We start from the raw sequence: 72,089 nt of genomic DNA on the forward strand, positions 1-72,089 counted from the left end.
AGCCCTTTTTGGCCTAGAAGCACAAAATTGACAATTCAAGCCCTAAGAAGCAAAATTTGATCTCTCAAGCACAAAATGAGATCAAAAACTTATGAAATGACTAAACACAACCCATGAAAAAATTTAAAAACCAGCAAGACACTCAAACATGAAAAATACCAAAAATGGAGGGTATAAGCAAAACTAGGTGCTCCTGCACCAGGGAGAGAGAGATAGGGAGTGGGGGAGATATAGAGAGATCTAAGAGGTGGATAGAGGGATTAGGAGAGAAGGAGAGACCAAAGAGATGGAGGGAGGGAAGGTGAGAGAGAGAGAGGGTGAGAGATATAGAGAATCTGAGTGAGAGGGAGGAAGGGATAGAAGGAGAGTACAAGAGACTAGAGAGAGAGAGGGGTGCGAAGAGAGGGAGAGAGGGAGAGAGTGAGAAAGAGAGGTAATGAGAAAGGGAGAGAGGGAGGGGGAGGAGAGAGGAGATAATAAGAGAGAGATACACCTAAGAGAAGGGGAGAGTGAGATAGAGAGAGGATGAGAGGGAGATACTTCAAAGATAAAGAATGGGAGAGAGAGAGAGACTTAAGTGAAAAAGAGAAAGGGAGGGGGGGAAGTATGGAGAGAGTGGGAAATAGATACACTTGATAGAGGAGGAGAGTGAGATAGAGAGATAGAAGCAGAGAGGGAGAGAGACTTAAGAGAGAAAGAATGGGAGAGAGAGGGAGAGAGAGAGAGAGAGAGAGAGAGAGAGAGAGAGAGAGAGTGAGAGAGAGAGAGAGAGAGAGAGAGAGAGTGAGAGAGAGAGAGAGAAGATTGATGGAACATTGTTTAGGCACATAGCGTGTTGATGGGAGATTCGACTAACATAGTGTGTTAGTCGCTCTTGCTGATTCACGGACTGTGTGGCTGCCATTTCCTTTTGCCCCGTGAAACAGCAAATTCGACTAACATAGTGTGTTAGTAGCTTTCATTGATTCGTGGGTTGCGTGGCCGCCATTTCCTTTTGCCTTGCGAAACAATGAATTCGACTAACATAGCGTGTTATTCTGCATGGCCACCATTTCCTTTTGCCCTACGAAACAGTGAATTCGACTAACATAGCATGTTAGTCCGTGAATCAGCGAAAGTGACTAACACACTATGTTAGTCGAATTCGTTGTTTCACGGGTCAAAAGGAAATGGCGGCCACACAGTCAGCGAATCAGCGAAAGCGAGTAACACGCCATGTTAGTCGAATTCACTGTTTCACGGTCCAAAAGGAAATGGCAGCCACACAGTCCGCAAATCAACGAAATCGACTAACATGCTATGTTAGTCGAATTCTCTATTTCGCAGGGCAAAAGGAAATGGCAGCCATGCAGTCCATGAATCAGGAAATCGACTAACACGCTATGTTAGTCGAATTCGCTATTTCATGGGGCAAAAGGAAATGGCGGCCATGCAGTCCATGAATTAGTGAAAGCAACTAACATGCCATGTTAGTCGAATTCGTCATTTTGCGGGGCAAAAGGAAATGGTGGCCATGCAGCCCACGAATCAGCGAAAGCTACTAACATGCTATGTTAGTCAAATTCGCTATTTCGTGGGTCAAAAGGAAATGGATGCATCTATTCTGGCTCCAAAAAAATAATACGGATTGAATAACATGCGTGTTAGTCATGTGTTTTACACCATCGATTTGAAAAGGTGGCCACGCAGTCCACGAATCAGCGTAAGTGACTAACACGCAATGTTAGTCGAATTTGCCGTTTCGCGGGACAAAAGAAAATGGCGGCCACACAGTCCGTGAATCGGCGAAAGCGACTAACATGCCATGTTAGTCGAATTTGCCATTTTGCGGGGCAAAAGGAAATGGCAGCCACGTAGTCCGCGAATCAGGAAAAGCGACTAACACGCTACGTTAGTCGAATTCATCGTTTCGCGGTCCAAAAGGAAATAGCGGCCACACAGCTCGTGAATCAACAAAAGCGACTAACACGCTATTTTAGTCGAATTCGCTATTTCGCAGGGCAAAAGGAAATGTTGGCCACACAGTCCATGAATCAGCGAAAGTGACTAACACGCTATGTTAGTTGAATTCGCTGTTTCGTGGTCCAAAAGGAAATGGCGGCCACCTAGTCCACAAATCAGTGAAATCAACTAACACGCTATGTTAGTCGAATTCACTATTTCGCGGGGCAAAAGGAAATGGTGGCCATGCAGTCCGTGAATCAGCAAAAGCGACTAACACGCCATGTTAGTCGAATTTTCCGTTTCACGAGGCAAAAGGAAATGGCGGCCACACAGCTCGTGAATTAGCGAAAGCTACTAACACGCTATGTCAGTCGAATTCGCTATTTCGTAGGGCAAAAGGAAATGGCGGCCACGCAGTCCGCAAATTAGTGAAAGCAACTAACACGCTATGTTAGTCGAATCTTCCATCAACACGCTATGTGCCTAAACAATGTTCCATGAATCTTCTCTCTCTCTCTCTATTTCCCTCTCTCTCCCATTCTTTCCCTCTTAAGTCTCTCTCCCTCTCTGCCTCTATCTCTCTATCTCACTCTCCTCCTCTATCAAGTGTATCTCTTTCCCACTTTCTCCCTACCTCCCCCCCTCCCTTTCTCTTTTTCACTTAAGTCTCTCTCTCTCTCTCTCTCTCTCTCTCCCTTTTTTTTTATCTCTGAAGTCTCTCCCTCTCATCCTCTCTCTATCTCACTCTCCCCTTCTCTCAGGTGTACCTCTCTCTTATTCTCTCCCTCTCTCCCTTTCTCATTACCTCTCTTTCTCACTCTCTCCCTCTCTTTGCACCTCTCTCTCTAGTCTCTTGTACTCTCCTTCCATCCCTTCCTCCCTCTCACCAAGACTCTCTCTATCTCTCACCCTCTCTCTCTCTCTCTCTCTCTCTCTCTCTGTCTCTCTGTCTCTCTCACCTTCCCTCCCTCCATCTCTTCGGTCCCTCTTTCTCGATATCGATCACGATCAAAGCCGTAGCTAAATCTGCTGATCACGATCAATGATCTATAATTTTTGAAATTTTTTGTGTTATTGACTTTTCATTTTATTAACGTGCGGTTTTGGAGCTAGTTTAGCTGCAACCATCATGTAACATGAAGGTAACCATGAGATAACATTGCAGATTATTGACCAGATTTTGTATAACATGAAGGTTTCTATAGGATAACATGACAAATTATTGACCATATTTCGTATAACATGAAGGTTTTTTACCTGAAAAATGGTAGATTGTTCATAGGATTTCGTAATATAGTCAATAATTTGCCATGTTATCGTGTAATAACTTTCGTGTTACATGAAATCTAATCAATAATCTGCAATGTTATCTTGTGGCTACCTTCATGTTATACGACATCATGTCAATAACCTATCATGTTCGAAGACTGTAATATATCCCATATCTGAGTTATGATGAACTCAACATAAAAAAGAAGAATGCATGCATAACAGGAAGGTAAGTTGAAAATAACAGATCTCGACAAAGTTTATTTTCTGAGTTCATTATATGCTTATTTACTTTCTAAGTTCATATTTTGAGTAGATTTAATATGTCTCTCCTCTTCTGCATCTCTCCTCTCTCTAGGTATCTCCCTCCCTTTCTTTCCCTCTCCCTCTATATCTCCCCATCTATACATACCCCCATATCTATCTTGCTACCCTACACTCTTATATTCTCTCTTCCTCTAGTATTCTCTCTCTACTATCTAGGTCATCACCTTTCTCTCCTCTCTAGGTTTCTCACTCCCTCTCCACCTATCAACCTCTGCATCCATGTCTCATTACCCACCTCTCTCTATCCCCCTCTATCTATCTCAATCCTCTATCTCACCATCTAGATCTCTCATCTCTCTTTCCCCATCTAGTTCTCTACCTCTCTCTCCCCCTCTATCTCCCTCCCCCTTTACACCTATCTATTTCTAAAATCTCTCCTTCTCTTCTCTCTCTTCCCTCACCTCTTTATCTCCTCCTTACCTAGGTCTTTCACTCCATCCATGTCTACCCCCCCCCCCCCCCTCTCTCTCTCTCTCTCTCTCTCTCTCTCTCTCTCTCTCTCTCTCTCCCTCCCTCCCATTTCTAGGTATCTTCATTCCTTTCTTTCCTTCTCCCTTTCTATATTTTGAAGCTTATTATGATAAGAGCATCCCCTTACCACATATTATAAGGAAAGTATAGGGAATTTTATAAAACAATGTGTTTCAAAACATAACATATTTCAAAATACACTATATTAATCTACATTTCACAACATACCCAACATCTATTATCTACGCAATTCCAGCTCCAAGTGCACATTCCTATCGCTCATCTCAAATGATTGGTTTGGTATCACAACCTTCCTTTTCAAGTATCAGAGGTTTGCACACCCCAAAAAAATGTAATAATTTTTTATTTTTAAAACAATATTATATTTATTAAATATGAATAAAATATTCCTTCTTGAGGTCTTTGAATCACTCCCTGCCCACCTCTCCCTCCCTCATATTCTCTATCTCTCTCCTTATTCTTCCCTCTCTCCTCTCATCTCTCCCTCCCCTTTCTAGGTCATCACCTCTCCCTCCCTTATATAGGGTTTAGATAATAGGTTGCAAGATATAAGGTTTGTGGTATAGGGTATAAGGTTTAGAGTATATAGGGTTGAGGGTATTGGTCGTATTAAAATGTTGTGCATGACATATTAATTAATTAATTGGACGTGGCTTGATTAATCGAATTAATTTATCTGATAGAGGTATGTGCACCCCAACAAAAGTGTATTCTTTAGGGTAAGGGAAATGCAAAATATTTTATGATTGCAAGTAGGTCGTGGGACAACGATAGGGAAAATAAGATGTAAATATAGCATACTGCAACACATGTACAAGATTAGTTCATGATCTATCAAGCTTAGTATCTACACACATTTCTTTTTTCATGATGGCTCTTATATGTTTCTTTTTACCTACAATTTACAACATACCTAACCCATGTGAAGGAGTGGAATGTGTGTGTGTGTGTGTGTGTGTGTGTGTGTGTGTGTGTGTGTGAGAGAGAGAGAGAGAGAGAGAGAGAGAGAGAGAGAGAGAGCCAAGTGAAAGAGGGAAAGAGAGGGAGGCTCAAAAGGATTAATAGACCAAGGATTAAAAATAATGTGGAATACACTTTGTAGTCACATAAATCTGTCCATTTTAATTAAATGAATATTTCGTATTTATTTGATTAAAAATCCACTAGCCACCAATTAATTAAATTAATATTTAATTAATTCATCCCCAAACATTCTTCTATTAATTAAATAAATTATTCAATTTATTTTAATTAATTCATTAAATCAAATTTCAATCAATTAAATAAATAAAATCAATTTATTTAATTAAAATCCCTTTTCATAAATTAAATAAAACATTTATTTAAATCATTACCCCCACCCCACTTGCATTTTCCTACAAATGCAACTTGCACACATTTTGAAATAAATGAATTTTTATTTTAAATAAAATCCTATTTTCCCTCACCCACCAAATCCACTTGCAAAATCTAATCCCCTTCTAGATTCTTCTAACCCCTTCCTAATTAGCCTAATCCATCCCCTAATTATTGTCACATTCCTAAGCAAAATGGAGTCACTTCTCAAAATCCTCAAAGTCTTGGATAACCATTAAAGGCTTTCAACCTTCAACCACTAAATGGCTCAAAGTCTTTGATAACCATTGAAGGCTTCCAACTTTCAACCACTTAATCCCCAAAGTCTCCAATAACCATTAATGGTTAATTCAACCCTCCCACATGGTTAAAACATTTGTTTTGACTCAACCTCTACTCAACCCAAAGGTCTCATCAAGCCTTTAATGCTTTGACCATGATTATCTCTTAATCATTTGCACAAAGGTTTATCCTTGGATTAACTCTTAATTCAATGGGTAATCTTAATTTAGACTTGACCCTTAGCCTTTAGATAAACATGAGGTCTTCTCAGGCCTTTAATGCCTCCAACCTCTTCTTTCAACCCAACCCTATGTTGACACTTGTCACCATTTTATTGGTGCCAATTGTGCACATGGATCCCCAACTTTCAGGCTTGACCCTTGATTAAACCCTTCAATCTTGGCCATCCATTGCTCCATTTTTCCTATAAATAGAGCCCATTCCTTCATAATCCAGATCCTGAAAACTTGTAAGCATTTAGACTATAGCCATTTTAGAGAGCATTTAGCATAGCATAACTAAATCTTGTCTTTTTGGTTAAAATACATCATTTTAGCATTACTATTAGCTTTTCATTTCATGTTTAGGAGCTATACTACAATCTCAATCCTCCATAAGCATCCATAGTGCAAAAAGCTGCTGAGAGCTACACTATTTTGGAACTTGGAGAGGAGAGGAACAAGGGAGAAGAAGCTAAGGCCATGCTAAGAGGCAGTTGGAGATGTCTCATGATCATTTGTTCTATTTATTAGATATATTTAGCATGTCTCTTTTAGTATCTCTTTTGGAATGCCTTCATGTGTTTGGTTTTTGATTGATTAACTCTAACGTCTTGTGTGTTTTTGTGTTCTTTGATCTTAGACTAACCTTGTGCCATTTAGGAGGGCATCATTTGGTGAACCCGACGTGAATCGAACACGCAACCTTCTGATCATTTTTTTTTGAAATTAACATTTTGCTTGTTGAAATTGCCACATAGGTCGCGCTTCGGCGCTATTGAACGCGTTTTAGCGCTATTGCAAAATTTCTTTTAGCGCTATTGACCCTAAGATAGCGCTATTGAAAATGTTTCAGCGCTATTGACAACATTCCAGCGCTATTGTCACAGTTTCAGCGCTATTGACACATTTCTAGCGCTTTTGTCTTCTCGGATTTTTCTCTTCTTTCAGCGCTACCGTTTAAATTAGCGCTTCTGCTCACGCAGACTAGCGCTATTGTATGAATCAGCGCTTCTGCAAAAACACAGAATAGCGCTATTGCGACAGAGTGTCGCCCAAATTGACTTGTAACCAAAAAATCAGAATTTAGGCTTGTGGAAGCCCCCCCCTTGAGCATTGATTTTATTAACTTGTTTCTTTTCTTTGTGCAGGTTAACAAAAAAAAAAAAAAAATCACAAAGAAATTTTTCATTTAGTGCTTAAAAAGAACTTAAAACCACAAAAAAAAACAGTTTTTCATTGTTTTCTAGTTAGGCCTCATTTTCTTTGGTGCTTAAAATTAACAACACAAAATTTGATTTCATTGCATCAATTGGGACCTAAAATTTACAATCCACATTTCAAGAATTTGGTGCACATAAAATTGACAAACCACTTGTTTTTGATTTATTTTTGGCAAACAAATTTTCCTTCAAAGCAAAACGTGTTTTTCATTAAGTTGAACAGGATTTTCAAAATTCTAGATTACAAAACACATTGCCTTTGAAGTTAAAAAGAACACCATGACTGTTGGAGCAACATCTCCAAATAGTTAGATCATATTGCCATGATGGATTAAAAAGAACAAGTGAATTTCGTGTTTGGCACGCTTGTGCAAAAAAGTCAGTCGAGTGGACCTACTTCTAACACACACTATCCTCTCCCTTGGCTCTCGTGGTCCTAGGTGCAAGAGAAAAGTGTTAGTAACACTCAAAATTTTATTTTTTAAGAGAGGCCTGCCAAGGGATCGATACTCTTGGGAATGACCTCGAGCGGTAAATCCTTCGAGCCGCTATAGAAATCAGGTGAGAGCGAAAGCTGTAGCCTTGGGTATAGCTGTTCCTACAGTGTAACTGGCCGAAAGGACAAATGGGCCCCACCACCAGTTACAAGGCTCTTAAGTGAGTCACTGCAGAATGAACTTATGTCCAAAAACATCGAACATGACTAAACACCTTTAAGTAGTAGTCCACCTGTTCTATTGATTGAGGATATTTGAGGTATAATTTAGTGCAAGAGCATAGATGGTTTTGCTCCCAAGATACTCACCATACATATTTCCTTGAGTAGAATCATAGCTTTTTGAAAGGTCACTTGTGGCTTGATAAAAGTGGTGACTCCCCCATCATAGGGATCATCTATTTGTTATGCTCATGCAAGACTTAGTATATCACATCCTTACCTGCCACGGCGAGATTCATAAGGTATGTAGTACCAAAGTCGAAGAAATATCAAGATGTGGGCTAAATTTATCACAACTGGCCATTTGACCTTAGGGATAAAGAGTGTTTGAAGTGTGTTCGTTTTACAGACCTAGTACAAATTGAGCCGACTTCAGGCTTTGGAAATACACCTTAAAATAAATCTAAAGGAAGGGTCAAAAACAAGTTCAAGGATTGGGTTGATCTAGACCCATACTCATTTGTGCCTTTGAGGCTACAATTTTGTGTTTGTGTGTGTGAGGCCCTACCCCGACCCATCCTATCTCTTCAGCTATTTTTATTTTGGAACTATTTTGGATGCTAGTTTTGACACACTATGGATATAGAACTTTGCATGGTCCCACGATTTTGGTAACATTGATATATATGGATGCTTCATTTCTATGCCTTGTGGATTATAGAATATTATGTGATTCTAGATTAGGGTAATATTGTGATGAGGCAGGTTATTATCTGAATTTCAGGGTTGGATATAATGTTAGGAAAATGTTGCATATCTTGTAGATGGATCAAATTTTGAGGATTATGATAATTGCTTTGATTTGTGATAAATCATATTTTATAATGACGAGCCTTTGTGGAATGAATGTATTGCATTCTGATTTTGTGTTATATATCATATGAGGTTATTTGGAAAGTACTAATATTTAAATTGAGATGTGCAGGAAATTATCCATGTGACCATGGAAATATTATGGAGAATCAAGCCTAGGCCAATGTGCGTTAGTAAAACCAGGGATTGTCTATTTGGAGAGACAACACCCCGTATGTACTGTATTTTATTCGTAAATGTAAAATGTTGCATGAGTGTAATTTGTATTTATTGGATTGATTAAATTGTTTAAGGGACAATTGCCATGTGGTTATTGTGATGTGGAATTATTTTGTAGTGTCACTTGACACCTATGTAGTATGTTGTGTTGGCAATTGTCATGTCACCTTTTTGAAAGTTTTATTTTTGTTAATGGTTATATCCCCTAATTATCCTTGAAAGAACCAAGAAATCTAGGTTAGAGAGCCACAAGGAAGGTCAACTCAGAGTTGACCCATAGGTTAACTTCAGGTGGACTTTCTAAAGGTCAAATCAACTCCTAGAGTCAATTTTAGAGCTTTTCTATTAGGCCTCATGGGGTACCTATGGGTGAAGGCCAAAATTGGCCATGTGTCTTTCCCTTAGGACTTGTTTAACCACCCAAAAAAGTGGTTTTCCCAAGATGGACGAATTCCATCTATAGGAGTGCCCTCCTTGGTAGGATAAACTTCTTGGAGATAGTAATCCCACTTCCCCATTCCATTTCCCTTCTCTAGACACCTAGGTTAGGGAGTGTGTAAGACCTAAGGAAGACCAACCCAATGGGAGATCACTCACTCTATCCAAGAGGTTGGAAGGAGTGAGAGAGGCCTTCTTAGGCTAAGAATGGAAGCTTAGTGAGCTAATCACCCACTCTCCATCCTTGGAGATTTTTTTGGAAAAAAAAAAACTTGGAAGAAAAAAAAAAACCAGTTTTAGGAATAGAGGAATTTGGAGGCCAAAGAATTGCAGAAAGTTGTGTGGATTGGGCAGCTCATCTCCAACTAAGTTTAGCATACCTATTGGCAGAATAAGGTTGGTTGTTATCTCCTCTTGTTCATGTTGTTTATCTTAGTTATGTTGTTTTGTTGAAGGAAAGAAATGCTTGTAAAGAAAGTGTGTATGTATAATGTTGTTGAAGAAAATAATGTGTAGTTCTTTCCTATGTTTTTTTTCTGTTTTGTGCTCTTGCCTTGGGAGTGTCCAAGATCTTCTACTCTTGGGAGAGTAGGATGATCTTGGGGTGGAAGAAGCATGACAGCCTTGGGTGAGAGGCTCTCCTTAAGGAGAGTGATCTCAAGGGTGTCCTTTGTGACCCTTGCTGCATAGCCTTGTGTATGCATTTGGGGGTCATAAGGGGAGAGAAATGGCTTTGAGCCTTTGGGGGGCATAAGGTGTGTGAGATGAATTCTGTTGGGTATTTTGTGTTTCCATGAGGTGGCTTGTGTTATATTTTTGGCTGCAGTCTCCCCAATGGTACTTGGTCCACTTCCACCCGTAGATTGATCACCACAAGTGTGGTGAAAGTGTAACTTGGGATGGGAAAGAGTATGTGTTGTGTGTTTGCCCTATTGTTGTGTTGTATTGCTTGATTGTAACTCGTCTAGGTCTTGATTCTCCTAGCTCGGGGGTGGCTTCTGGTAAGCCTAGGCTGGGAGGTGAGCATCCCATGGTCACAGTCCTAAAACTTTACTTGCAGGTGGCTTGGGAAAAAAGACTAGGAGTTGCAGATTTTGTGTTGCAGACTTCTATTTCAGATTTCTGATTTTTATTTAAATGCAGAAAAGAAGAAAGAAATGTAACCTTATGATTTGTAGCAAAAAGAAAAAGGAAGAGAAAGTGCATATGTAAATATAGGGCTTAAAATGATTCTGTTTCTATTTAAATAAATGTAATTTTTATTTTCTGTGTAAAGATTAGAGAAAGATGATTGTTTAGATTTTCTACCCATTTTCATATTTGGGCTATTGTAACTTATCATTCTGGAAAGTAATGTAAATTTTTATTATATTTTGATGCCTATTGTGTTGTAGAAGACTACATTTAAATCTGGTCTGTAACATGTTTATTTACTGCAATATTAAGGAAAAGAAACAGAAAAATGCATTAGGATTCCTTATTTACTATTTACTAGTTTATTTACTGCAAATGTTATAGAAAGAAAAAGAAATGCAGTAGGATTATTATTTACCTGCATAGTTTAAATTCTGTAAATTTTATGATTGTTAAAAAAAAAAAGAGAGGAGAACCAGAATTGTTTTATTTCTGTAGATAGTTAAATAAAAGGGAGAGGAAAACAGACCTATTCTAAATGCTGAAAGAAGACTAAAAACAGAATGTAGATAGTTGCAAATCCCAAATCAATATAAGGGTTTTAACCCTATTACTTCAACATCTAGTCATATATATATCTCTGTATGTATATAAGTATATATATTGAAAATATATACCTATATAGATATAAAATATATATATATATATAAGCTTCCTGTAATGTGCATACCCCTGTAACAACAAAATAAAGGATGCATTTTGAACTTGTGCATCTCTGTTTCAAACATATAAAATATAATGCAGAATAAACCCTTTAATCATATATATATATATATATATATATACATATATATATACATATATATATATATATATATATATTCTGCAATCTAAAATCATACTCTGTGGATGCCTGTAGAAGAAAATATCTTCATATTCATAACTGATATTGTGCATATTATATATATATATATATATATATATATATATAAAATATACATTGATATTCCAAAAATAAACACATCACATAAACTATGCCCCACGAAATATTTAAATGAAAAACAAAAAAAAATACAGTAATAATAATGCTGGCCGAACCACTGTGTGTAAACACAGTGGACGGCTCACGGGCCGCGCCACTGTGTTTACCCACAGTGGACAGCACGGCAGCCGAGCCACTGTGTGTAAACACAGTGGGCGGTGCTCGGGCCGCGCCACTGTGCTTACCCACAGTGGACGGCACGGAGGGTGCCGCCACTGTGTGTAAGCACAGTGGACGGTCCGCGGCTGCCACTGTGCTTATACATAGTGGACGACAACCGCCGTCACTGTGTATAAACACAGTGGCGACCGGGAGAGCCCGCGCCGCCTCCTCCTCTCAGTCACCCCCTCTGCGAAACCCTCCGCCTCTCCCCACGCGAAACCCTCCGCCTCCGTACCTGCGATCTCTCTCTCCCTCAAACAGCACAAGCAATAAAATATAGGGGTTTAATAAACCCTAACCCATTTCGAGTTAGGGTGTGAAAAAAAAAAAGGGGGTAAAAATAAAATAAGACAAGTGTAATATGTAAGAATGCAACCCTAACCCAATTTCGGGTTAGGGTTAGCATTATGAGAATTATATATATATATATATATATATATATATAGGAGATTTAGATTGGAGCATTTAAATTGGTTTTTAATTTATAATGAGGGTTAGAATTTAAGAATTTATATTGTGATATATATATATATATATATATATATATATATATAAGGAATTTAAATTGGAATTTTTAAGTTAGATTTTAGTATATAATTTGGGGTTAAGTTTATAATTGAATTATTATGGAATTTTAGACTTTTGATTTTAATATATATATATATATTAGGGGTTAGATCAATAATTGAATTATTATATGTTCCCATTCTTTAGAAATTTAAATTTTAATTAATTCAAGGGGGTTAATAATAGAGGATTATTATAGTTGGATAAACTAGACGTTTAATCCAGCAATATATTTATTAATCAATGGACTTACCCCTCCCCCATATATTAGGACGATAGGAAAATTTGAAAGGTGGAATTTGTAAATTTAGGAACCTTAAGCCCTTGAGATCGATTTTTGGTCGGATTGAAAATTAATTGACAAAATCAAGGGGTTTAGGGAAAATCAGAATTGGCCTTAGCTTATTGTCAGTTTTAGTGGGCAAATGACATTGTAGTAATTCGAAACCCTCATCGGGTGGATGTGTATAATAAATTTTATATAAGTATCAAATAATCATTAGCAATATCATTATATGACCTGGAATGATTTAATACGTCAAGATAGCCAATTTTCCCTTGATTTAATTAGAGGCAATTTGTCTTAGGTAATTGAGCTAGCTAACTAATCGGCAATGCAAATTAATTGACACCAATCAAGTCACTCGCTCGAGTTGGTTATTTAACTTAACCCTAGTAAGTAAGTTTAATTACATCCTAGATAAGACAAAACTTTAAATACAGTCGTTATGTATTAGGATTTATAGCGAGTTCATGACGTCAAAAAAAAATTTGTTGTTCCGTTTTTGTGCCCTAAAGTGTTGGGCATGACAGTGTGCTTGCTTTGTTTTCTTGTCAAAGAAAAAAATCAGAAAATCAATCCCAAAAACAAAGTATTCATCCAACATCTGTCAACACAACCAAAAATACCAAAAATAAAGTGCAAACAACACAGAGTCACAACTTTTATGACCATTCTTCACATCTTGCGAAAGAAGAAGTGTCATCAGAATATCACCTTGAAAAGGAGACCACTAAGCTCAAAGGCTTTGATCAAAAGGAGGAAATTCTTCTATCTCAATAGACAAATCTTTGTCTCACATAGAGTCTTTCTACATCGCATGCGTCTCTATCTTCAAGGTAAAACAAACGAGTTTGATTCAGAATCATTGAACAGCAGAGCTTTTATGCAATATAGAGCTTTGAGTTATCACAAAAATCAAGGAGGAAAGATTAATCCCAACTTCTTCCCAAACATCTGTATCACCTACAACACAGCTCGAGAATTGCCACCAACGCCTGAAAGGGAAGAGGTAGAGTTTGTTCCATTTGTAACACAAAGTTTTTATTGAAGTTGAAAACAAAACATCCATCATCTTACTCATACATTATCATTCCATCATCAATCCATCCCAAAACTCTCAAAACATTAAGAGGTTCTTGTCCCAAGATTCCTTTTTAGATATTGCTTGAAATCAAACACATCACATCACTTTTTAGATTGTTTCTACATCTAGGATAAGCTCATCCTAAGAGACACATCTACGCAGGTTAAAAGTAGTTCATGAGTGAATCCTCTCATTGCTAGGTAGTCAAAATCTGTAACACATCTCAGATTTCTCTACACCTTATCACATCAAATCTTATCAAAACAAACAAGCAATTCAAAGAAGGAATTTCGGTTACATTTACCTTAAAGTGCTAGAGATCCCCATACAACACAAATCACCAATCATCAATCTTTCATTTCATCACCAACTCATCATCATCTTCAATCAACTTCAAAACAAACTTGTAAACAAAATGTCTCAAACCCGATCACGATCAAGGCAGCGAGAAATAGAAATTGAGGAAGAAGAGGACAACCTCAATGAATTTCAAGAAGCACTTGGAGGAAATGTGAATGATGAAAACCCAAGTACTCCCACTCCTTCAACAATCGAAAGGGTTCAGCATAATCCTCATTTTAACAGATTATTTGATGAAATACTAAGGAGCAACGCAGATGCTCACTTCTTAAAACTCGCTCAAGAAGGAGCCAAACTCCCCTCAGACTTTGATCTTGCCCAATTAAGACAAGCATCAGAAAGACAAAGTCGCCATGAGGAGGAAAGGCGTAGAGATCCCATCAGATATAACATCCCTCGAGGTAACCCACCACCTCCTCCTCCTAATGAAATAGAGATGTTGCGGCAACAAGTTGAGAATCTCGCCCAACAACTTCATAGTGGTGTTAAGACCAATCAATTCTCACTTAACGACATCTGTCCCTATCCGTTTGATAGGAATCTTTATATGCCACCCTTTCCACGCGGATTCGAAACACCAAAATTCAAAAAATATAGAGGAAAGGGAGATCCCCGCGATCATGTCCGAGAATTTCATTCCGCTTGTCTCGAAGTTGCATATGAAGACACATACTTAATGCACCTTTTTCCCCAAAGCTTGGGAGGAACAACCACATCATGGTTTTCCCGACTACCAGGTGGCATTAGAACATTTGAGGAACTCATCCAGAAGTTCCTATCTCATTACTCTTATAATATTGAACGCGACATCACCATGGCTGATCTATGCAACACCAAACAAAAACCAGGTGAATTATTCTCAGTATTCCTGCAACGATGGCGCCAAATGTCTAGCAGACGTTCTCTTCAGTTACCTGAACGAGAACTAGTGGAAATTTTCATTTCCAACTTAAATGAAGAAATGGAATTTCACCTGGATGTCAAAGATACAGATTCTTTTAACGATATGATCACCAAGGGTATAAAATGTGAATGGGCACTCATCAAAAAAGGACTCATCAAAATCTTTAATGAACCCAAAGATGGTCCTCGCCCGCGCTTCAATAGTGATAAACTGAACTTCTGGAACAAGAATAAGAATATCGTCAACGATGGAGTTGTGGATGCTCGGACTGTCCAAAATGCACAACCTGTGGTTCGATTTGCAGGACAAAATCCTCCACCTCAAAATAACACAAATGTTCCTCTTAATCAAGGTCGCATCACATCTCATGATGAACCAAGACCTCGTCCACAAAAACAAAAACGCACATACACTCCCTTAGGGGAACCCATTGAAACAGTGATGCGACAACTCATTTCTCAGAATTTGATCACTTTACCTAAGTTATCAAATTATGAGCCTCAAGTCAAACCGGCATGGTGGAGAGATACTGAACATTGTGAGTTCCATCAAGGAAGAGGACACAAGACAAGTAATTGTCACCGATTGAAAGATCTCATTCAGGATCTTATTGACCGAGGAGAAATTGAAATTGAAGGGCATGACCCAAAAACAACCAATAATGATCATCAGATGTTCAAGAATCCACTTCCATCGCAAGATCAAAGGGGTCCTTCCACTTCCAGACGAGGTCCTGATACCACTGATTATACGCAGGCTGCGTATAATTACACTGTTAATCACCTGTATGATGCCAATGAACAAATTGCAACTATCACCTTCAAACATCCCACCTCAAATTGCAATGTTGTTACACGTCGTGGCAAGGTCACCATCAAGGCAGCTCCACAAGGCACCACCTCCAATCCAAAGCAGTACAATCTTGTGGAACAATTAGACAAAACCCCTGCGCTTATATCCATTTTGGAGCTTTTGCGTCTGTCACCCTCTCATAAAACTATCTTGGATCAAGCACTCCAAGAAGCGTCAGTCCCTGCAAACCTAAACACGGACCAATTTCAATCCATGGTTGGAAATCTAAAGTCATCACCTTGTCTCACTTTTTCCGAAAGTGACAACTCTTCGTTCCAGCAACCTCATAACGCCTCACTCCACATTGAAGGCTTTGTCAACCAACACAGGATCAAGCGAGTCTTGATAGATAATGGAGCAGGCCTAAACATTTGCACACTACAGTTGGTCACAGCATTGGGATATGCAATAGAATCAGTGGATCCTCGCAAGAAGATCACCATCAAGGCCTATGATGATGCAGAGCATTCATCCAAAGGAGCCGTGGTACTACCAATCCGAGTGGGCCCTGTGGTAAAGCACATCATCTGTCAGGTTCTGGACCATCCTCTGCCATATAATCTATTATTAGGGAGACCTTGGATACATGCCATGCAAGTCGTTCCATCTACCTATCATCAATGTATCAAGTTCCCACATAATGGTGCAGAGATCACAATCCTGGGCGATGCAAATCCCTTTGCATTTTGCCATAATATCAGCCATCAACCAGAGATTACTGTTCCTAATAATAGGGAAGCCATTTCCTCCACATCATATGTAAATCCTGCCTCTCTTGCCAGTTCAAACACCCCTATACCCAAGCAAGAAAAGCTTAAGATGAAAATCGCAGAGGAAGGTCCTAGAGAATACAACTTGAGTCAGCTCTTTTGTGTGGGACAAATTCCCACTTCTCCTAGAACTCATGGTAAGCCACAACAGTTACTCCAGCAACCACTAATCATGCCTGCATGTGCCTTAACGCCTTTCATTCTTGGAAAGAGTCAAGAGGAAGAGACACAAGATGAGGACCTGGCGGAATGGATCTATAAGGATCCCATCACCACTGACATACCGCGAGTTACACTTCCTACGGAACAATATGGCAAAGGCCTCCTCATTATGCAAAGAATGGGATATGATGGTCAGAGTGCTTTGGGATACTGCAAACAAGGACGACATGAACCTCTGCTACCAGAATTCAAGCCCAAAGGTAATACAGGCCTAGGCTTTGAAAAAGAAGTCCTTCCTAAACTCAGATTCAAAGGAAAACCCAGCAAACCATTTTGCCCACCTACTGCAAAGAGGACACCTTTCATAATCAAAGCACCATCAAGCATTATCCCCACTGCCCCATCGAGGCTCACAACTCCACCGCAACCGTCATTAATATCATTCATCCCACCAAACGAACCAGTAATCCCATCAATAACACCAATAGCAGCAGCAACTGTATCAGAACCCGCAGCAACATCTATGGCGCCAGTAGTTCTAGCAGAAGCCACTGAGTCACCATTACCAATACTTCCAGTAACAAATCCTTTAAACCCCATCACGGTTCCTGCAGCACCGTTCACGACAAAAGTACATAAACCAATCACGCCTGCAGTATTCAACTCCAGCGACATCCCAGTATGGTATAGTAATCGGATGCTGGAAAGTGATTCAGAGACCGACTCACATGAATGGGAATTTGATTCTGTGCAACTTAACACTTCAGATGAGGAAGACACATCACCACCTCCGCCACACAAAGACATCCCTATTTACGGAGAAGCACAGATAAAGACCACTTGGGTACCTGAGCTGGAAACATCTTCCACAGACCCTATGTCTCATCCTACGCCTGATTCTGACAAGGAGAGTACCATTAACGACCTTCACCACATTGTCTTAACCCTCACTGATACATCTCCCGCACTTAACTTAATCGATGAAGTAATGCCCATTATCCACCCTGAACTCATCGAATGGAACCAACCAAATCCCCCATGTCTTGACCTCTTCCAAAACGATGAGGCTATCATTGACTTTTTGGAATTAAGGGATAATCTACCAAGTGGGGATCACAAAGCTGGATTCGCCATTCAACTTAATAGCGCAGCATACTTCAGGGCGGATGCCAAACCCTTCAGCTGCAAAAATATAACGATAAAACATGGATCTTCCAGTGAAAACCACACTATGGCACTGTTTGATCCCACAAAAGTAAAAAGAAAGAGCGTATCCAATGGTGAAAACCTCTCTGAGGCGCCTGCGGATGAAGGGTTTGACATTCTCCCTGCTAGTACACAACAGGAACGATCAACGATTCTTATCGAGGAAACCAAAGAATACAATGTGGGGACTCCTGAAAATCCTCATATCATACATCTGGCATCTCTTCTCACTCCAGAGGAACAACCTAATTTATAGAGTTCTTCCAGAAGCGTCAGATCAACTTCGCATGGTCATATGCGGACATGCCTGGGCTTGATCCTGATTTAGTCATGCATCACTTCACCGTAGCAGAAGGAGCCAAACCTGTCAAACAAAAGCTTCATAAAATGCATCCTCAGATTGCCGTGCTAGTCAAAACAGAACTCAAGAAACTCCTGGATGTTGGTTTCATTAGGCCAATTGATTATGCATAATGGATCTCCAATATTGTGCCTGTCGGCAAACCAAAAGGGGGCATCCGCATTTGTACTGACTTCAGAGATCTAAATAAGGCCTGTCCTAAGGATACTTCCCCTTACCAAATATCGACATCATAGTGGATCTGACAGCAGGACATGCCATGCTTTCACTCATGGATGGCTTTTCAGGATACAATCAAATAAAGATCGCACCAGAAGATCAACATAAGACAGCCTTCACATGTCCATGGGGCACATATTGCTGGAATGTAATGCCCTTCGGTCTAAAGAATGCAGGAGCGACCTATCAACGAGCAATGACCACCATCTTCCATGACATGATGCATACTATGATGGAAGATTATGTGGATGACTTACTAGCAAAATCACTCACTAGAGATGGACATCTCCACATCTTAGATAAAATCTTTGATAGACTGGAACAATACCATGTTCGACTCAACCCAAAGAAATGTGTCTTCGGAGTGACCTCCGGGAAGCTTCTAGGATACATTGTCTCAAACAAAGGCATTGAGGTCGATCCAGCAAAGGTTAAGGCAATCATGGACATGCCACCTCCAAAGAATATCAGTCAGCTAAGAACACTACAAGGACGGCTTCAATCCATCCGCAGATTCATTGCACAATTGGCTGATAAGTGTCACCCATTCACACACCTGCTACACAAGAACATACGCTTCCAATGGGATGACAGATGCCAGCAAGCATTTCAGGCACTTAAAGACTATCTCATGAATCCACCCTTGTTGATGCCACCAGATCCAAGTAGACCGTTGTTACTTTATATCTCAGCAACAAGTATAGCACTGGGTGTGCTACTGGCACAACATAATGCAGAAGGTAAAGAGTGTGCTGTATACTACATCTCTCGCACACTGGTTGGCTATGAACTCAGTTACACACCTATCGAGCGAGCTTGCCTAGCAGTAATCCTAGCAGCCACTAAATTGCGACACTATCTGTTGACACACAAGGTACAACTCATCGCAAAGATTGATCCACTCAAGTACTTACTTAACAAAGAAGCATTGACAGGTCGTTTGGCCAAATGGGTGATGATTCTAAGTGAATTTGACATTGAGTATGTGGACCGTAAAGCTATCAAAGGTCAGGTCATTGCAGATCAGTTGGCCGATGCACCACTCATAGGCGATCATCCCCTCATTTCCAATTTTCCAGATGAAGAGATATTCATGATCACAGACGCACAGCCATGGAAACTATATTTTGATGGTTCATACACTAGGCATGGCTCGGGGGCAGGCATTCTGTTTATCACACCTCAAGGTGATAGCATCCCGAAGTCTTACATGCTCACATTTCCATGCACAAACAACATAGCAGAGTATGAGGCTTTGATCACAGGACTCAGATTAGCCATACAATGGAAATTACAAGAACTACAAGTATATGGCGACTCACAACTGGTCATTCGACAAGCAACTGATGAATATCAGACCAAAGATGATAAACTCATGCCATACAAGAAAATGGTGGACACTCTAAAGACGTCATTTACTACTATCACTTTTGAGCAGATACCAAGAGATCAGAATCGAGCTACTGATGCTATGGCTACTATCGCATCTCTCCTAGATCTTCCACAGAATTCAACACGCTACGAGTTCTTGGTCGAACAGCTTTGGATCCCCGCTTATGATATCCCCAAATCCGAAATGATATGTCGCCTTGTTGGTTCCGAATCCCCATGGTACGGTGAGTTCTACACCTATCTTCGCGATCATACCCTTCCTCCCAACCAATCAAATAACCAACGTAAAACCTTCATTCGCCAAACTGCTCGATATACCATTATTGCCGAAACCCTATACCGACGTAGTCTTGATGGTACTCTCCTTCGATGTCTGGAACAAGGTGAGATAACAAAGGCTTTGGAAGAGGTACATGAAGGAATTTGCGGGACTCACTCAAGTGGTCCGTCACTAGCCAAGAAACTCATGCGAGTTGGATACTATTGGCCATCTATGGAAAAGGATTCCTACTACTTTGTCAGGAAATGCAAGAAATGTCAAGTTCACGGTGACCTGATACATGCACCAGCCCAGGAACTGCAACCAATCATGACACCATGGCCTTTCTGTCAATGGGGCCTTGACCTTGTGGGTAAGATTCATCCATCTTCATCCAACGGCCATAAATTCATTATTACCGCCACCGAATATTTCACCAAGTGGATCGAAGCTGTTCCACTTACCCAAGTCACCGGCAAGCAGATCGCCTCATTCATCCTCAATTACATCATCTGCCGGTATGGTGTGCCCATGTCCATTGTCACAGATAACGGTCTTCCTTTCAAAAATCAGGATGTCCGTGAACTTTGTGAGAAATTTCATATCCAACACCGCTTTTCCACTCCCTATTACCCACAAGGCAATGGTCAGGCCGAAGCATCCAATAAAAACATATTGAGGATCCTAAAGAAGACAGTCAATGATGCCGGTCGTGATTGGCATGTTCAATTGAATCCAGCGCTATGGGCATATCGCACTAGCATTCGAACCCCTACAGGTACAACCCCTTATTCATTGGTCTATGGTGCAGAAGCTATCTTGCCTATTGAGGTTGAGATACCATCATTATGAGTTTCCTTGCACAATCTCATCGATGATGAAGCATACAGAGTATCCCGTCTTCAGGACTTGGAGTTACTTGATGAGAAGCGACAAGCTGCATACAATCATCTCAAAGCCTATCAGCAGCGCATGAGTAGAAGCTACAATCACCGAGTTAGATCTCGTACATTTGAGGTAGGTGATCTTGTTCTTCGAGAGAATCCTCGCAACCAACCAAACAGAGAACATCAAGGCAAGTTTGAATCAAATTGGCTCGGCCCATATGTTGTCACTGCTGTATTCGGGTCCGGGGCATATCAGTTGGCTACATCAGATGGAGAACCACTCGCAGATCCAATCAATAGTATGCATCTCAAACGGTTTTATACCTAAGGTGTACAAGGCATCAGGCCCCCCTGCATATTAGAAAAATACCAAAAACATTCAGAAAATGTCCTGAAGAAAATACCAAAACATTCGAAAAAAGTAAAGAAAAATCATGCATCCAAACGGTGAACAACCACTCTGGTGGCACCTTGGGTAAGTGCGATGGTGAAAACCTGGCAAACAGGCGCCACTCGTAAAGGCAATGGCTCCAGTATCTTTCAGGCTCGTTGCGATCACATTCATGCACACATACATCCATCCATCCCAACCATGGCTTTTTATTTGATCTGCAATTAAGAAAGTACTCCATGCGTCTAGCATCCCATCTTTTCATAGTCAGGTCTACAAACTGGGGGCAATACCCTTACCCTAGTGATGGAAGTGGATTCTACATTGTCTTATATATCATTACGCTCTTCATTTAGGCAATCATCAGAAAATATCAAAAACATTCAAAAATGACTCTCAAAATACCAAAAACATTCAAAATTGTTTCACAAAATCCAAAAAACATCGAAAAACCCATCAAAAATCACACAAAAACATGGCAACACCTTGTACATATTTATCCGATCAGATACAAAATAAACATTGACAACTACTCACACACTGACCATTTACCAATCAAACCACACAATCGACATTAACAATCCAAACCTGTCTTTAAAACAAGGATGCATCCTTCCTTACCAAAACAAAGACAAGATGACATTTTCTTTGACAAGAAAATTATGTTAAGCTATCAAATACTTGGTTGATTTGTGAGTACAATCGTTTGTTTATCAGTATTGGGATCTTTCAGCATTGTTTTGTATCATTTGCGCATTATTTCCGATGAAGTTCTGGGGCATGTACTAATGGTGTCTACGTGGGAAGTTCACTAAGCTATGTGATCATAGGCAAAAATACAGTCATAGATCACTACGGCTTGCTGACTACAGCGTATATCTCGACCATATGAGCATGAACCATTACCAAGGATCCATATTCTTTATTCTTTATGTATATACTGTTTGTTTGCAGGTACAATGCTCTTCCTTTGGTTCCTCCTACCGCATCCAAACTGGATAAAGGTTTTTATCTCTTAGTATGGTATGCACTTGTCTCAGGATCTGATCAGCCTAAGGTCAAGGAGGACGATCCAAGTCATGCACGAAAGGAGATAATCCTTGTCTGTTCCGCAAGCAATACTCTGGTCGACTTGACCCTTATATCAAGTCGTTTGTATTAACTTGCTCTATTAAAATCCATGAAAGAAATACTCAGGTCATCTTGAATTATTGTGTCAAGATGCTTGTATTCTCTTCCAACATTTTAAAGCTCAATGATGAAAATAGAGCACTATGGATCGTCATTTCACCTCATCTATTTATATCTTGCATTCCGTTGCATATCACCCATCCACTCATTCATTCATATGTAGGCTTTTACATGCAAAAATGACTAATAAAAACTGGTCTTGGATACAATCACGACCGAGTACTCTGATACATCATCAATGCATCATACAAAGTCTTAAAAACCTTGCATTCCTCATGATCATATCATCCTTGCATTTAGGTGCATCTTGCATTACGTCCATTCATGTCATTTTTCAAAAACATTGCATATAGTTCATTATTGACATTACTTTTCATTTAAAAATCATTTTCATCAATCATAAATAATTAGATTCATTCATGGGATCAAATTGTCTTTGGTTGTATTGCATCATTTAATAAGCATTCATTTCATATCAATTATCCATTATCATTTTATTAAACTTTTCATCATTTATTATTTGCATTCATTTCTTTATAGTAAAAAGCTGCATTCATTCATTACTACAGTATCTTATAATGCTCATTTTAGGATTCATTTCACATTACATTTATTATCATCACATTAAGGTGCAGTTATTATCCCCATTAGTTATCATATCATCATATAAACATTTGTACTTTCCATTTGTTTATCCATCAAACATTCATTTTAAAAATCATCATATAAACACTTGTACTTTACATTTGTTTATCTATCTGCATTCATTTTAAATATCATTTTATAAACATTTGTACTTTCCATTTGTTTATCCATCAAACATTCATTTTAAAAATCATCATATAAACACTTGTACTTTACATTTGTTTATCTATCTGCATTCATTTTAATATCATTTTATAAACATTTGTACGTTACATTTTGTTTATCCATATGCATTCATTTAACATTTTGTTTATCATATAAACATTTGCACTTAAACATTTTGTTTATCCATATTACATTTATCTAAAAACACATCTAGATGCATTTTTATACATATATATCATTCATTCAAAACCATTGCATTGACATCATCACATAAATCATCTTATCATTGCATCGCAATAGGAATCACCATCAAAATCCTGTTCATAAAATCCAGCATAAGTATATATCATCATGGCATTCCATACATAAAGCATTACATCACAAATCAAATACATCATATATATATAAACCTGCATTAATATGTCAGTATACAACATCCTAAATCATCATAAAAACATGCATAAAAAGAAACATCTCATCAAATGCATACATGTACACATATACATCTAAGCAATAAATCATCATCATGCATAAACGTCCATACATAATCAAACGCATCTCATCACAATATGGGATCTCCTCATATATATCATCTCATATATCACAGTACAATGAAGTCTACAAAATCGGCTACCAAAGAGCCATCCAAGATACAGTCCAAAAAATAGACAATGATACAATACATGTATGCAAAAATGCTCTCTCAAATGCCACTCTGGCCAGATGCTGTACCACCACCACCCCTACCTACTCCACCACTGGTACCTACACCGCCTGATCCATCTCTCAGTGGAGGCCTCATCGAACCCCCACTCCCTCCTGCATCCCCTGATCTCTCCTGCCGTAGAGGACCCATCACACCCCCACTGCTCTGCATCCTCTGTGATCGCTCGGATCTGGCCTGCCGCATCTGTGAATAGCTGAGAGCTCGCTGGCTAATCGGTACCACCTGCTCATATAACCCACGCCAGTACTCTATCTCCGCCTGTGCTCGCCGCATCTCCCTCATAATCTCCCCTGAAGGCCCCTGTGCACCAGTCCACACTCTCTCTTGCAGCTCCGCCAATCTCTCCACCGCAGTATCTCTTTCCCGCAGCACCACTGTCAGCTCTGACTCACGTGCAAATAGCTGCACATCTCTAGCTGCTACCTCCGCCTCTAATCTCTCTACCCGGGTCTGCAAATAACCTATCATGTGCTCCCGCAGATCCCCAGTAGCTCCCTCCCCCATGTCCATGGCTGCCGCACCTGTATCACCCCCTCCACTAGGTCCCTCCCCTGCACCACCCTCCCCTGCACCTGTAGCCATCGGGATCTCTCTCTCCATCCCCCTCCCACTCAGCTGCACTCCTCCCTACATCAAAGGTCCCTGTGATATCTGAAGAGGTAGTCCACCTCTCCCTCTCCGCTGCCTCGGCATCCCCAAACCTCCTCCACCTCCTCCTCCATCTCCTCCTCCTCCTCCTCCCCCACCTCCTACACCACCTCCATCTCCTCCGCCACCTCCATCTCCACCTCCTCCTCCTCCTCCTCCTCCTCCTCGCCTCCTGCTCTCCGTCCTCGTCCCCGTCCCCTCTCATCCTCAAAAGCTGGGATCGGCTCAGCTGGGTCTGATATCCGTAGGATCGGGTGCACCGCTCGATACTGTGTATACTCTGCTGTCACACCTGCATCCACGACCCTCGGTCGTAAGTCCCATGGCCTCGCCTGCAGTGTCCGGAACTCTGCCAGTGCCTGATCATACAGTAGCACTGGACCCCATGCATACTGCTCTCGGATCACTCGTGCATACTCCCCTGATCCACTCGGCAGTCCCTGCTGCCGTCCAAACTGCCTCATCACCCGTCCCGGCACCTGTGTCTCTACATGATACGAGGTCCTCCCAATGAGGAATCGGGTCATGAAGCAATACGGTAGTGCCTCCGCATCATCCTCTCATGGCTCACACTCCAAGTATGGCTGCCAGATCACTACATCCAAATCATCCAATGCCCGCCGCCACCACTCTAGCTTCCCCAAGTGGGGCTGGCTCATCATACCACTATACATAAACATATAGGGCTGGTCCACGGCTCGGAATCTCAGACTCACTGGTCGAGTCACTGGTAAGTGCTCCCATGCCCACACATGCAGCAGCATCATGCCTACTGCAAGCGAACCTCTCCCCCGGTACACTACCTCGTGTAACTCCTGATACATGTGCGCTAACACGCACGACCCCCAGGCATATCGGGTCCCCTCAGTCACCATCATCTCTATAACCTGTCCCCACCCGACCGCCAATCCATGTGACCGCCTGTCTGGACACAGAAGTCCTCCCACGATCCTTGACAATACTGCTGGAAGGGGCTCATACAGTGCCGCTATATCCTCCCATGCGATCGAGCCATCATCAATATATACGTCCTCATCAAATATCCTCTGGCAAGACACCGTCCCCCAAGATCGATCATATGTCACCAGCTACCCCCGAATCAGAATTCGAAGGATACGCCACACGTCCTCTAAAGTCACCGTCATCTCGCCCTGGGCCAGATAGAACGTGCACGTCTCACTGTGCCATCGCTCTGCCAATGCTGTAATCAGGCCGTGATTCATCCGAATCACGAGCATGTGCATCACCTCGTACAGGCCCGTAGCTGCAATACAGTCTATCTCTATCTATGTCAACCGATCTCGTAATCCCTGTGTCGCGGGGTGGCGCTCGCGTAACTGCAACACGCGCAGATCCTCCTGCACATAGACATTCATCCAACCACCATCAGTTGTTTTGTTATCAAACTTTCTTAAGTTTAAACCTAGACTATCATCAGATACTTTGATCAAGTATCTTCGGGTCTCAACAGGTAAGCAATCATGGCCACCTAGACTTCAACAGGCATTTATCCTAACAAATGACCTAAGTCTCATCGGGCTGCTATGGTTCAAAACAACTCCCACTTCACCTCACCATCCATCAATCGTTAGGCATCAGGAGATTTATTTTGTCCAAAACTGGGGCATCTCGTTATCCTAAGGCAAAAGCCCTATTTTATCTACAATAGCGCTAGTTCTACACAATAGCGCTACAACAAAATCAATAGCGCTCAAACCACTCTACAATAGCGCTACAAACCAAAAGCGCTAAAAACGCTATACAATAGCGCTATTACCCATCAATAGCGCTCAATTAACCCTACGACAGCGCTAATTTGTCAAAAGCGCTAAAACTTGCCTACAAAAGCGCTAATTAATAGCAAAAGCGCTCAAATTAGCTTACAAAAGCGCTATTGCGGCACAATAGCGCTACTTCATGGAGCAAAAGCGCTAAAAACATAGTTCCAGCGCTCTTGCTCCGACTTGACTTGGACTCAGCTAAAAACATATTAAAAATGCATGAAAAGAAAGTTTTCGAATTTGCGTACCGCTGGTCCATAGTCGGCTGGGCACTGGAATCGTCGCACTCGCTCAAATCGGTGTTCGGTGATCGGAAACGGCATCGTAGCTCCTCCTTGCTCCTCCAAATGTCACTGTCAGAGCTCAAGTTTTCAACTGGTCGCGGTCACAAATGATCCTATTTTTTACCCCTTTCACCCCATTTATACCCCCCGCTGTCACCATAACTTCGCCCTGCTCATCGCCGTGGTCCCCGTGAACTTCCCGAGCCTCCCATTTCTCCCAGTTTCCCCCGATTTCTTCTATTTTTCACCAGTATGCCTAACTTCTTCTCTTCTACCACCCTGCCAATTTTCGTTCTTTTTTGAGAGATCGCCCGATTTTTCAAAAAATTTCGGCCCATCTCTCGAGGGGGCATACCACCCATTAAATTTACATTTTATGGGGCATTTCTTCGCACCAGTTTTTCTTTCTTTGAAACGATGCGATAAACTGCACCGTCTCAAAGAGGGGCAAATGTAGTCACATAAATCTGTCCATTTTAATTAAATGAATATTTCGTATTTATTTGATTAAAAATCCACTAGCCACCAATTAATTAAATTAATATTTAATTAATTCATCCCCAAACATTCTTCTATTAATTAAATAAATTATTCAATTTATTTTAATTAATTCATTAAATCAAATTTCAATCAATTAAATAAATAAAATCAATTTATTTAATTAAAATCCCTTTTCATAAATTAAATAAAACATTTATTTAAATCATTACCCCCACCCCACTTGCATTTTCCTACAAATGCAACTTGCACACATTTTGAAATAAATGAATTTTTATTTTAAATAAAATCCTATTTTCCCTCACCCACCAAATCCACTTGCAAAATCTAATCCCCTTCTAGATTCTTCTAACCCCTTCCTAATTAGCCTAATCCATCCCCTAATTATTGTCACATTCCTAAGCAAAATGGAGTCACTTCTCAAAATCCTCAAAGTCTTGGATAACCATTAAAGGCTTTCAACCTTCAACCACTAAATGGCTCAAAGTCTTTGATAACCATTGAAGGCTTCCAACTTTCAACCACTTAATCCCCAAAGTCTCCAATAACCATTAATGGTTAATTCAACCCTCCCACATGGTTAAAACATTTGTTTTGACTCAACCTCTACTCAACCCAAGGGTCTCATCAAGCCTTTAATGCTTTGACCATGATTATCTCTTAATCATTTGCACAAAGGTTTATCCTTGGATTAACTCTTAATTCAATGGGTAATCTTAATTTAGACTTGACCCTTAGCCTTTAGATAAACATGAGGTCTTCTCAGGCCTTTAATGCCTCCAACCTCTTCTTTCAACCCAACCCTATGTTGACACTTGTCACCATTTTATTGGTGCCAATTGTGCACATGGATCCCCAACTTTCAGGCTTGACCCTTGATTAAGCCCTTCAATCTTGGCCATCCATTGCTCCATTTTTCCTATAAATAGAGCCCATTCCTTCATAATCCAGATCCTGAAAACTTGTAAGCATTTAGACTATAGCCATTTTAGAGAGCATTTAGCATAGCATAACTAAATCTTGTCTTTTTGGTTAAAATACATCATTTTAGCATTACTATTAGCTTTTCATTTCATGTTTAGGAGCTATACTACAATCTCAATCCTCCATAAGCATCCATAGTGCAAAAAGTTGCTGAGAGCTACACTATTTTGGAACTTGGAGAGGAGAGGAACAAGGGAGAAGAAGCTAAGGCCATGCTAAGAGGCAGTTGGAGATGTCTCATGATCATTTGTTCTATTTATTAGATATATTTAGCATGTCTCTTTTAGTATCTCTTTTGGAATGCCTTCATGTGTTTGGTTTTTGATTGATTAACTCTAACGTCTTGTGTGTTTTTGTGTTCTTTGATCTTAGACTAACCTTGTGCCATTTAGGAGGGCATCACACTTTTATGTAAAACATAATGTGGAATAAAATTTTGTGTAAAACATAATATGGAATACACTTGTGTGTAAAACACGATGCGTAAAATATATCTCAAACGATTGGTTTGATATAACAACCTTCCTCTTCGAGTAATAGAGGTATGTGCACCCCAACAAAAGTGTATTCCTTATTTTATGTTGTATGATAACTAACACATTTCCTAGAAAAATGTGACTTGTTCATAACCCTAATATTCAAACTTAATATTGTGAGGCTTTGAGAGTAGCTAAATTTAATGAGCTAAGGCTTCAAACAAATTTTCATTAGAAAGAAGGGAAAGAAATTTGGTTGAATAGGTCAAGAAATTATGTTGGATGTAGTTCATGTTAGGTTATTTTTTAGTTGGTTAAATTCCTCTATTAACCAAAATGACTTAGGACACTTGGTAATCTTCAGAGGTAATCTTTTAATTTATGATTATATGATTTTTTGTTACTATCTATTTGATTATTTGAAGAGGTTACAAATTATGTTTCTCTACTATCCAAATAAAGGTTATGTTTCACAACATTCCTCTTTAGGAAACGAAGGTATGTGTACCCTATAAAATTATTTTTCTTATTTTATAATATATCTTCTTCCCTTTGTTGTTTACCCTAATTGACTTAGGTCATTATTGGAGAACAATGCAAGTGACTTACTAGCTACATTAAATCACCATTAGATTGACTTTTTAGGTTTTGAAGGATTCACGATTTACTACCTAATTGATTATTTTCATGTTTTATCTTTACATATTTATTTAATATAATATTCTTATTTTCAAATTTATTATCCTCTCCCACAAAATAATTGGAGTTGTATAATTTTTAATCATCTAATGATGTTGTAATATTAGACATTAAGAAATTAACTCTTCTTCACATTAACACTATGACAAGTTTTAGCCTTAACCATTCGATGAAATTTTAACATGCAATACAAACCCTCAAGGCTAGACAACAATATTAACCCATAATTTAATTTGGGGCAACTAAAATCATTCTAGATATGCTTTTTTAATAAAATAAGAAAAATAAAATTTTAAAAAACAGTTGGTAGTAGAATTTTGGTTAGGTAGATTTCAATTCATTATTCAATTTGCTTTATAGAAAATAATTTTGAAATTTTTAATTAAATTTTTACAAATATGATTTAAAAATAATTAATATTAAAGTTCTAACATTTAATATTTCTATTATATATTTTAAAAATTTATTATGGACTCAATATCTAAATTGCCATTTTTATGGAGGGTTTTTTGTCAAACTATGATTTTTTTTCAATACCCTAAGTACTAATTTTGACTCAAGACAAATTTACATTCAACAATGAACAAAGGTAAAAAATAAAGTTACATAAAATAGAGCAACAAAGACAAATATTAGATATATTGGACAAATAGTTCTCAATTATTTATTAAAAACTTAATTACCATTCAAATTCTTCATAATAAATTGACTAATATTAATTTGGTAATTTGAATCCTTACTATTGAAATTTTTTCTTATATCCAATTTCTTGAAAATAAGACGACTTTTAAAGATTTTTCAACCATTGAGATGCCCATATTAATATAATCTCATTTGAACTTTTAGCCACTAAAATCTAATTTCACCCAACATTTTTATCCTTAACCAAATTATATAGACAACAAAAAAATCTAAACTATTTCGATTACATGAATAATAAAAGATTATAGAAAATGTGAGAAAGAACAACTATATTTCTTTGTTCTTAAAGATACATAAAATACAACACAAGAGTAATTATTCACTTTCTACTATCAAATAAATAAAAATATTATCGGGTGAACTCACAAAACTGGTTCCCACTTTTGCCAACGAAAGAAATTGGCGAAAGTGGAGAATTTCGTTTAGGGAGGATTCGAGCGAAGTGGGGGTGTTCGAACGGACTACCCTTTGGGGTTCGAGCGAAGCCCCCACTTCGCTTGAACCCACTCTTTCGAGCGAAGCACCTTTAATTCTTGATTATGTCATTTTTCAATTATATAGGGGGGGTTCGATTGAACCCCCCTTCATTCGAACCCCCCTAAAAATGGGGGGTTCGCTCGAACCCCCTTTCGTTCGAACCCCTTTTTTAACATTTCTCTGCAACTTTCTACATTTTTTGGCAGATTTTTGGCCTTCAAACCTCTGGTTGAAGGCTCAAATGGAATGATCTTGACAACCCAAAATGTAGTATTGTAGTCCTCAAAGCAAGCTTTCCAATGAATATAATATTATTACATATTGAGTTTATTATGAACTTGTTTTTTTAATTTTACCAAACATAGGTTTTTCACAAAACATGAACTTCTTTGTTCAACGCATTGGGAAAAATAGGAAACTAATTCAAAAAAATTCTGTAAAATATCTAACCCAGGTATTGATGTCTTCTTTCTAACAAAAAAAAAAGTATTGAATTTCGATATATATAGAACAAGTTATGTGTTCAAACTTAAACCTATGTCAGAATTATGACTAGTCGGACTTCAAAACTTAATAAAATGAAAAATATTGAACATATCACTATCAAACCAATTGCAAGCCCTGGATATTGATGTTACAAACCAAATTCGAAAGAATTGAGTTTTTATCATTTATAAAAAAAAAGTTATGCGTTTCAGGAGGCACATCACTCTTACAAAATGTAGTTTGTTGTAAAAAACTACTTTTCGAGGGAGATGGAAAATGTTTTAAAAAATCCTTCAAAATTTTAAAAAAATATATATATATAGAATCTAGAGACAAAATGCTACAAATCACTAATTTACATCATCTTCAAATTCTTTATAGTTTAAAAGTTATAGTTGTCGGAAGTTGAAGATTATTTTAAAAGTGTTCATCTCAGTGTGAAAAGTGGTAAAAAAGTGGGAACCATTATTGTGAGTTCACCCTATCTTCAATATCAAATACTCATCTGTAAGCATCAAATACATAAGATTGTATAACCTGTCACCACTGCAAATGTGCTTTTTTCAAACCATTTATGCAATCAATATTTATTCTTCCATTAAAAAAAAGAGAAAACGGTTAAAATCACAACAAGAATTCACTGTTCAACCCCTGCAAGCACTTTTGACCATTCAAAAGCCTATCATATACAACATATCAAAAAAAAAAATTGTGTTGTTGGACCTGATAATAACCATGTCACACACAACCCACATAAATAAGAAATCTAACAGTTGTTTAAATGAAGATGCCACTAGATATAAAATGAAAAAAACAAATCTTCTTTGATTTTCTTAAAAAAAATTGCCACCATTTTCTGCACCCATTCTCTGTATTTACCTCTCCATAATATGCACTCCATCCAATGAACTTGCCACACCTTGACCCACAAATCAGTTGTGCATCATCTTTTCTCTCTATGCACTCCATCTTTGTATCTACTCAATCTCCTCTATTCCATCCTATAGACACCACTATCAATATTTTTTAAAATCTGTAAATTTAAAACATAAACTCTTCTATTCCCTCTGCTTAAATATTTGAATATGCTTCGCTCCCATTTTTATCCACTTGTGTCCCATATTTTCTTACTCCCATCTAGTTTTATTTTCATGGCTTCTTCTTTGGCATCCCAAATGGCACAGCATGATTATACAATGAATGGGTTAGAATCTATAAAAAAAATTGATACTTATAATTAATCTATAAAAAAATCTTACAAGAAATTTGAATTTCATGATTCCTAAAACAATGTCTAGGTTGTGGCATAGAAGAAATTTGACCTGCAACAATAGAAGCATAGAGGTATTTGCATCCATTAAAAAACCAAAAACAATACATTTATAAAAAAAAAAATTCCTTTCTAAATGCAAAGACAACAAAAAATAAATTAAAAAAATCATGTTTCAACGGCATACCTGCTTTCATGGCTTTGCTCCAACAATTTGTGACCTGCACCTCCCATGTCACAAATGGGAAAATGAATACATCATGCTCTTTTTTGATATGGTTGGGCGGGAAAGAAATTTTAAAAAAAATTGGAGCACTGAAAACAATTTTAAATCCTGACGCTACTGCTCGGGACCGTGAGAGTGGCCGACAAACGTTAGCTGCGTGCAAATGCTTTTCGCCAACTGCAAAATGGCAACATGCCTCCACGTCATCCCGATGGTGGGTCCCAGAACGTGTTTCATGGCATCATGGGAGGGCATGCAATTTTGGAGCCGTATCATGGCATGACATGCCGTTTTGGAGCCAGAATAGTTACAACCATTCATGACGGCCATGGCAGCTGCTACAACAACATTTCAACCAAAAATATTTTTACATCATGTTTTTATGGATGTACGTATTCTCCTTTCCTTTTAGACTTGTGTGATGAAGTCGTAGTCCTCTAATGAAACCCCAAAATTATGAACAAAGTTTGAAATTTCATATTTGTTATTTTGTCGATTTTTAAAGATTTTCAACTTGTGTTTCTAAATGGTGGCTCTAACTTTGAGAATTGTGATGTTTTTTTAAATATTATATTAATTGAGAAAAATGGAGAGTTTAGTTTAATAATTTAGATCATTATTATTTATAAGTTGAGCCTTTTTGGTAGTGCGTTATGGATTCTTATTTACTACTAATGAATCAAGAGTCAAACTGATGACCTACGCTACCTAAAGCAACAATCAAGACCATGTGAGCTGACTCCAAAGGTCTTTATAATCAAGAATAGAACTAGACCTCTTTCTTAATCTTTGGACTCTTCAAATGTATTTGTAAATAGAAGATCTAATCTTGTGGCAAGCATTTAACTTACAAAATGTGCATTGAATATTGTCTCCATGCAATATTCTAAATTTTTATTGTCGATTGTCACACATTATAAGAGTTCACCCAATTTAGATATCCTCAACACTAGTATTTATTACCAAACTTGTACACAATAAATATAAATGAAGCCCCCACCATTGACAAAGTATTGAACTTCTAAAATCTACTATTTGACTTTCCATTTTCTTATGATTCCATGAACCAAAATCACCTATTTTCCTTTCATACATTATTGGGCTTCAATTTACTAGAACAAATTATAGTACAAATATAAATCATATTGTCAAGAGCTTCAGGGATGTGCAATTTTTTAATTGTCAATTGTAACAAATTATAAGAGTTCACCCAATTTAGTTATCCTTGACAATAGCATGTGTTTTAAATTCATGATTTTTGGATTTGATTGTGTGTGTGTGATTTTTCTTTTTATCAATGTTTTGGATCATCCTCCATGATCCATCATCGAGATGATAACTAGAAAAGAGAAGAGTTGCAGCAAAAAAATCACACAAAGTCTCATCCAAAAATCATTGTTTTAAGTCTATCATGGATTGTGGAAGCTTCATACATTTAATAGCATGTCTTACCAAACTTGTAGGTAATAGATATAAGTGAGGCCCCCACCATTTACAAAGTGTTGAACTACTAAATTCTACCATTTGACTTTCCATTTTCTTAAAATATCATGAACTGAAATCACCTATTTTCCTTGCATACATTGCCAGGCTTCAATTTACTAGAACAAATTACAATACAACTATAAATGATACTGTAAAGAGCTTCAAGGATGTGTAGTTTTTTTAGAGCTTGTAATTGTGCATTGAACTTATAAGTCCCTACAAATTCATACAAGTGAATTAATCATGAATCCCTTCAAACATGAAGATGCACTAATTGAACATGTATGATCTTTAAGATCACCTCGTTAATGTGCTATCAAATTTATGAATCTTCTTGCATCTTTTTCAAACTATTCAGTGTGATAATGACTTTATGACTCAAATCTAGAAAACTTGTCATACTTCAAGAAAACCAAATTTTACTACAATGAATAGTGATGACTAAAAATTTTCATGGTTGTAGTTAATGGATATCCATTTGGTTTAATCAAATTTTCAATGGCCTTAAGGCAAGGTGACCCTATTTTACCATTTCATTTTATCATCATGGCAAAAACACTTGGAAAAAGCATTCAAAATGTTGTTTGTTTAGGACACCTAAAATGGATAAAACTTGCCTCATGTTTTCCCCCTTCTCCCATCAACAATTTGTTGATGATACCATTATTGTTGGTGACACTTTGTTTCTTGATTTTGATAAGATAAAACAAGTTATATTCTATTATTAGAGGGTCTTAGGTCACAAATTTAGCCTTTCTAAGTGCACAATTTTCTTCCTAAACACTTGTTGCTAGATAGGCCAAAATTGTTCCCATATGAAAATGTTAGATCAACGAGCTTCCTTTATCTTATCTTTGTCTCCCAATATTTGTGGAGATTGTTTCAAAGGTCTTTTGAAGTTATTTGTTAGACAAACTCCAATGATATATGTCATGTTAGAAAGGAACAACTTTATGTTAAGTTGGAAAGATTCATGAATAAAGCTACCCATCAAAACTTGCTAATTTATGGTATGAACCTCCTTCATGTTTTAAAGCTCAAAGTAGCTAGAAATATTAAGCCAATTCAAGCTATATTCCTTCAAATAGGAGTGAAAGAAAGGAAAATGACTCTACCAGTGGTATGAAAGATGGTTTGCAAACCTAAAAGCTTAGGGGTGGGGGGAGGGAGGTCGAGGTCTTATAAGAATAGGTCTTAGAAGATTCTAGGAGTTCAATGTTGCCCTTAATGGAACCTCCTTTAACATTCACCTATCCACCCCATATATCTAAGATGAGATGTTGATACAAGATGTTGTGTAGCCCAGAAAGATTAAGAAACCTCAAAAATAAAATGGGGTTTCCTCTAGCATTCACCTAGCCACCCTAATATATTAGTATAGTCAATTTGGTCCCACAAATTTTAAGAATTAAAATATAGCTCTTGGAAACATTACACTAAATGTCACTAAAGTATTATGAAAGAAAAAATTTGTTATTGTCATGATAAAATGGTTTAAAGTTGACAAACATTGAGATAATTTATTGTGGAGTGACCCCAAATCCAACTATAGGTCAAAATGTAACATTCGTAGGCATCACGAACTAGGAGAACTTCTATACCAAAGTTTGGTAGTATTTTTCTCTTAGGCCTGTTAAGAGACTTTGTTGGAACCGTGTAGCCTAGAAGGATCAAAATACTTGGATAATGAAATGGTATCTTCTATAGAATTCAGCTATCGACCCCAATTTTTTCGCATAACAGGTTTAGTCCCATGATGGGATGAACATAAAATAGGCTTTATGACAACATCACACTAAACACCATTGAGGAATTTTGCAAGAATATATTTATTGTTGTAACCATAAAATGATCTTGAGCTAGATGCAAACATAATATTCCTAGGCACAATAAATTTGGAGAACTACTTTTGTAAAGCTTGGTAGTTTTTTGTTAGTTATCTTTAGAGACTTTTTTGGAATTGTGTAGCCTGAATTAATCAAGATGCATGTTAATGAAACATTTCCTCTAGAATTCACCCACCCACCTTGAAATACATATGGTACATCAATCTACATGTGACCCCAACAACAATACTGATGCAAGAGCATCATGTTCATAGTTTTAGGTTTTGTTTAGTTTCATTGTTTTGTCTTTTTGTTAGTGTCCAAAACTTCCCATCACCACTCAAACTATGTTTGGGAAACCAGTTGGGTGGATGGTGTTGGCATATGCACACTCCAATGAGACATTGTAGGTGATTGAAGGTTTTGTCATTGATGGCAACCTTACAATCCTATGACACTGGCAAGGCATTCCACCGACACTAGCAAGATCAGACTCTACATCGGCACACAGACCACCGACACTGGTAGTGAAAGGAAGCATACCGACGCAGAAGCCGATAGGAATTTTGTTGTTAATATATTTTGTTTATTATTGTAAAATCATTGTAAGCCAACTTGACAAGTTGTAAAATGACTCTTATATAAGAGAGATCATTGTAGAACATTTTAATGAAATATAGAGGAATGTAATTAGGCAAAATAAGGCAGACCTATTATGCGAATTATAGGTTAAGGGTTTATGTAAGAAGCAGAGCAGAAACCGGTACTGGATCTGACATTATAGATGCTATTTTGAAGCAGTACAAGACACTGGATTTATATAATCCATTTGTTAAGTCAGTGAGACTTCCTATTTTGTATTTGAGCAGTGAGCTCTAGGCACTTGGCCTTCCTGCATGTGCAGGCCCCTCTTGTACCAGTAATATTCTCTTATTGGCCAGTAAGCAAATATTGTGGGTCACAAATCCCACCGAGGTTTTTCCCACACCGAGTTTCCTCGTTAAAATATTGTGTTATGGTGTGTTTTTCATGTGGTTGCTTTTGTCTCTGTTTATTGCATTACTTTCTATTTACCGGTACATAGTATTAATATGCTCTACATGTTTTAAGTTAAGAAAATCTTATAATCGGTTAGATACTGATTCACCCCCCCCCTCTCAGTATCTGTGGGAATCCTAACAATTGGTATTAGAGCTTGGTCCTCTATTTTCAGAAGCCTAATAGCTTGAGGAAGATCTTGACATCGGTAGAGATGGAAAACTTGATGAAGCAACTTGAAGGAGCTCTCTCAGACTATGATGCAGAAAAATTGGAAAATATCAAACTTGAAGATGATCTAAAGGCTGCTCAGGATATCATTCAAGCACTTCAAGAAAATCTTACTATTTCAAGAAACAAGAGAAGAGAACTTTGTGAAAAGATGCAAAATGAGAATGATGAAAAAGAAAATCTTAATGATAAGATAAACAAGCTGAAGCAAGAGAACATGACAACAAAGAATAAGATGCAGGATATGACTATGAGATTTTGTAAAGAAATTGAAGATAGAAAGAAGAATGAAGAAGATTTGACTAGAAGACTAAGTGATGCTGCAAATGAGAACACAAGACTTAGCTATGAAAATGATTTGTTGAAGACAAATCTGATGCACACACAGAATGACTCAAATGAACTGATGAGGCAGAAAGAAGTCTTAGAAAGAGAACTAGATACTGCAAACCAACATAAAGATAAATTCAAGAAAAGCTCAGAAGAACTTGGTAACTTGCTGAAGAATCAAAAACCTAAAGGTGACACTTGTGGAATTGGCTTTGAAGTTGGTGAAAGCTCTGGTACTGCAAACACACAGGATCATAGCAAACCAGTAAGACAACCTACTGCTTATAAATTCAATGGCAAATGCTTTAACTGTAACAAGTATGGTCATAGAGAAAATGAATGTAGATCTAGAAATTATTAGAATACCAATGCACCCACCGGTCAATGTTCAAAATGCAACAAAGTTGGTCATAACTCTGAGAATTGCAGAATGAATGTAAGATGTTATGTTTGTGGAAGATTTGGACATTTATCTAATCAATACAGAACACAAACCGGCATAGGTTATGGAAAGGCTATTCAGAGAAATAATGTGACTTGTTATGCATGTAACAAAATTGGGCATATTGCTAAATTTTGTAGAAGCAAGTCCTCACCGGTAGACAACAAAGGTCCTAGTTTGAAAGGAAAAGAAAAAGTTGAAGAAGTTAAGCAGGAATTCTCAAAACAATGGATCATAAAATTAGACCTAAATGGTGTTGGGAATACTCCTCCACCGGTAGAACCAAGCAACACTCCACCAGCAAAACAGAGTAGCACTCCACCGGTAGGAGTCTCTTCATCAAATTGAAGAAATTTCTTTGAGGGTTTGGCAATCAATGAGACATATGCTATTATTCCCTTGGTTGATGGTAAGAAGTTGAAATTACTTCTATACCAACAGTTATGTTAAGTGATTACTTAACCGGCAAGCATTAAATGTGGTAGTTGGTAGATTGACATTGTAAATGAATTTTTTTCGCTCCATTTCACTTCACCGAGCATTCAAACATTCGAAGAGCGTGAAATTTCCAGAGCTAAGGCATTTCGAGCAAAGAGGCAAAGCATTTCAGCAATCAATCTTTCCAAAGGCAAAAAAAGGTATTTATAATCATGGCATCCTCTTCTGTACCTGAACTCATAGAAAACCCTACTGTAGTCAATGTAATCAAACGCCCTAGGCCCGTATTTCAGTTAGTTCCCGAGATAGCTAAAAAGGATGATAATGTTGGTGCATTTTCCCAAATTCCCAAAGGATTTGCTTTTGCAAAAGACCCTAGAATGTACATCCATTGCCATATAGAAGAATTAGGTGATGAGGAAGTCAAAAACATGTACAAGACTGTCATATGTGATGACTCCAGAAATGTAAAACCTGAACACAAAATTGTTGAAACCCTAGGATTCACAGAAATTCTCTGCATTCCGGAATTCCCCAAGGAAGTGATAAGGATAGTATTGAGCAGGGTTCATGGTGAATTCTTTTGGCTAGATTCATTTCATAAAATTACCAAGGAAGTTGTGAAAGTTGTAACAGGGTTACCTTCCACCGGTAACAGACTAGACAAAACAAAGAAGGTCTCAAATGACCTGGTAATGAACCTAACAGGTGCAACATCCGACAAAAGGTCCTTAAGGGTAAATGATGTAACAGACATAAATGTGAGATTCATTAGCATGATTTTAGGTTACAAAACAACACATGCAAACAGACTTAACTCAGTCTCCAGTTTATGCATAAAAAGTGCACATGATATGGTAAATGAGAATGTGAAAATTGATGTATGTGAATGGTTAAAGGATGAATTGATTGACAATTTAGGGAATATCAAGAAGGATAAGAAAGGAACATTTAGATTTGGCAACTTACTTGTATGCTTAATGCTACACATAACCAAACAGGTGCCCGGTATAGGTATCAAGAACCTTGGATTTGACATACTGGTAGGGAAACAGTTATCAAACTTGTTCAACAACATGGGTGAAAGAAAACAAAAGAATATTGATGAGTATTTTCAAGCACTAAAGGCCAGAATGAACAAAAGTGTCAGACTGTCACAAAAAATTGTAAACAAATACAAAGATGATATATATTTTGTGATTAAAAAGGATGAGATCTAGATGGAAGCAGTTATCCCAAGAACAATTTGGGTTACTGAGATGGGTTATGAGACCGATGAACACATCATTGAAACATATGCAAAAGCCCTTCTGGAAGCACCAAATGAACCTAAGGAAGAGGTATTTGGTAGTGTTGAGACCATTGAAATCCAAATTCAATCTAAGAAGAGAGTAAAGAAAGTTGAAGCAATAGTGATGAGAGGTTCAAGGCAGGCTAAGGCTATTAAAGAAGATGTACTGAAACAAACCGGTATCACTGAAGATGAGTTACAGGCTCAACAACCAGAAACTTACCTTTCACCGATAGCAACTTCTTTAGAGAGTGACATGCTAGCTGAATTCAAAAGAGTTGTAAGGAAAAGACAACCTTCACCGGTATCCACACCTTCACCTAGAAGAACCAGGCAAAAACAACAGGCAGTGAGGCCCCCGGTCAAGAAAAAAAAGTTGACACCAAAGAAAAGGACTCAACAAAATATTTCTCCGATTGACAAATTGCTAGATGAAATAATAGAGGAAGGACAGTTGAAAAACATCAACAAACTATATGACTCACTATCAGTTGATGATAAAGAAAAGGTTGAAAACAGTGTTATGTTACACTTGGATATCTACAAGAAGTTCTTGATGCAAATTGTAGATGAAGTACCAGATGAACTATTCAAGAGACTGGAAGCAAGAAGACAATCTGTTATAGAGCTTGACAAGAAAATAAAAATTGAAAAATTACTTGTTGTCTACCCAGTTAACTCTCCAAAAGAAATAGATGATCTAATTGCAGAGGCTAACTGGTCAGTATTCTCCACTGCACACCAGCATATTGCACTAATGGTTGGAAGAGTAAATGAGGTTGCAGAAGAAACTGAAAATGCATGGGATATATTCCTTGTTGAGAATGAAAAACAAGAAGAATATAGAAACCCTAAACCAATCAAGGTATATCAGAAAGACAAGGATAAAGATAAATGAAAGGTTGGTGGTCCTCCAAGCATCAAAATAAGAGATAACTTATCCCCACCGCCTCTAGTTACTCCACCGGTAACAACAACTGAAGATTAACCAGCAGATGAGAGTATGGATATAGAGGATACAAATCCTAATCCCGAGGTCTTATACATAGTTGATGTTGATACTCAAAAGGTCAACATTATGATAGACAAGGACACAACCGGTAACACCGATATGGCTAGTGAGCCACCGGTAGTTGACAACATTGATAACACTGAAGGTAAACCGACAGATGGGAAAATAGAGAATCCAATAGATCAACAAATAGAGAGACAAGAAGAGCAACAGGCTCCGGAACAGAAACAGGTTCATGTGGAAATAGTGCCACCGACAAACAGAGAACAACAAAAACCTTTGCTTAAGGAAATGGAAACACAGACTGACCTACCAGAGGTCATTGCAAGCAAGGATATTGCTCCCACTGGTGGAATTCAGAATGTTAGCTCTTCAACTGAAGGATTTAAATCAACAAATGTAACTGAAGTTCTTTTAGATTCTATAAAGAAAATTACAGATTGCAGTTCACAAGCATATAAAGCTATAGATGACACAATTCCAGTTTTGAAGATGATAGCTCCAAAATGCAATGTAGATAATAAGGATTCTTTGAGTCAACTTGACACTTTGTCTAAGTATATTACTTACAACACAGTGACAGTTGAACAAATAAAGGAGGAAGCATTCAAAGAGAGGTTAGAAAAGAAAAAATAGAAATTCTTTGAGGAAGAAATAAAGAAGTGTACAAGGCAGTTTGACACACTTCTATCGGAACTGTGCAACACACTCAAGGAGTTCAAAACTTTGTACAAAGACACTTGTAAGACAAAATTTTTAACAATTGACATAGATAAGAAAATGAGCAAGCTACAGGAGGAAATTAATAAACTTGCTGATAATTTTGTTAATTCACCGGATACATTATCAGTTTTTTAGCAAAAGATAACTAGTTTTGAGGAAGAATTACTGAATCTAGAGAGAGAAAAGGAGAGAATAATAAACGAGGCTAAGAATCTGAGATTAAGACTAAGTCCAAGACTGGACTATCTAGCATCCTTGAGGAAGGAAATATCTGAGGCACTAGTACAAGGACAGAAAACACCGGCAGAGCATATGCAGCACCTCACCGGTATAGTTCAAAGAATAGAGGCAGCAATAAAAGACAGTAAGAAGTTTTTGGAAAGCATAAATTTGGTTTTTGCGGATCTTTTTCAAATTGTAACCACCCAATTACAAGGTTGAGACAGAAAACTACAACTCTATTGACACTTTGACAACCTTTGTCATTGATGCCAAAGGGGGAGTAGTAGTATGAGAAAATAATCAGCAAAAGTCTTATCTGCTCAGGGGGAGCTCACATATTTTTGGTACACAATTTTTGGATTCCAAGTTTTGGAATTTTCTCATGAGTGTTGCCATCAATGCCAAAGGGGGAGATTGTTGGCATATGCACACTCCAATGAGACATTGTAGGTGATTGAAGGTTTTGTCATTGATGGCAACCTTACAATCCTATGACACTAACAAGGCATTCCACCGGCACTAGCAAGATCAGACTCTACACCGGCACACAGACCACCGGCACCGGTAGTGAAAGGAAGCATACCGACATAGAAGCCGACAAGAATTTTGTTGTTAATATATTTTGTTTATTATTGTAAAATCATTTTAAGCCGACTTGGCAAGTTGTAAAATGATTCTTATATAAGAGAGATCATTGTAGAACATTTTAATGAAATATAGAGGAATGTAATTAGGCGAAATAAGGTAGACCTATTATGCGAATTATAGGTTAAGGGTTTATGTAAGAAGCAGAGAAGAAACCAGTACTAGATCTAGCATTATAGATGCTATTTTGAAGCAGTACAAGACACTGGATTTATATAATCCATTTTGTAAGTCAGTGAGATTTCCTATTTTGTATTTGAGCAGTGAGCTCTAGGCACTTGGCCTTCCTGCATGTGCAGGCCCCTCTTGTACCAGTAATATTCTCTTATTGGCCAGTAAGCAAATATTGTGGGTCACAAATCCCATCGAGGTTTTTCCCACACCGGGTTTCCTTGTTAAAATATTGTGTTATGGTGTGTTTTTCATGTGGTTGCTTTTGCCTCTGTTTATTGCATTATTTTCTGTTTACCAGTACACAATATTAATATGCTCTACATGTTTTAAGTTAAGAAAATCTTATAACCGGTTAGATATTGATTCACCCCCCCCTCTCAGCATCTGTGGGAATCCTAACCGATGGTTATGAAAACCGAAGTAGTGACTGATTGATCAACATTTTGGAAATGATGCAGGAGCATCCCTCGTTCTTGGCAATCTTGTATCAACCAATTTTTTTTCTCTTCAGTTTGTTTTTTATTCTCCAGTTTCAACATTCCTTTCTACATTTTCTTGCATTTTCTCATTGAATATTGAGGAGCTGGATTTTGTTTGTGGACATGATTATCTTCCTTTTCCCAAATCCATGGAACGTTTGGATCCTTTTTGGGCAAGTTATCGATTCTGGATTCCGGGACAATTTTCTGGCTTAGAACTTCGGAACTGCTTGAACCTATCTTGCTTTGGGTGAATCTTGTGGATTCATTATGTTGCTTGCGGAGCCTCGACATGTTGTTCCAATGTTCCTTAGCGTGTGGTCGACCCTCCTTTTGATCCGCACTTCATCCTTTGGATTTTTCGGAGGATTCTCATTTGCAGAGGCCGACTTAGTGATTTTACATGTTTCATCATGATTATCGCTATTTGATTCTTTTTTGGGCCAACCGGATCCCTCCAAACCATATAAATCAATGTAATTTAGCTTGTAGTTGTAAGATTTTAGAACCACGAAGATCTGTCTTGAGATTAAGAGGTCCCGAGTTGACCGAGATTGTAGTTGGGTATGTATGTAGCAGGCCAGTGAGCCGAATCTTGTAGCCCGCATGTTGCTGACAGATTGTAAACAATTTTCATGGTATAATTAATCAAATCTGTATTGCCTCCATCCTCTTTTCTTTCTTTCATTGTGTTTTACTTTTGTTGCACGGTCCGAATAGATCTCATCGAGGCTCCTCCTCATCATGACTGCACCAAGTGGTATCAGAGCAAGCTTTCATTTCAGAGGTTGCATTGTCCTGAAGATCTTGTTGTGGGGTGGCAGATTGTGGATCTATCCTATAGCTATGGAGGATTGGCGTGAAGATGGCACAAAGAGGATATAGGAATGCTAGAGCGCATGAGAATGTAGACCCTATTGTAATGAAAATGTTGAGAGGAATTGTAACCTAGTTGGAAGCTGTTGAAATAGCCCTGAGAAGAGGTTGACATATTGAAGATGTGAGAGAAGATGAAGAAGAAGAAGCACTGGTAGAAAAAGTAGCAAATCCATTGGTGATCAATCTAGATGAAGAAAGGTTCTTGAGGGTTTTGAGTAGGGCGAACACAAAACCACATTTTACCCCACCAAAGTATGATGGCAAGTTAGATTTAGACAAATTAATGGATTGGATCTTGGAGATGGAGAAGTATTTTGATTTTGAGAATATTGTGGAAGAAAGAAAGGTGAAATATGCATGTACTAGGTTGAAAGGTCATGTGTCTCTTTGGTGGGAACATTTGCAAGTTGATAGATAGAGAAGAATTAAAGAAAAGATCAAATCATGGGAGCAGATGGTTGCCAAGTTCAAATCAAAGTTTATGCCAGTTGATTATCAAGTAAACATGTTTCAGAAGTTACCGAACTTGAAACATAAAGAATCGAGTGTGAAGGAGTACACCGAAGAATTTTACAAGTTGAACATCAGATCCGAACATGTCAATGATGGGGTTGAACAAGTTGCGAGATATTTGAATGGGTTGTGGATGTCTATACAAGATGAACTTAGTTTGATCAAGTTGTAGAGTGTTGAGGAAGCTTACCAATATGCCCTGAAAGCTTAAGAGAAGTTGAACAAAAGACATGAGCAGAGACAAAGAGGTAGAGGTGGAAGGTTTTCCGGAGGAAGATTTCAAGGAAGAATAGGTTATTCTGAAGGAAGAGGAACCTGTACAGGTCATAACAAAGAAAAGGAAGCAAACAAGGAAGGTAGTTTGTACTGGAAGGATGATAGAAATTCTACCAGAGAAGGGAACCTGATGGTTACCGGAATGAGGGTTTTGGAAAAGATGACAAAAAATAGGAAAATAGAGTATTTAAAGGAACTTGCTTTAAGTGTGGAGGAGAAGGACATTGTACATTTGAATGTAGGAAGGAAGAGAACACTGGAAGAACAACATTGGTCGAAGAAGATCTACCAGATCCACTAACAAACCGGAAGATGGAGAACTATTGATGATGAGGAGAGCTTTGTGTCATACCAAAGAGGATGAACCCTTGTAGAGGGGAAATATTTTCAAGACTAGATGTAAGATATTCAGTAAGTGTTATAAAGTCATTATTGATAGTGGTAGTTTAGATAATCTTGTTTCAGAGGAGATGGTGAATAAGTTGAAGTTGGAAAGATTGAAACACAGTAAGCCTTACTAGATAGCATGGATTAAAGATGATCATAATCTGTTAGTAAGTGAGCAAAGTTTGGTGAAATTGAAAAATTGGAAATCATCATGATGAGTTTTTGTGTGATATTGTGCCTATGGATAATTTTGACATCTTGTTGGGTAGACCTTGGCAATTTGATAGGCAAGAAATACATGATGGGAGAAACAACATATACACTATTATTGCAAATGGGATGAAGCAAACCTTGTTACCCTTGGAGGAGCCCCTGAAGAGTGAAGTTTGTACGAATGCTAGAATTTGTTTGGTTGATGGGAGGAGATTCTTGGATGGAATGAGACATGAGAATGTATGTTTTTCCTTAGTTCCTAAAAGGACTGAGAATTCAAAGCATGAGGAAGAACAACCTTGGGAGATAAAGGAGTTACTGACAAAGTATGCAGACATCATTTCGGATAATGTGCCTGATGGATTACCACCTATAAGGAGTATCAGTCATTGCATGGAGCTAATTCCTGGAGCTAGTTTGCCTAACAAAGCAGCACATTGGATGACACCGATAGAGAATGAAGAATTGAATAGGCAAGTGCAGGAGTTGTTGAGGAAAGGTTTGATCTAAGAGAGTCTAAGTCCTTGTGCAGTTCCAATAGTGTTAGAACCTAAGAAGAATGGAGAATGGAGGATGTGTACCAATTCCAGAGCAATAAAGAAGACAATAGTGAAGTATCAATTTCCTTTGCCTAGGATGGATGACATAATGGATTGTTTGAGTGGAGCCAGATACTACACGAAGATAGACTTGAAGAGTGGATATCATCATATTAGAATCAGAGAAGGAGATGAGTGGAAGACAACATTCAAGACAAATGAAGGTTTGTATGAATGGTTGGTGATGCCTTTTGGCTTGACTAATGCACCAAGCACTTTCATGAGGTTGATGAATGAGGTGTTGAAGAAGTTATTGGGTAAGTTTGTTATTGTATATTTGGATGACATTTTGATTTTCAATAAAACAAAAGAGGAGCGTTTGTTGCATTTGAGACTAGTCTTGCAAATATTGAGAGAAGAGAAGTTGCTGATAAACCTTAAGAAGTGTAGTTTCATGAAGGAAGAATTAGTCTATTTGGGATTTATGATATCTACAGATGGATTGAAGATGGACCCAGAGAAGGTTAGAGCAATTATTGAATGGCCTACACCAGAAAGAATTGGAGAGGTAAGATCATTCTATGGATTGGCTAATTTATACCGAAAGTTTATTAGAAATTTCAGTTCATTTTGTAGCCCTATGACTGAGACAATGAGAGGAGATAGGAAAGAATTCAAGTGGACAAGTGAAGCAAATAGGAGTTTTAAATTGTTGAAGCAGAAGGTGACTGAGAAGCCCGTGTTAGCTTTACCAGATTTCAACAAACTATTTCAAGTGGACTATGATGCAAGTGGGAATGCAATTGGATCTGTGTTAAGTCAGGAAGGGACGTCAGTAGCTTATTTAAGTGAGAAGTTGAATGATGCCAGAAAGAGATATTCAATGTATGATCATGAATTTTATGTCATAGTTCAAGTTTTGAAGAAGTGGAAACATTACCTGTTGCCTAAGGAGTTTGTGTTGTATACCGATCATCAAGCCTTGCAGTATTTGAATAGTTAGAGTAAGTTGAATCATAGACACATGAGATGGGTAGAATTATTGTAGAGTTACACCTTTGTGCTAAAGCAGAGAAGTGTTAAGTAAAACAAAGTTTCTGATGCATTGAGTAGAAGGAGGAATTTGCTAACAGAGATGTGAATGACAGTGTTAGGATTTGAGAAGTTGAAGACCTTGTATGTTGATGACGTAAATTTTGCAGAACCTTCAAAAGCATGTAGAGAACCAATTATGGTGGACAAAAGTAAGTTGTTGGATTATTTAATTCAAGATGGGATGTTGTTCAGAGGAGTTCAGTTGTGTATACCTAAGAGTTCCATGAGGGAGAACTTGATAAAGGAAAAACATAGTGGAGGATTAGTCAGACACTTTGGTGTTGACAAAATAGTAGCATTGGTGAGTGAACATTACTTTTGGCCTCAGATTCATAAGGATGTCAGAAAATTTGTGCAAAGTTGTAGAGTTTGTCAGATTGAAAAAGGTAGTAGTTAGAATGTGGGATTGTATAAACCTTTGACAGTTTCGAAGAGATATTGGGAGGATATAAGCATGGATTTCATACTTGGACTACCTAAGACATGGAGAGGAAATGATTATATATTTGTGGTGGTGGATAGATTCTCAAAAATGGCTCATTTCATACCTTGTTTAAGAAGAAATCAAATGCACTGCATGTAGTTGACTTATTTTTCAAAGAGGTAGTGAGATTGTATGGATTATCTAAGCGAATAGTTTCAGATAGAGACACTAATTTTGTTGGTTATTTTTGGAGGACAATTTGGATGAATATGAAAACAGATTTGAAATTCAATTATAGTTTTCACCCACGAACTGAGGGATAGACATAGGTAGTAAACCGGAGCTTGGGAAATTTGTTGAGATGCTTGGTTGGAGAGAAGACTAGAAGTTGGGATTTGATTCTTGCACAAGACGAGTTTGCCTACATTAATTCAATAAACAGGAGTACCAAAAGAACACCTTTTGATATTGTTACTGGAGTACACCCTAGAGGTATATAATAATTGAGGGATATCATTAATGAAGACAAGAGGAGCGCAGAGGCAAAAGAATTTGCAAATCATGTGAAGGTCTTAGATGTTCAGGTTAAATAGCAACTGGAGGATATAAATAGAAAGTATAAGGAGCAAGAAGATGAGAAGAGGAGGCATAACGAATTTGAAGTTGGCAATGAAGTAATGGTGTACCTAAGAAAAGAAAGATTTCCAGTTGGAACCTATAACAAGTTGTAGATGAGAAAGTTTGGACCTTCCAAGATTTTGAGGAAATTTAGTTCCGAAAATGCATGTGGAGTTACCAGATGGTTTGGGTATTTCACCTTTATTCAACATTGTAGATTTACATCAGTATTATGGATCTGAATTTAGTGAAGACAATTTTGCAGACTTGGAGAAGCAGATGCCCTAGAAGGAACCAGATCAGATTGAAGACATTTGGGACCGTAGGAATGGGCGTGGCACTCGGATCAACCAGTACAGAGAGTATCTTGTGAAGTGGAGAGGCAGACTAGTTGAAGATTCATCTTTGATTTCTCAGGCAGAGGTAGACCACCTTGGTTTTCCTCTGACCTTGGCAAAGTGAGGGAATCACTTTTTCAACAACCCCAAATGTCCTGATGCAGGAGCATCCCTGGTTCTTGGCAATCTTGCATCAACCAAAAATATTTCTTTTTAGTTTGTTTTCTGTTTTGCAGTTTCAACATTCCTTTCTACATTTTCTTGCATTTTCTCATTGGATCTTATGGAGATGGATTTTATTTGTGGACATGATTATCTTCCTTTTCCCAAATCTCCAGAACATTTGGATATTTTTTTAGCAAGTTATCGATTCCGGATTCTGAGACAATTTTCTGGCTTAGAACTCCAGAACCGTTTGAACCTATCATGCTTTGGGCGAATCTTGCGAATTCATTTCATTGCTTGTGGAGCCTCCATGCGTTGTTCCTATTCCTTGGCATGTGGTCGACCCTCCTTTTGATCTACACTTCATCCTTTGTATTTTTTCAGAGGATTCTCATTGGTGGAGGCTGACTTGGTGGTTTTACACATTTCATCATGATTACCACTATTTGATTCTTTTTTGGACCGGTCGATCCCTCCAAACCATATAAATCAATGTAATTTATCTTGTAGTAGTAAGGTATTAGAACCGGGAAGATGTGTCGTGAGATTAAGAGGTCCAAAGTTGACCGATAATGTAATTGAGTATGTCTGTAGTAGGCTAGTGAGCCGAATCTTGTAGCCCACATGTTGTCGGCAAATTGTAAACAATTTTCATGGTATAATTAATCATATTTGTATTGCCTCCATCATCTTTTCTTGCTTTTATTGTGTTTTACTCTTGTTGCACAGTCCTGATAAATCTCATTGAGGTCCCTCCTCACCATCACTACACCAGGAAAGGGACGGTTTTAGAATACTGGGCAATTTATAATAAGGTAGGGACTATTTTGGGGAGTTTTAGCAGGATCAAGGAATGAGACCCAGCCAAAAGAAAGGAGGGTGTGTGAGTCTATGTCTTAGTAGACTGCCTTAAGGGAACAATTTGTAACTCTTTGTGGTGTTTGAAGTCATGTCTGACCAATCTTGGAAGGATCGAATAAAATTGTAATTGCCCTAAGATTGGGATAATGAAATAAGACTTGGAATTTATAATTTGAAGTTTCGGTTCTCTGGAAGAGTAATCTTCTATAAGCATTTGTATTTTGTGTAGTCATCTTATGTCTTTCCAAACTATTTCCTATTGCAGAAAACTCTTTAGTTTATATGTGAACTTTGCAATTTTCTTTTCATTCTTGTTCTCCATTTAAACTTAGGCCCTCTATCTTGTGGTAAGGTTGTCATTAGATTGGTATAAAATCCTTAAAATAACTTAGGAGTGTGGATAGATAGTATGCCTCCTAGGAGAATGAATAAGGGAGGTGGTAGAAGAGGTCAAGATGAGGGAATGTTTGAAATGATGCAGACTATTATGGCAAGGTTGGATGCCATAGAAAGAGCCCAAAGGAGAGGTGTAGTGACTAATGAGGGCAGTGACATGGAAGAAGAAGAGGAATCCCAAATCAATGATGGGCTATTGCAGATACTACTACAGAGGAGGAAAGATTGATAAGATAAATTATGAGTGTGGGGACCACGCCCAAGGTAGAGGTTTCTACATATTCGAGGACCCTCAATGGAGAGGAACTTCTTGATTGCATTCATGAGCTTGACCAATATTTTTAGTTTGAAGGAGTTGTAGAAGAAAAGAGACTAAAGTTTGCATGTACGAGACTCATTTTTAAGGCCATGCTGCAATGTGGTGGGATTATGTTCAAACTGAGAGATAAAAGAAGATTATAGAAAATATTAAGTCTTGGGATTGGATGGTTGCCAAGTTGAAGGCCAATTTCCTTTCGAATGATTATCAAACTAATATTTTTAGAAGATTGCAGAACTTAAGACAAAAAGATATTCAGTCAAAGACTATACTGAAGAGTTTTACAAGTTGGTGATCAGATCTGGTCATAGTGAAGAAGACATGGAGAAGGTAGCTTGGTACTTAAATTTATTGAAGTATAGTATCCTTATAAAGTATCATGGTTGCAAAAAGGACATCAATTGTTGGTAAATGAGCAAGCTCATGTTGATTTTTAGATTGCTGATTATAAAGATAGTGTATTATGTGATGTGATGCTCATGGATGTGTACCATGTATTGCCTGGAAGACCATGGAAATTCGTTAGGAGAATGATGTATAATAGAAGGGGGAACACTTATACAATAGAGAAAGATGGAGTCAAGCATATCTTTATGCCTATACAAGAGAAAGAAGAGGGCAATAATAGTGGTAAGGAGTTCATACATGATATGAATAATGATGAAGTAGGACTTGCTTTGGTTCTTAAACCTAAGTGTGTGTTTACTTATACAAAACTTGATGATTTGCCTCTTGAAGTAGAAAATAGTTTGAATGAACACATGGACATTGTTGCATCTGATTTACCTAGTGAGTTCCCTCCTATGAGGAGCATTAAACACCATATGGATTTGATCCCAGGGGCTAGCCTTCAAAATGAGGCTGCATATAGGTTGACACCTATGGAAAATGAAGAGATTAGGAAGCAAGTAGAAGATATGTTAAAGAAGGGTTTGATAAGGGAGAGTCTAAGCCCATGTGCTATTCCAATAGTACTAGTACCAAAGAAAGGGGAAGAGTGAAATATGTGCAAAAATTCAAGGGCTATCAATAAAATAACCATAAGATATGGGTTTCCAAAACCTAGGATTGAAGATTTAATGGATTGTTTAAGTTGATCAATGTATTTTTCTAAGATAGATTTGAAAAGTGGATACCATCAAATTAGAATCAGACCATGAGATGAATGGAAAATGACATTTAAGACTAATGATGGTTTATATGAATGGTTGGTTATGCCTTTTGGGTTGTCTAATGCACCCAACACTTTCATGAGATTCATGAGTGAGGTTTTAAAACCATTCCTAGGGAAATTTGCGATTGTATATCTTGATGACATTTTGGTTTTTAGTAGGTCCAAAGAGGAGCATATGGAGCATTTGAGGAAGGTGATGAGAAGGTTACATGAGGAAAATTTGCCGATAAATCTCAAAAAATGTGTATTTTTGCAAACCAAACTAGTCTACTTGGGTTTTGTGGTGTCTAAGGATGTGCTAAAGATGGATATAGAAAAGGTTCAAGACATACTTAGTTGGCCAACACCAAAAAGTGTATTGGAGGTAAGGATCTTTCATTGTCTTGCTAGTTTTTACAGGAAGTTTATTAAGAATTAGAGTCATGTTGTTTCTCCCATTCTTGAAGCCATTAAGGGGAGTAAGATGCAATTTGTGTGGACCCAAGAAGCTAATAAAAGTTTTAGATTTTTAAAACAAAAGGTGAGCGAGCACCCTATTCTTAATCTACCTGATTTTGATAAGATTTTCCAAGTTAAGTGTGATGCAAGTAGATTGGCTATAGGGGTTGTTCTTAGTAAATAAGGTAAACTAGTGGCATACTTTAGTGAGAAATTGAATGAGGCTAAAAAGAAATACTCTTCTTATGATCTAGAATTCTATGCCTTAGTTCAATCATTGAAAAAGTGGAGGCACTACTTGTTACCCAAAGAGTTTGTGGTGTATATAGACAATCATGCTTTATAACTCATTAACAACCAACATAAATTGGATTAGAGGCATGCTAAATGGGTAGAGTATCTTCAAATTTTTCATTTTTTATTGAAGCATAAAAGTGGGCAAACGAATAAGGTTGTTGATGCATTAAGTAGGAAGAGTTTATTATTGTAGGAAATTCAAACTAACAGTGTGGGTTTTGAAAGGTTGAAAGAGTCAGATGCAGATGATGTAGATTTCAAGGAGCCAATTGAAGCTTGTAGCAATCCTATCAGCAAAAATAGAGGACCATGGATGGATTATATGTTACAGGAAGGTTTGTTGTTCAAAGGAAATGAGTTGTGCATACCTAGAGGGTCTATGAAAGACAATTTGTTGAAGGAAAAGCATTGTGGCAGCCTTGCTAGTCATTTTGGACATGATAAAATTATTTTCAGTTAAGAACTCATTACTATTGGTCAAAGATGCAAACTGATGTCAAGAGGTATGTGGAAAATTGTAGAGTTTGTCAACATGCAAAGGGGAGAAGATAAAATGTTGGTTTGTATCAGCCATTGTCAGTTCCATCTAGACCATGGGATTCTGTAAGTATGGATTTTATTTCTGTAATACCTTAAAATTGGTCACCCAAACCATGTGCCCCTAATATCGACAACATCACCAAGGTCCTAACCAAAGGCAATTAAATCAACTTCGAGCACACAATTAATTAATTCTTCAATCATTGAATGTCACATGGCAAGTGAATTATTCTATATTAATTTAAATATTTACAAAAACATCATTTTGATCAATTATCCTATTTAATTTATTAAATATCCTAGCATATTAATTAATTAATTAATTTACCATTTAATCATAAAAAAGGAATTAATTTATCACAAAAGAGGAATTAATATGCAAAGCAAGAGTTAAATTGAAAATAAAATAAAATAATTGAATTGAGAGAGAAATCAAACTTCAAATATTATTTCTTCTTCTAAATTGAGAACTTGAAATCAGAAAAACAATTAAATTGAATTATTTAATCATTCTTTAAAATTGGAACTCAAAACTTTTGAGAAAAGAAGTTCAGTTGCATTGAAAAGACTCTTTTCTTGAATAAATCAAAGAATATGCATGAAATTACCTATTTTCATCTCAAGTGCATGGAATTAATTCAATTTTGTCTCCAATGCAAACTCAAGCTTATAATATGAATGCATTTCAATTAAACTATAATTGGAATCTATCTCAAGGTTAACTGAATCTGATCTCTCAATTATTTCAATTATCCTAAATTGTGCTTTTTCTTTATCTCTCTTGTGATTCTCTATAAATTCAACCTTCATCTCTCATTCAAAACACCCTGAAGATTTATTGTTATTATACAGTTTTTTGCTCTGGAGTCATTGAAGATATTGTGCTTGCTTTTTGAGATTATTGCTTCTTAGTTTAATTTCTTTTTGCATCTTTACTTCAATTATGATTCCTTGAATTCATATAGCCTACTATTCATCCATCTAGCATAATCTTGCATCCATTTAGCTTAATATCATGCTCATATAGATTAAATCATTCATCGTTGTGTAGTCTAGTCACTGGTATTGCTTATACAAATATGAGAGCAAGTCTATAGTCGCATCTTTTAGAAGGCAATTGGTCGATTTGTTATGGTTTTATTATTCATGCTTATATCTGTCTAACCATACATGTAATGACTTAATTGAAGTGTTGTGTCTTACAGCTTGTAGATACTTATTCCACTTTTCACACACATTTTTGGCACCCACCGTGGGGCAGAAGACTACATCTTTCGGCCTCGAAGACTAACTTTTTCTTATTTTTCAAATTTTTGTCCATACAGTTACTGCAAAATATCGTATGAGTTTTCCCACTCTACCGAACGATAAACTGTAGATATTGTGCGAATTATCGTATGACTCGGTGAGAATCGTCGTACGGTATTATGTGTTTCTGGGTTAAAAGAAAATTTCTTTCTTTGGGTTTTCTCATTTAATTTTTATCATATTAACACTGACCCTAGCTTGTTGTTCATCTGTCTAAGAAATTTTCACAACCTAATCAGTTTTTGCAGAATGCTTGTCGAAGAATATGGTTGTCAAACAAAGACAATATGATTACTGATTCGTTGTCTTTGCAAGTTGCCTGAGGAGATTCAAGAAAACATTGTGTTTTCATTAAATTCATTTTTTAGGCACCTAACTTGCTATCTGGTTAATGAAAAAATCTATCTTTCGTGTTTTAAGAAAATTCTAAGAGGTAGGAGAGTATGCTCTTGTCTGCATAGACAATCAGAAATCCAGACCCTTGAGGCTTTTTCTAGGTTTGAGATTTGTATAACTTTAGCGGGCCTGCCCTCCTAAGGAGCTTATAAGGCCAAAGCCATTAGGGTCGGTGAGAGGGGAACGACCCAAGTGGGAACGGCTAAACGCCAAGTACTCCAACCCACTATAAAATAAACGTTAATTGATGAAAATCAAGTCAATGACAGTGCTCAGGAATAGCTCTCCTTTGTACCTTCGGGTATATCAAACCTTGGTTTTCAAGGCTGGGAGACCTCTTAATTGAGTTTATACTCTGATGCGTTGAACGGATCCCTTACTAGTTCCAATTAAGATTAGAAGCTACCTGGTTCACCTTTGAAAGGGGGGATAATCTATGTGCAAGAGAGATAGTAACTCTCCCAAGATACTTTCCATGTCGTGCCCCCATTAGCATTTGGAGTTGGCTAATACGACATTGAGAATCCATTGTGTGAGACTCAATGGTCGTATTCTGATTAGCTATTGGGTGTGTACCTAAGTCAGCAAGCAAAGGTTTTCTTCTCTCACCAATTTCCATAGGGTTAACATGCTATGATTGGAGTCACTATACATATTGTGTGTTTACAATGTTTTCATCCCTGAAACTGAATTTGAAATACCAAAACTGGAGAAAACAATAAACAACTCAGTGGTCAAAACTTTGTCCATGTCAAAAACTAGTCTATCTTAGTCAAAACTCTGTCTGTGTCAAAAACTAGTCTATCTCAGCTATCCAAAAACTTAGTCCATCTCAAAACTGGTCGTCGTCAGACATTAAAAATTTGCTCTATCAGAAATTTTGTCTCTGTCTAGTAAACTGTCGTATGAGTCTTATGATTTATCGTCTAGATCCTTATTCTGTGTCGTACGAAATTTCATTAGGTCTAACAGTTTGTCGTCTGGGTCCTTATTCTATGTCATACGAAATTTGATAAACTATTGTCCTGCTTAAGGAATTATCGTCTGATCTCTAATTTTGTGTCGTACGAAAAACCATTACATTCATCAGTTTGTCATCTGAGGTTATCCATTTGTCGTGCGAACATAGGTAGCAACTCATACGAAATTTTGTTTATGTCATCCTGAAGATATTAAACTATCGTCTGGTCTTGTAAAACCTGTTGTACGAATATCTAATTTTGTCAATCCAGAATAGTCAAACTTTCCTAAAATAGTCTACAGTAAGCATAAAACTGGTTATCATCATTCTGAGCATAAACAAATATAAATAGTGCACTTCTGTCATGGTGTTGCACAATTTTTTTGATCATCTTTTAGCTAGTTCAATCAACCATTTATCAAATATAAGTCACTTAGATAACATCTTACATAGGATAGACGGTTCCTAAAACTAGATTGAGTCTTAGTCACTTCTCTTAAATCAAACTAGGTAACTTAGATAAATGTCTTACACATGATAGATCTTTCCTGAAACCAGACTCAATCTTAGTTTCTTCTCTCAATCCATACGTTAAACAAACAACTAGCTCCAAATTTGATCTTGACTTTGGCATCACAAACAACTTTAGGTCACATCAATCAATAAAAATACCTATTCAAACCAGAAGTTCTCATAAGAAAGTTGTTGAGGGAAAAGGACAATCCTTTTCATATCAAAATAATCCATTTTACATAAATGATCCTCTCACTGATAAACCTTCATCATCAGATATGCCAATTTATGATCAATCCTTGTCTCCCACCATATCTGGAACAAAACAAGAAAGACAAGCTGCTAAACACAAAACTTATGACGATCTCAGTATCCAAAATACTGACAGTGATTCCTCATCAAGTGAATCTAAAGCCTCTGAACCTCCAGAAACTGATATACAGAAATGTCAAAAAGATAAAGATTTCCGAAAAATGATGAAGGTTATCATGGCTAGAGAAAAAGAAGACTATTTTCTAGAACTAGCAAAGCAAGGAGCTAAACTTCCTACTAGTTATAACGTTGAGGCCCTCATCGCTAAAGAAGAAGAGACACCCTTAGCAATGGTGAACAAATAATTACAAGCGTTATGAACTGAGATCACAGAACTGAAAAACAAGGATAAATCAACAAAAAAATATTCTCTGGACACAATATGCCCATTTCCATTTGACAAAAACATTTACATGCCTCCATTTCCTTCACAAGTGGAGATCCCGAAATTTGACAAATATGATGGCAACTCAGATCCCCAAGACCATATCAGAGAATTTTGTGCTTTATGTATGGAGTTCATGCACGACCAAACGTATCTCATGCGCCTTTTCCCGAGAAGTTTACGGGGGCAAGCCATGGAATGATTCTCAAGTCTACCTATGGGAATAAATTTTTTTGAAGAATTAATCCAACTATTTCTACAACAACACTCCTATAACATTCGTCACCCAGTCACTATGATAGAGCTTTGCAATACCAAACAGAAAATAGGAGAGTCATTTCTCTCTTTTCTCCAACAATGAAGAAAGATGTTCTCTAGATATTTGCGGCCTATTCCAGATTCTGAGAAGATGGATATTTTTGTCAACAACTTAATCCCTGAATTGAAATACAGTATCCGAATGCAAGTATATCCCTCATTCAACAAAATGGCAGACAGTGCCCTCAGAATGGAAGATGTGCTTATAAAGAAAGGAGATATCTCACTTTGGAAAGAAGCAAAACAAGCTTCTAGCTCCAAAGAAAAGAACAAATATTGGAAATATGGAAAAGACAACAACAAAAATGTTGTTAATGATGGAGTGGTAGATATTGTTAAAGAAAAATCAAAATCCACGATATTTAACTTGGCTAGTGGCACACAAGCGCTTAAAGCAGCTGAAACCGTAGCAGAAAACCCTCTAAAGAAAGTAAAAGAGTGGTTTAAAGAGAAACCTTGGCTTTCGAAACTTAAACGTGACTTCACTCCTCTATCCTCTGGAGGAATCATACGAATCTACTTTCAAAACTTTATTAGCAAACAATCTGATAACCTTACCAGACAATTCTAGGCCATATGATTCGGAAGTTAAACCAAAATGGTGGAGAGAAAATGAATACTGTGAATACAATCGAAACAAAGGTCATAACACAAACAATTGCATGAAGCTCAAGCATGAGATTCAAGATCTCATTGATGCTGGCAAAATTGTTATTGGAAATCACACAACTAATGCTGATCACAAAGCTTTCAAAGATCCCTTACCTGTTTATGAACAAGGTGATTCCTCAAAGTGAAAAGGAGGTGCCAAAGTTTACTAAACCTATACCAACAATGACAATGTGATCAACATGATTGAGTCTTCCCAACCTGAATATTGCAATGTGATTATAATCAAAGATAAACAAAACAAATCACAAAATGCAAATGTTGTGACCCACGCTCAAAAGAAAGTCACTCTCCAAGGAGCTAGTTCTTCAACTCCTGCTCAAACGACGTCAAACCTACCACCCTCATCAAAAAAACAAACAGATACAACATTTTCTAAATTTAAACAACTAACTTCATCATCATCCCCTGGATATAGCATTGTCGAACAACTGAAAGAATGAATGCTCAAATCTCCATCTTTGAATTGCTCAAAATCTCTTCTGCTCATAAAGAGATCCTAGACAAAGCGTTGCTCACAACTAATGTCCCAAAAGATTTAGATATCAATCAGTTTCAATCTATGGTGGGTCATCTAGCTTCGCCTCATTATCTCACTTTCTCTGAAGAAGATGACAACTCACTAAATCACCCACATAACCAGCCATTGCACATTGAAGCTATGATACATAAATGCTGAGTTAAATGTATTTTGATAGATGGAGGCATTGGGTTTAATATTTGTACTTATAATCTGCTTACACAGATGGGCTTTTCTGAAAAAAATGTCATTGATCTGACCAAGAAAATAATAATCAAAGCTTATGATGAAGAAGAAAGAGCCTCTAAAGGTCTGGTACTATTACCAATCAGAGTAGGACCTGTAGAAAGAGATGTTATTTTCTAGGTGCTTGATCTTCCTCTGCCATACAACATCTTACTGGGCAGGCCATGGATTCATGAAATGAAGGCAGTTCCATCTACATATCATTAGTACTTAAAATTTCCTTATAATAGGGTTGAAGTCAATATTCCCGCTAATACAAACTCCCCCTGTAATGCATTGACAAAGAGTGTTGATACCTTTGTGCCTCATAATAGAGAAGCCTCTATAGCTGAAAGTTCAGAAACCTTGATGAAGAACATAGAAAAGAAATTGAAAATCACAGATACTGGCATGGATGGATACAAGATAGAACCAATACTTTCACTCATTTCTCTTCCTCCATCACCCAGACAATAAGGAAAACCATCAGAGGTTATGAAGCCACATACTTCTACTCCAAATGTCATATACGACAGTCTCTTTGTAAAATCCTCTACTTCCCTTGCAGATGAAATAGAAGAGGATGTTGTTCTCAAATGGCTTTTCAAAGAAGATAGTGAAAACAAAGAAGTAAGACATTGTGAGATTTCCCCAACACAATATGGTCTAGGATATAAAATGATTCAATGCATGGGATATTCAAGTACTGGTCCTCTGGGAAAAAATCAAGAAGGTATTACTGAACTGATTCATCTACAAACAAAGTTTGCAAATGATAAAGCTGGACTGGGATACAATCCAGGAAAGACATTAGACCAAAAACACGCTTCTAAGTCTAAGTGGAAGAAAAAGACACTGCCTTCACTATCACATGAAGTAAACACTTAATAGACTCAAGAAGAGTATGAAAAAGAAAAAAAATAATTATCAGTCAAGAGAGAGGAAACAGTTAGTACTTAAGTCCCAATGGTATCAGCCACAACATTATAAGGAATAGAAGTCTCAGAGGATATTAGAGAAGAGGTAGAAAGAATCAGAGAATTGTTTGCACCACTGAAAATCCCAGTTACATACACTGTTAGACAACAAGTGGATGATTCGGAAACTGACTCGAACGAGTATGAATGGGGTCCAGATCATCTCTTAGATACATCTAGTACAAAAACTCCAGAAGAGTCCAATGATATCACAATTGACACACAAGAGTTGATACGCTTAAAACTACAAACGGAGATAGAAGAAATCAGACTAAAAAGATAGGCAGACTATGAACAAACGTTGAAAGGAGAAAGGACACAAGAAAATTCTTCACCTACTATGTCTCCCTCTAATAGGACAAAACAAATCAGGTATGGAACTACACAAGAAGAATTAGAAGCTACAGAAACAGAACCAGTCATTAGTCCAGAAGAAGTTGAATGGAGTAGAAGACAAAAATTCATAGAACCATCAAAGTTATGTCAACGGGTATGTTAGATACAAGTGATAAATGAACCAAATCATGAAGGAACTTGCAGCATCAAAGATGTAGGTATTGACACTATACATACATTCACTCAATCACTTGAAGAAGAGTCAGAAACTTCCTCTTATGAATTTGATGACTCCGACAACAGTCCTATTGATGATAATACCTATTTGGCATCAAACTCTAACTCCTTTGTCATGGATGTCGGGAATCTATCTACGGATCATGTTACTATCAAACCAGGATATGTAGTCCAGTCTGGCATAAAAAACAGTGCTACAAGTAGGTCTATTGGATTTGGTCAACTAAATATTAACATGCACTTCAATGATCATGTTGTAACTATTCCTGGTCTTGAGACATTTACGCAAGGTAGTCTTCTAGAACTCGACTTGTCAGTCCGAAGTTATGATGATAATACCGTGAACTCCCTCGAGCCTATCCAAACTTTATCCTTGGTACATCCTGAACTAATTGACTGTAGTCTCCAAAACCAACCTATGAATGTACCTATCTTTGCTAATGACTATACATTAGCCTACTACCTTAATGCAGTTGAACCAATGGACTCTTCCACCAACGAACATAGTGAGAACATGGTTGAAACAGATATCAAGTATCTTAGTCGCAAAAATCAAAAAAGAAAAAATATAAGATTTGACAGCGAAAACCACATCGTGGCGGTGTCAGAATCAAAAATAGAAAAAATAATTGACGTACCTAAGGGTGAAAACCTCTTTGAGGCACCTAAAGGTGAGATACTTGATATGCTGCCAAGTCATTTCCAGGAAAGGTCTTCTATATTGATTGAACCAACTCAGCCTGTAAATATTGGGAGTCAAGAGACACCACATATCTTCTACTTAGCTCAATCATTATTAGCAAAAGAGTTAAAAGATTTCAGCAATCTCTTCCTAGAAAAGAAGATCAACTTTGCATGGACATACTCTGATATGCCAGGTCTAGATCCTGATCTCATCATGCACCATCTTTCGATTACACCATGAGTTAAACCAATCAAACAAAAACTCCGCAAGATGCACCCTCATGTGGCATTGTTAGTCAAAGTTGAGCTAGAAAAATTGCTAAAAGCTGGATTTATCAGAGCAATAGACTACGTAGAATGGATTTCAAACATAGTACCTGTATCAAAGGCAGACAAATCTATTAGGGTTTGCACAGACTTTAGGTATCTCAACAAAGCATGTTTGAAAGATGATTTTCCATTGCCTAACATTGATATGATAGTGGATATGACTATTGGATATGAGATGTACTCACTAATGGATGGGTTCTCCGGTTATAATCAGATCAAAATAGCTCCTGGAGATCAAGAAAAGACAACTTTCACCTATGAATGGGGAACCTTTTATTGGAACGTCATGCCATTTGGGCTAAAGAATGTAGGAGCAACTTACCAAAGAGAAGTAACTACTATCTTTCATGATATGATGCATAAGAACATGGAAGATTATATTGATGACACTTTAGTGAAGACTATGAAGAGATCCACACATATTCAAGAGCTAGGTCTCATACTAGATAGAATGGAAAAATTCAAGCACCGACTAAATCCTTAAAAGTGTGCATTCAGAGTGACATCTGGGAAATTACTTGGTTACATTATTTCAAAGAAAGGAATCAAGGTTGATCCTGAGAAGGTCCAAGCTATAATGGAAATGCCACCTCCAAAGAATATCAGTCGAATGAGAAGTTCACAAGGACGTCTCTAGTCAATCAGAAGCTTTATTTCTCAGCTAGCAGATAAAGCTCAACCCTTCACAAAAGTATTAAGGAAAGGAGTAACCTACAAATGGGATAAAGAATGTGAACAACACCTTCAACAAATCAAAGAATACCTATCTAATCCACTAATACTGATGCCACCAATTCAAGGTAAACCATTGATCTTATACATATCAGGTACCAATTCATCATTGGGGGCACTTCTGGCAGAACAAGATGAAAATAAAAAAGAGAGAGCTATATATTATATCAGCAGAACATTGGTGTCTTATGAAATGAACTATACTATAATAGAAAAAGCATGCTTGGCATTAGACTTTGCATCACAAAAATTGAGACACTGCATGTTAGCACATTCCATCAAGCTAGTAGCTAAGATTGATCCGCTCAAATATCTTCTCAACAAAGCAACACTTACAGGAAGATTGGCTAAATGGGACATGGTTCTTACAAAGTTTGATATTGAATATGTAGAATGCAAATCCATCAAAGGATAGGTAATTGCAAATCAACTTGTTGATGCTCCACTTGAAGACACTCAACCTCTGCATATAGAATTTCCAGATGAATCAAGCATGAACCTTACTCAACAATCATGGAAGATGTTCTTTGATGGGTCTTTCACTCAACATGGTTCCGGTGCTGGAATAATTTTTATTACTCCTCAAAAGTATTCAATCTTGAAGGCTTATAAGATTATTTTCCCTTGCACAAACAACATTGCAGAGTATGAAGCTTTGGTAAACGGGATCAAGCTGGCTATCAAATGGAAGGTTCTAGAATTACACATCTATGGAGATTCTCAACTAATCATCAATCAAATCAATGATACATATCATACTCGAGATGAGAAACTGATGCCTTATAAGAGAATGGTGGATGATCTCAAGAAATATTTTACTTTTGTATCATTCCAGCAAATTCCCAGATCCGCAAATAGAGCAACAAATTCTATGGCCACCTTGGCATCTATACCAGAGTTACAAGAATCTAATTTTCGCTTTGAATTCCTGGTGGAAGAGTTACATTACCCTACCTATGATTCTCCTAAATCCCAAATGGTCTATTCTATTATTGGACATGACTCATCTCGCTATAGCCACATTTACTCTTATCTACGAGATCAAATTGTCCCAGAAAATCTCACTCGTAATAAGAAAAGGAACCTAATCTGAAATGCTTCACAGTACGTCATCATTGCTAACGACCTATTTAGGCGTGCTTTGGATAGTAATTTTCTTAGGTGTCTAGAAACTGAAGAGTCCCAACGTGCATTATCGGAAGTCCATGAAGGTATTTGTGGATCTCATTCGAATGGTCTAACTTTAGGTCGGAAACTATTAAGGGCTGGCTACTACTGGCCAGACATGGAGAAAGATGCTATAAAGTTTTCTAAAACTTGTGAGAAGTGTCAGCTACATGGGAATCTCATACATGCTCCAGCAAGGGATCTTATACCCTTCATTACACATTAACCTTTTCAGCAATGGGCTTTTCATCTCATTGGTCAAATATATCCTGCATCATCCAACGAACACAAGTTTATCATAACTACCACTAAGTATTTCACTAAGTGGGTAGAAGCGGTTCCGCTCATCAAAGCAATCAGTAAACAAGTAGCTTTGTTCATCCTTAACTATATCATCTGCAGGTATGGGATACCTTCATCCATTATGACTGACAATGGAGGACAATTTATGAATAAAGATCTAGATGAGCTCTGTGAGAAATTCAAAATCAAACAACACTAGTCATCTATATATTACCCTCAAGGTAATGGACAAGCTGAAGCATCTAACAAAAATCAGCTGACTATCTTACACAAAACAGTAAACAAATCTGGGAGGGATTGGCATCTGTAGCTCAATCCTGCACTATGGGCTTATAGAACAAGTATTAGAATGCCTACTGGGGCTACACATTTTTCTTTTGTGTATGGATACGAAGTAGTCTTACTTATTGAGGTGGAAATATCATCTTTGAGAGTTTCTTTGCAAGGTCTTGTTACTGATGAAGACTACAGAATATATAGATTGCAAGAACTCGTGTTGCTGGATGAACGTCAGTAAGTGGCATTTGATAATCTAGAGTGTATCAAAAGAGAATGTCTAAAGGATATAACAAGAAGGTTCGAGAATGACAATTTCAAGTTGGTGGCCTTGTCTTGAGAGAAAATCCTAAAAATCAACAGTTTTGAGACAACAAAGGGAAGTTTGAACCCAACTGGTTGGGTCCCTACATCGTTACTGTAGTCTTTGGCTCTTGTGCCTATCAACTCTCAACATAGGAAGGGGAACAACTCCATGAACCAATTAACACCATCCACTTGAAAAAGTTCTTCACTTAGTAATCTCTGCTCCAGCAACGTATACAGCTGAAAAATGTCCTGAATAAAAATCTTTAAAATCATAAAATGTCCTAAAAAAAAGAAAAGAAAAATGAATCTTTGCCAAGCAGGTGAAAACCTGGAAAATAGGCACCTCTTGTACTCAAGCGCTCCATCTATTAATGCAATGTTGGCATTTCCCGCTTTCATGCATCTATGACTTCTCTTGTACATATCTTTTAGTCTCTTTTGTGACATTCTGGTTCTCTTAGAACCCTCATGGCTTGAAACTGATCAATGTCCTAGTCTTAGGGTAATCGACTAAGCATTTTACATGTCCTGAGCGGTATCAACCAGGTCATTATTCTGTCAGTGATACCCGGTCGTCCAATCTGAGTCAGTCACCTATCTCCTAACTACTAAAGAGTTTTATCACCGAGTACACAAGAAAAACAACATTATTGAAAACTATCACTAAACAGTTTGAGATATGCATGAAATCTTTCTTTGTGTGTTGTCTTTTATATTGGTTTTCGATTATTATTCCCTCTGAGTAACTCGAGGAAGTCTATCTTGACTAAGAGGAGCAAGGATTGGGGGCATAATATTTTCTTTGTTTTCTACTTGTAGGAATGATTCTGATGATCTGGAAACATCTAATCAGCTGGGTGTTTGTGATAAGAGCCTTCACATCAAGATGAAATCGTCACACATACCTCGACTCTTCTTATTTGTATGCTATAGGGAGGTTGGCATCATTTCTTTGTCTATTTTGAGGGAATTTCTTTAAATGTGCAATCTGGATGCATGCGTAATATGTCCAAGGATATGAACAAAAAAAGGGTCATTGTGGGAAAGATAATTAATATTGCACATGAAAAGGAAGGAACTATATTCTGCCTGCTATGTTTGTAAATGCTCAGTGATGAAAATTAAGCATTCCAAATTCAGTGACTAGTTTAAGTTGCATTCATTCTGCATTTTCTGCATTTCGAGTGATTTCTGCATTATAACAATGATCTCTTTATCTTTTGAATGAGAGTTTGAAGTATCATCATTTCTAAGCTAAGTGGTATCTTTTCATCATTTCTCCGATCGAGTACTTGTGTATTGAGATGTTAGCTGCATACATAAGCATTTTATATAGATCCATACATTTCATTATATACATTCATTTGCATTCATATTATTGCATAGAAAAAATAAATAATTTGCATTACTAGTTCTCATTTTCATCATTTATTTGCATATGAAAAGAAACAAAAACAAACATTCATATTCATTTGTATTACATACATCCATTTTGAACAAATATGCATACATATAGAATAAAGCATATAGAAAAACATCTCATAAATCAATCGACACAAGTACAATGAAATAAAATCAAGATCTTGTATTTATAATCATCAATATCTCGGAGTACAAGTGATATAACTGTCATCTACAATCTCCCATCAGAGCAAGAATCGTATGGGTTACAAAAAAAAAGGGTTATCTAACAAAATCTAAGAGCTGTAAAAAAATCTAGCTCTCTGCCTCTCCCTCATTGCCAGGTGGTGGAGGAGGTGGAGCCTGTTGACTGGCATCCTGCCTGAGTGCCCGAGCTTCCTCAGATCGTGCCATGTACTGAGAGTAGGGGACAAACTATTGAGCTAACAGAATAGCTACGCTATATGCTGGCACATAATATGCTGCTTGGTTGGTCTGGTGCAAAACCTCATGCTGAAGAGCATCTCGCTCTACCCTCATCTCTACGACTTGGCGATCATGCTCTGCTCTGAGCTCCACTAGTTGTCGGTCCCACTCTGCAAGCTGTGTCTGAGCCACTGTCAACTCTGACTGCAGACCTGCTAATCTCCCTCTCATCGACCGTGCTACATCAGTTGCCCCCTGCTCCCTCACAGGCTCTCCACCTCCATCTCCACCACCATCTCCACCACCATCTCCACCACCATCTCCACCCTACTCATCCCTCCACTGTCGCACCTATCTAGGATATTCTCGCTCCTCCTCTCCCCCACCCTTCATAGTCCTAGCACCACTCATCCTCACACCAACAGCTCCTAGGGATCCGCCCTCTCCTCTTTGTTGTTGTCTCCCCCCAGCTGGTACCCTGTTGCTGTTCGCACTAGGATCACCACCGGTCCATCTAGGAGCCTCTTCTCTCTATCCCTGTCCTTGTCCCTGTCCCTGTCCCTGTCTCTCTCCCTGTGCCTATCCCTATGCCTATGCAGGGGAATCATCCTCAATCTCCTCTATGAGAGGCGCCTGCTCAATTGGATCTATAAACCTGGGGAATGGATGCTGTTGGAACCATTCCCTATATTGGGGCAATACCCCTGGATCTGTAATGTCATCCAAATAATCCCACCGAAGTCGTTGTAACCCTGTTAGTGCCTGCATGCTCAATGTGTAGGACAACCTAGGGGGCCATCCTCATCTCTCCTCTTCTGCATAACGAGCATAGGCGGTAAACTCCTGTGAAATCCCCTAAGGCCTACCATACTATCTCATGACCCGAGACACAACAAGTCGCTCAATAACCATCACAGGTCTGTCGATAAGAGGACGAGTCATGAACATATCTCTCTGCACAGCTCTCCAGTCATCCCAAAGCTCAAGGCCCCTATACAATCTCCATACAACAACAATTAGGTCATCTAGCTATCGTCTCTAGTACTCTGTCTTACCCAGATGGGGTTGACTAACGTATCCAGAATATCTATAAACTGTCAATTGTTGTGGATCTCTAGCATCATCCACAATAGGTCTGCAAACTGGGAGATGCTCCTAGGCCCATATCTGTAAAATAAAGACCCTTGTTGCCATGCTCTTCCCCTCTCTATATACAACCTCATGCATCTCACGATACATGTGGGCTAATAAACAAGAACCCCATCCTAATCTCTCAGGATGATCCACTAGTCTCTCCAGCATCCTAGCCCAGCCCCATAAGAAACCCTATTGTCCCTTGTCCGGCATAATGAAGCAGCCAATGAATCGTGCCAAGACACATGCTAAGGGAAACTGCTCACTGTACCTGGCCATCAATCATCCCAACTGATAGCCCACGTAAGGATGTCCTCATCATGAAAAATGCATCTCAAGGCAAATATACCATGATGTTGAGTCGAATCATAATCAACCTTATCCCCAGCATATGGAACCCTCAATATCCTGTAAACATCCTCTGGAGTGATGTTCATCTCCTCAACTGGTAAATGGAATGTGTTATGCTCATAATGGAATCTCTCAACCAGTGCAGTGAGCATCCCGTGATTCACACGAATATCTGACATCTATAAAAGGTGGGTAAACCCACACAAGTCAATATGTGCTCTATCTATATCAGACAACTCATGAACTAGCCTCATAGTAGGAGGATAGATGCATCGGAAAAGAACATGTGGAAATCGAACCTGCAAGAATCAAACAATAGAGCATTAGAAAGTCATTCAAATTTGCTATAAGACAAAGTAAACATCACGCAAATCCAAATACATCAATTGCCAAATCCAATTTTCATGTTTGCACCGTTAAAAAAAGCTCACTATTTTTCATACGACATTTCACAATGTAGGTAGAAACTCGTACGAGTCAGGAATAGTTATAGCATGACAAAAGACTCCTATACGACAAAAGACATATACCCGCACGATAAAATGGTCTTCTAAGAAAACATTCATATGATACACGGGGAGGTCTCGAATGACAAAACTAATGGCCTCAAATGATAAAATACTAAAGGACAATTTGTCGTACGAGACACATTGTCGTCTCGCACGACAAAACGACATGGACCAAATTTTTAATGACTAAAAAGCAAAAAATTCAACAAAAAAATTCAAAATTGATGAAATAAAAATGCATAAGATTAGTCACTCACCACTGGCTCGTAATTCCACGGTCGATTATGACGTCTCTGGCGCTCGAATCGATGCTCCTGGATCGGAATGACCATTTTTCTTCGCAGAGGGATTTTCAAATTTGAAACTTGGAGAGGTTAAAATGAATTTAAAATGACACTTGGACCCCTTATATAGCCCAAAACCTAATTTTTCAACTTGCTCCGGTGGACATGAAAATTGTACCCTTAGCTAATTTGCCCGTCCTAATTTCATTTTCGGGATCGAAATCAAAATTCAAGATCGTTCTTCTAGTCAATTTTGCACAACTACGACCACTTAGTGCTTTCCTCAAATTCTCATTCTTTTCTTCAATTTGTGCTCCATTTCTCATCAATCATCATTAAATCATCAAATATTCCTCCGACTCAATTTTTGCGCTCAAGTCATTATCATCGCCAACAATATCCTAAAATTGTGTGCCCTCACTCTTTTTTGATTTCGCTCCCGAGGGGGCATACTCATGACCTCATGACCCTACATCTTCAAAGTCGAGAATTTTTTTCAAAACTTCATCAAAAGTCGAGCAAAAAATCTTTTCAACTAAAGAAAATCAAACAAATTCTTATTGCTAAGGGGAATCTTAGCTTCATCACTTCATATCAAGTTGAGATTTCTCGTTCATCAGAATCAAATCAATCGCTAGGGGCATATCAGTTTCATCGCTTCAAATCAAGCTGATATTGCCTTCATCTAAATCAGTCTCTTAACGTTAATCAGTTTCATCGCTTTTCATCAAGCTGATTATTCGTTTAAACTCAATCAAAATTTTAAAGAGTATCTTTGATCACACATTCAATCTAAGTAGGTGTTCAGTTTCATCGTATCAAATCAAGTTGGACAGTTTATCTTCACTCGTCGTGTCTTGATCCATCAAGTTCAAGATCGATTCTATCTTCGCTCATTGTGTCTAGTTCAATGAAGTTCTAGATAAGTAAGATCCGCTTCTTGATCAATCAAGTTCAAGTTCGGTATCTTTTCTCTCTATCGGTCCTAGTTCAATCAAGTTTGGGATTGGTATCGCTTTAATCAACTATGTTCAGCTTCATCGCTTCAAATCAAGCTAAACACCTCATTCTTCATCTGGTTCGTGATCAATCAAGTTCAAAACTAGTATCTCCTAGACATCAACTATTCTTTGAACCAACGTGCTACTCACACATTAATTCAAAGAGGGGAAAAAGTAATACCCTAAAATTGGTCACCCAAACCATGTGCCCCTAATCTCGACAACATCACCAAGGTCCTAACCAAAGGCAATTAAATCAACTTTGAGCACACAATTAAACAATTGTTCAATCATTGAATGTCACATGGCAAGGGAATTATTCTATATTAATTAAATATTTATTTAGTTAATTAAATCATTCCAAGAAAAACATTTTGATCAATTGTCCTATTTAATTTATTAAATATCCTAACATATTTAATTAATTAATAAATTTGCCATTTAATCATAAAAAAATGAATTAATTTATCACAAAAGAGGAATTAATATGCAAAGCGAGAGTTAAATTGAAAATAAAATAAAAGAATTGAATTGAGAGAGAAATCAAACTTCAAATATTATTTCTTCTTCTAAATTGAGAACTTGAAATCAGAAAAACAATTAAATTGAATTATTTAATCATTCTTTAAAATTGGAACTCAAAGCTTTTGAGAAAAGAAGTTCAGTTGCATTGAAAAGACTCTTTTCTTGAATAAATCAAAGAATATGCATGGAATTACCTATTTTCATCTCAAGTGCATGGAATTAATTGAATTTTGTCTCCAATGCAAACTCAAACTTATAATCTGAATGCATTTCAATTAAATTATAATTGGAATCTATCTCAAGGTTAACTGAATCTGATCTCTCAATTATTTCAATTATCCTAAATTGTGCTTTTTCTTGATCTCTCTTGTGATTCTCTATAAATTCAGCCTTCATCTCTCATTCAAAACACCCTGGAGATTTATTGTTATTATACAGTTTTTTGCTTTGGAGTCATTGAAGATATTGTGCTTGCTTTTTGAGGTTATTGAATCTTAGTTTAATTTCTTTTTGCATCTTTACTTCAATTATGATTGCTTGAATTCATATAGCTTACTATTCATCCATCTAGCATAATCTTGCATCCATTTAGCTTAATATCATGCTCATATAGATTAAATCCTTCGTCTTGGTGTAGTCTAGTCACTGGTATTGCTTATACAAATCTGAGAGCAAGTCTATACTCGCATCTTTTAGAAGGCAATTGGTCTATTTGTTATGGTTTTATTGTTCATGCTTATATCTGTCTAGCCATACATGTAATGACTTAATTGAAGTGTTGTGTCTTACAACTTGCAAATACTTATTCCACTTTTCACACACATAGTTTTGGGTTTTCCTCGTACTCAAAGGGGCAATGATTCAATATTTGTAGTTGTGGATAGATTATCAAAAATGGTTCATGGAAGAAAACTAGTGATTCTACCAATATTGCTAACTTGTTCTTCAAGGAGGTGGTAAAATTGCATGGCATTCCATGGAGTATTATATCTGATCGGGATTCAAAGTTTGTGGGACATTTTTGGAGGACACTTTGGAAGAAATTGGCAACCAATATGAGTTTTAGTTCAGCTTATCATCCTCATACGGGGGGCCAAATGAAGGTGGTTAATCGGAGTCTTGGTAACATATTGAGATGTCTTGTTGGGAACACACTTATAAATTGGGATTTGGCTTTGGCACAAGCATGATTTTCATATAACAATTCTACAAATAGGATCATAGGTTTCAACCCACTCTACATTGTTTATGGTATGCATCCAAGGGGGGTATTTGAACTAAGAGATCTTGGAGGTATGCAGAAAAGGAGTGCAAATGGAGAATATTTTTCTACAACTATCCATTACGTTCATGAAGAAGTGGAGATGAACATAGAAGAGAACAATCAGTGTTATAAGCAACATGTTGATAAGAAGTAGAGAGAATTACATTTTCAAGTAGGTGAACTTGTGATGGCTCACCATAGGAAAGATAGGTTTCTAAAAGGTGAATACAATAAATTTTAAATGAAGAAAGTGGGGCCTTGTAAAATTCTGAGAAGGTTCTCGATCAATGCTTACAAAATAGCCCTACCTTCATATTTAGGCATTTCCTTGATCTTCAATGTGGAAGCCTTTTGTACCCTTACAAAGAGGATGGGGAAGAAGGTACAACTAAGGCAAGAGTTTCATTCTCTAAAGAGCAACAAGGAACACCTTCAAAACCGCTTAAGATAGAATACATTATAGATCAACAGTTGTTGAAGAAGACCCGTAGACAAGAGTACTTCAAGTATCTGGTCAAGTGGCTAAATTACCCATTGGATGATGCTTCATGGCTTACTAAACTAGAGATTATCAAGTTGGGTCATTAAGTGATTGAACTCATGAGCAGGAGCTCATGAATCTTTTTGGTGTCTGGGGAGTCTGATGTAGAAGCATCATGCTCACAATTTTTGGTTTTGTTTAGTTTCATTGTTTTGTTTGTTTTTTCTTTTTGTTAGTGTCCAAAACTTCCTGTCACCACTCAAAGTCTGTTTGTGAAACCAGTTGGGTGCATGGTTATGAAAATCAAACCAACTGATTGATAGACAATTTGGAAAGGGATAGTTTTAGAATACTGGGCAGTTTATAACGAGGGAGGGACTATTTTGGGGAGTTTTAGTGGGATCTGTGTGTGTGAAATTTGGGGAGCCTACAAGCACACAAACACTTAAATAAATCATTATTTGCACGGGTTAGTTAATCAAAAACAACAAAATGAAATCCATTGCAAGTCGGCTTATTGCCTCCTAGAAAGTGCGAGTGTGGATTGCTCTCAGATTGCCAAGCTATCCAATGACTAGACTACACTCAAATGAGGGATTTTTAAATGCATGCAACTAGGTGAATGCAAGATTAATAATTAAATACAAGATTGAATGCAAGATTAATTGATTAAGCGAAATGAGATTATCAAGCTAAATGATCAAAGCTCTAAATGAAGCTAAGCTAGATTATATGCAAGAAATTGAATCTAGATAAGAGAAATGAATATAAGCTAATGAACTAGAAGTATAAATGATTCTAAGATTAAATGAAAGCTAAATGAAAATTAAGTTGATTGATGAATTAAATATGGAAAGCTTCTTCAAAATTTCCTCGATAAACTGCAACACAATATTAGTATAATAACAATGTAAAATTCTCGGATCCTGATTGAAGAATGAGAGCCTGAATTTATAGGAAAATCAAGAGGGAGACCAAAGGTCGGGATTAATCTTTAATGAACGGTCAAGATTGATTCGAAGGAAGCACAATTCAGGTGAAATGATTTGATTGGACAATTTAATTCCATTTTGGAGAGATAAGATTGAGTTCAAATTAGCAACTCAGATTCTTTCCATTTTTCTTGAGTTTAGTCGATTCGTTTCCTTTTTTAAATTTTTGTGCTCATAATTTCCAATTTATTTTTCAAATTAATTCCTCTTTCTTGATTTGTTTCCTTTTTTTGAAGATTTATGGCAATTTTTATTTATTTATTAAATATGCAAAAGATATTTAATTAAATAAATGAGATATTTGATTTTAAAAAGATTTTCTATTTTGAATTTTGAATTAAATGAGAATTTAATTAATTGTA

General features: G+C 37.5%; 1 protein-coding gene across 1 annotated transcript; it reads left to right on the forward strand.

Moving 5' to 3' along the window:
* Positions 1-2,178: 2,178 nt before the first annotated feature.
* On the forward strand, positions 2,179-50,953 carry LOC131071564 (uncharacterized). The gene is made up of 3 exons (XM_058007451.2): positions 2,179-2,280; positions 50,178-50,282; positions 50,390-50,953. Exons 1-3 carry the CDS (start codon positions 2,179-2,181, stop codon positions 50,951-50,953), a joined length of 771 nt encoding a protein of 256 aa, XP_057863434.2.
* The last annotated feature ends 21,136 nt before the right edge of the window (positions 50,954-72,089 follow it).

Source organism: Cryptomeria japonica, chromosome 11, assembly GCF_030272615.1.
Source record: "Cryptomeria japonica chromosome 11, Sugi_1.0, whole genome shotgun sequence".
Taxonomy (NCBI): domain Eukaryota; kingdom Viridiplantae; phylum Streptophyta; class Pinopsida; order Cupressales; family Cupressaceae; genus Cryptomeria; species Cryptomeria japonica.

Bases quoted from the DNA above. Each gene is read 5' to 3' on its own strand.
- LOC131071564 (XM_058007451.2), top strand. From the start codon at position 2,179: ATGGTGGCCATGCAGTCCGTGAATCAGCAAAAGCGACTAACACGCCAT. The intron at 2,281-50,177 runs GTGAATTAGCGA...TAATATTTTTAG, and splicing joins AAATGGCGGCCACACAGCTC to AAGATTGCAGAACTTAAGAC. The intron at 50,283-50,389 runs GTAGCTTGGTAC...GTTGATTTTTAG, and splicing joins GTGAAGAAGACATGGAGAAG to ATTGCTGATTATAAAGATAG.